Raw genomic sequence first — 60,948 nt, 5'->3', positions numbered from 1 at the left:
TGTTTTCTTTTCTTTTTTTTTTTTTTGGTTTTTCGAGACAGGGTTTCCCTGTGGTTTTGGAGCCTGTCCTGGAACTAGCTCTTGTAGACCAGGCTGGTCTCGAACTCCCAGAGATCCGCCTGCCTCTGCCTCCCGAGTGCTGGGATTAAAGGCGTGCGCCACCACCGCCCGGCTTGCTTTCATAGATTTCTTTACGGGATTTATTCATTTCCTCTTTAAGGTCTGTCATAGTTTGAGTGTAATTGGCCCCCATAATCTCTAGGGAGCGGCACTACTGGGAATTGTGGCTTTGCTGGAGTGGGTGTGGCCTTCTTGGAGGACGCGTGGCGCTGTGGGTGCAGACTCAGATTTCCTACGCTCAGGATACCGCCTAGTGTTTCAGTTAACTTTCTGTTGCCTGCAAGATGCAGGATTCTCAGCTCTTCCAGCACTAAGAAGTCTGCCCACATGCCGCCATGCTCCCACCCTCTGGAACTGTAAGAGAGCCTCCCCAATTCAATGTTTTCTTTGTAAGAGTTGCTGTGGTCATGATGTCCCGTCACAGCAATAACAAATCCTCACTCAGGTAAGGACCACTATTATATTCATAAAGGCTGTTTTATGGTCTTTGTTTTGTGCGTCAAATATGTTGCAATACTCAGGGCCTGCTGTGGTACGTTGCTGGGCTTTCGCGGAAGCATATTGTCTTGACTGTTATTGACTGTGTTTTCACACTGGTGTCTAGGCATCTGGATTTGGAAACATAATGGTCAGTGCTGGTATCTGGTCTTGTCTTTGTTGGGTGGGTGTTTTGTTTCTTGTTTTCTATTGCCCTCTCTGCTTCTTAGGAGAGTGTTGTAGCTGTGTGTTGCCTGGTAGAGAATTATTTTAGGATCCCGATAGGTGTACTCACTGGGGTCCTGGGTATTATTGGGGGCTGACAGAAGGGTCTGAGGGAGTCCATAGAAGGGGGTAATCAGGGTATTCCACCAGGATCTTCTTAACCCCCTGGGAATGGGGGCAGAGAGTGAGAAAAAGTCTGGTATAGAGCTGGATATGGGACTGGGAATTGGATTTGGAGGAGAGACGGAGAGGGAAGATCTGAGGCTTGCCTACCTGCTTTGCTGGCCTACTTGCTCCCCTGTCAGGCAAGTTGGAGGAGAAGAACTTTAGGATCTGCCAGAGACAGAGACAGAGGGGCAGGTGGGCAGAGGCCACCCCGGGGGGTCTGACACACAGATGGGGGTGAGGTTGGGGGATCCGAATTGAAGCAGAGGAAGGCAAGGTGAGAGTCTGCGGTGAGGCTACCACTTCTCTGGCCAGAGAGGCCTGCAGGTTCCCGGGGAAGGCCTGCTGAGGTTGGGGGCGGGGATAAAATGGTGAGCAGGTTGAAGGATGGTTAGCACATTTCCAGGCGATCCGATCCGTTGGAGATGGGGACAGAGAGGAAGTGGAGACCGAGGAGGTGGCTTGTTAGAGGAGGCGGGGATTGGCCTCTGAGGAGCCGAGGGAGAGGTGAAGATCTGCAGTTAGCACACCTCTTTCTCTCCGTAGTTGATTTTTTGGTTTTTCAAGACAGGGTTTCCATTGCGCTCTGGCTGTCCTGGAACTCACTTTGTAGACCAGGCTGGCCTTGAACTCACAGAAATCTGTCTGCCTCTGCCTCCCAAGTGCTGGGAATACAAGAGTGTGCCATCATCCCCCTCCCCCCATAGCCATTTCTTAACCAAAACTGTTAATTAAAGCAGAAAGAGAGGGGGACGCAGTCTGCTGAGAAACAGTTTTACTTGGCAGAGCGAGTCACAGCTTTTGGGTGATGGTTTTATTTGTGAATGCTAAAGACGTTCGTAACTGGAAGTTGTCTTGTGAACACAAGCCTGACGTTTTCCCAGGAAGGATCCTGGTTGGCCCATTCTGTACTGCGGTGCAGTGATGGCTCAGCAGCTACTGGAACTTTGAAGTGCTGGGTGTCAAGGATCCCTTGGCGTCACTGCAGCAACCGGTCTGTCTACTCTGTGAACGTCAGTGATTTCTCTTGGTGCCAAGGTCACAGGTGCTATGATACTGGGGTGGTTTGTTGTCCATATTTCTGGTGGAAGGAGTTACTAAGTTTCAGTTGGAGGTTGGTGAGAATCGGCTTTTTCAGAAACCTGTGGGGCAGAAGGTGATGTCTGTTTTGGTCAAGGCCAGGACTTTTTGAAGTTTTCTGCTTCCAACCCCTTACCCTGGGAAATGTTTGTGTGACCTTGGGCTTATAAATACATAAAATAGGTTTGCAAATAAAACATGAATTGTTAGTAAGCCATATGGAAACATTTTAAAACAATTCTTTGCTATCACATAATTTACTATTTATGAGAGATGAAAGAAAATCTGTATACTAAAGAGATGATATACTTTGCTTGTTTTTTGGTAGAGAAGTAAGTCTTGGCTGAATATTTGTTACTGTAGGATGCTGAATGCCTTCTGTATATTCCAGAGTTGATCTGTATTTTGATTTTAAAATCATCAATGCCAAGGAAGCCACTTCAAATATATATAAAGTACAGAATGACAAAACTGTGTTTAGAGCCATTTCAGAAATTGCTGGAAAGTCTGTGTTAATCCTGAGTAAAATTAATTCAATGCTTTAAATTTTTTTTTGTTTGTTATACAAAACTTAAGTCAGGTACTCAAATGTCAACATTTAAAATTAAACGGTCTCCCACAATCCAATCAAAGATACTGAAGATCCACAAACCGAGGCTTGAAAGCGGGAAATGGTAAAAGTCTTTGTTTTCTGTAATTGACCCTCTGCGTTTTTATAAGGGCAGACCGCTTTGTGTGTTAGGGGAAATGGGCTTCTCAGTGTGCAGTAGTTTGGAATCGGAGCTGAGGTGTTTCAGGCAGGGTTTGCTAGCATAGTGTGTGGACGCAGCATGGGCCATGCACAGCAAACCCTCGTGTTGTGTGTTTGGAACCCAGGTGGCTATGAAGAGGTAACAGGGCCAAGCGCTACCAGAAACACCGTAGATTCATTGCAAGTTTGAGATGGAGTCCATTTTTGGTTGTTGCAGGCTCAGAAATGTTTCACTGTTGCCATTTTTTTTTCCAACTTCAATTATGTGACCCCCATTCAAGAGGCAGGGATCTAGGTTGACCTATTCTCTCACTTTTCTGCACGGCCCACTACATCCCCATCGGATGTGTGTACTTGTTCTGGTCCAAATCGCCATCCACTCTGTAACCACCATGTCAGCATCTGCAGAATGTACGTTTCCTGTCGCCCACCCTGCTAGTCGCTCGCTCCTCAGCTGTCTGCCACGGCTGTTAGCATAGAGACCAAAGGCCTGGGTCTCAGCCGCGTGGGCGCCTTCTTGTGTTGTGACCTCCCCCTTCTCCACCGGGCTTTTGCATGTTTGCATGTGTGTGCTCTTCACCATCTTCACGGGCTATTTGGGAAGTCTTCCAGGTCCTTTCCGATCAGGGCCACTCCTCAGAAGTGCGGTTGTGCTACTTTGTGTCATTCATTGGTTGAGTAAAGTCTGTCAACTCAACAGCTGAAGCATCCAGAAGGAAGGGTTCCATGCCACACGCAGGACAGCGCTTGACAGAGAGTAAAGGCTCGTTAAATATTTGAGTGAAGAAACAAACTAGTTACTAATCCTAACAAGCATTTTAGGAACAGAAAGTCCTCTGATGGAGTAGGAGTTAGGAGAAAGATTGTTAGAGGCTGGGAGGTTAATCTGGGTTGTCAATGTTACTGGATTGGGGACCGGGTAGAAAACGGGTAAACCGTGTTCCTACATAGATCAGAGAGGAGGTTTCCTGAGACAATTGGAATGTAGGTAGGTGAGCTGAGCAGAGAAGACCTACCCTGAACGGGGTGGAACCGTCTAGCAGTCTGGGGATCTGGCGGAAGGACAGCCGAGAAGAAGGGGGTCCAGAGTGCAGGCCTGCTCCCGTTGCACGGCACCGCATGGCACTCTGCGTTCTCCAGCCTTTGAAAAGCACCGCACCAGCGCCTCACAGGGTCGCCCACACCTTCGGCCTCCAACTGAGGCTGTATCTTCGTTTTTTTCTTGTTCTGGGGCTTCTGGCTTTTCCCACTGAGTAGTTCCTGGCTTTCCTGGCTCCCCTCCAGCCTACAGACAGCCACTGTGGTACACCCTCAGCTTCTGAATATGTGAGCCAACCTGGTAACCCCATCTTATTTGGTGGATGCTATTGGTTCTGTTCTTCTGCAGAATCCTGACTCACATATGACAGCAGGGCCAGCGATCGGCCTTCCTTTAGGGCAGAGGCTAAGCAAATCAGGAAGTAGGAAAAAGGGTTTACCCTGAATTGATGTCTTTTAGTGTAACAGCAAAAGGGAACTCTTCCGGCATTAAAGAGCCCCAAGAACACCGCTGTGTTGCATGAGAGAGTGACTTACATGACTAAGGTCATCTCCAAATATGAAGAAAAGGTTAAGCTACATTACTGATAGTCACATACTTAAAAGCTATAAAAAATGACTTGAAAAGGGTATTTGGAAAATAAATATTTAAGTTCTTATCATGATACTGTACATGTGCTTATGTGTATACATATGCTTATTTCCTGGAAATACATTATTTGATGTCAACATGTAGATATTTGTCATTATATTTAAAGCGTCCTTTTAACAATATAGCTGGGAGGGCTGGAGAGATGGCTCAGAGGTTAAGAGCATTGCCTGCTCTTCCAAAGGTCCTGAGTTCAATTCCCGGCAACCACATGGTGGCTCACAACCATCTGTAATGAGGTCTGGTGCCCTCTTCTGGCCTGCAGACATACACACAGACAGAATATTGTATACATAACAAATAAATAAAAAAAATATTTAAAAAAAAATTAAAAAAAAAACAAAATAATATAGCTGGGAGATGAAATTTTCCATGGGGTGATGATATCGGGAAAGAATGATATTAATCAGGGGGCTGGAGAGATGGCTCAGTGGTTAAGAGCATTGCCTGCTCTTCCAAAGGTCCTGAGTTCAATTCCCGGCAACCACATGGTGGCTCACAACCATCTGGAATGAGGTCTGGTGCCCTCTTCTGGCCTGCAGACATACACACAGACAGAATATTGTATACATAATAAATAAATAAATATATATAAAAAAGAATGATATTAATCAGGCCACATTATGGGTAATTTCCTCCTGACTAGTTCTTCTGTTCTGTGATGAGGTCTGCTCAGCACCGTGGTGGTGATTCCCACCTCCAGCCAGACGCGATGCAGATGTAGCCTCCCGGGGAGAAGGCAATTGCAAGGCTGGTGGTAGAGGTCCAACCTCCATAGCTAAGAAATGCCCCACTGTCATACTGGCTTGGGTAACATTGTGGTGAGCACCTGTCACATTCAGGGCTTAGCAGCAGACGCCAGGTGGAAGTCAAGCCATAACCGCGGCGACAGCATCCGTCCTCCTGTCCTCCGTAAATAAATAATTACTAACACTAGACTGTTATATGAGGACTCTTTTTGGGGGGTGGGGGGGGGAATCTATAGTTATTAGTGCTGGGTTGGCACAAAATAGAGTGCCTTTTCCCTGATCCCTATAGGAAAAACTGAGTCACTGAGCAGCTGTTCTACGCTTCAAATATGAGGCAAAGCTTGGAGCATTAATTCCCAAGAAACTGTTGCCACGTGATATTCCAGGTTTGCGAGCACCCCAGAACCTTGTCCAGGGCTTAGACTGAGCACCAAGTTAGCTGGTTGGTTTCTTTCCGCCTTGGCTGAGTTTCAGCCTCTTAAAGCCAAAGCACACAAAAACCCTCCCTTGCATGGGTCCAGTTGACGAGCCCAGTGTGGAAAAGCCATTGCTGCGCCAGCTGGGGCGAAGGGCTTGGTCCGCAGCCATCGGTGACTCATCGGGGCATTTTCGTTCCCTCTTCTTCACTGGGCATGGACCCAGCGGCCTAAAGCAGGGCCTATGAAGCTGTCACAGCCTGTCGTATCAAAGTGACTTGAGGTCCTCTGGCCTGGGACCATTGAGATGATAGACTGTGGCTGTCTTCCCTGGGAACGCCCATGTAATGCCTGTTCAGGGAGCACTTCAGTCACATGCTAGACTCCTGCAGTTGTGGCTGGGAATTATGTATTGCTCTTACAGAGGAGTTCAGCTCCTGTTGGAATGAGTCCCTTGTACTTTACAGACGGGTCCGCACGCCCATATCTAAACTGTGTGCGATATGACTGGCCATGGACTCACAGTACAAAATGTTTAATGAAAAGCTACTCAGATTTCAAAAAAAAAAAAAAAAAAGAAGTAGCCATTTTGCTTATAGTATTTTTTTTAATGAAGAACTGAGAAGAATTAGTGTGTGAAACGAGCTTTAGACTGGAGATTTATTACAGTACCTGTATCTTAGGTCTGTTAGGGAGAATAGTAATGTCAGATGGAGACCAAAGATGGAGCTATCAATCAGGTTATTATGCTTCATTTTTATTGGGTAATTTCAGAGATTATCTATAAATAATCTTTCTTATTTCTGTGTCATTAAGCTAAAACAGAAGCTGGTGATATATATAAAATTTAAGACAAAAACTTAAAACAAAAATCCAGAAAAGACTAGAAGACTAGCATTGACCTAAGAGATCTCATTCTAATCAAATATAAAACACAGGAAAATTCTTTATAAAATTAAAGTTCTCGCTGGGCATGGAAGCATATGCCTTTAATCTCAGCAGAGACAGGCAAAATCCTGAATTTGAGACCAACTTGGTCTACAAAGCAAGTTCCAGGACAATCAGGGCTGCCCGGAGTAACTCTGTCTCCAAAAACCAAGCAAGCAATAACAAAAAACAAAATCAAAAAACAAAGTAAAACAAAACACGCCCCCCCCCCAAAAAAAAAAAACAAGAAAGAAAAGTGAAATTCAAGTTCTAACGTGTTGAAGAACTGGCTGGGGATTAAGGAAGTGCTTCTGTTCTAGGTACACAGTCCACTCAAGCTCATCACAAATGGCCAGAGTGAGAACTTTAAAATCACCGTGACAAGGATAAAATTAAACTTTAGTCCCCTCTTCTTCTTTAGATATGGTCTCATATTGCTCAGGGTGGCCTTGAACTCTTGGTCCTCCTGCCCGTACCTTCTAGGGTGTTGGAATTCCATAAAAGTGCCATTACATACATAGGCCTTTCTATACCCTAGGGTGTGTGTAAAGTAACAGAGCCTGTGTTTTAGACTGTTTATCTTTTAGTTGGAATAAGAAATTAAAGAGTTGTTTAGGGAGCATTTCTTGGAAGGAAGAATACAGATGTTTCAAGTTGCGGGATGAATTGAGTCTCCAAAAATTGGAAGAAAGATCTTTCCTCCAACTACACAGACATTTTAAAAGAATAACGACATCATTTCAAGAGTCAGTAAGACATTCGTGGGTTGGAGAGATGGCTCAGCGGTTAAGAGCACTTCTTATTCTTGTTAGCATGTGGGTTCGATGTTAGTAGCACCCACATGTTGGGTTACAACTGCCAAAACCTCAGTTACAGCATGCACATGCTACAGAAATCTACTCGAGCCAACAGTCATACATAAAACACAAAACCTAAACAAAACATTTTCGGGAGATTTTGCTGAGCAGAAGTATTTTCATTTAAAAAGCTGCGTTTTCATTTAAAAAGTTGGCTTATCTGTGGTTTGAAATACACAAAATAGAAATGGGTGGGTTCTGAACTGGAGTTCATATCACTAATTTATGAGAGTGGTGTGGTTGGCAACGATTTAGTATGTCTTGTAGGGCCTCTGTCAAAAGCCAGCCTTAGTTCCACACCTCTGGTTTTGAAATGCATTTCCCCTCAGTAATTGTGAAGCCAGCAATGACTCTCTGCACCTGGTTCATGGTGCCTTTTACTGCTCACAGTGTTCCGTGAATGTAACACCCGGAGGTTTGGATGAGTTGGGTGAGTGCTTTATTTCTGCTCCACGCATCCCGAGATAGCGCGTGTAAATGGGTCTCCATTTTCCAAAGCTGACTGAGCACTATGAAGGGATTTGTGGTCCCTGTAGAAAAGGTATTATAAAGCAGAGGGGAAGAAAAATGGAAAATACAAAAAGCTCAGAGAAAATTCCCCAAACAGCACAACAAAAAGATTTCCTGTAGCCATGGAGAGCCCTTTAGCACCCCAAATCCCATTTGAATGGCAGTCCCCACCTCATGAATAACAAGAAGAGAGCTGGCTACAGAGAAGATGCCAATGCACAAGGTCCCATCTGTTGTTTGCTTGTTTAACTTCTCAGGTAGGTTCTGGATTTTTGCAGGAGCTTTGCACCTTCTCTTCCAGCCCTCCGGGAGCTCAGCATCCCATCTGTTGTTTTTCTCCTCAGTTAGTGATGTCTGGACCTCACACTCATCTGAGGCCAGAGTCTAGAAGGTTAGACTGGGCAGGGGAGGCTGCGGACTGCACCATTTGTTCAGACTCCATGAAATCACCTAACACTCTCCCTCCGGACTTTGCTCATTAGACTTCAGACTCTTTATTTTTCCTGCCCTCCTCCCTCTACCTCATAAAGAGTTTTAGATTTATCATAGGACGACACTAGGCTTTGCTGATTTTCTTTACCTTGTTTTTCTGTTTCTTTCCATTCTGTGCTTATACTTTTATCATTCTTGTTTTTTATTCAGTGGCCAAATGAGATGCTTCCTAATCCCCCCCCCCCCCAAAAAAAAGAAAAATAGGGTTTCTCTGTGTAGCTTTTTGGAGCCTGTCCTGGAGCTTATTTTGTAGACTGCGCTGGCCTCGAACTCACAGAGATCCACCCACCTGCCTCTGCCTCCCAAGTGCTGGGATTAAAGGTGTGTGCCACCACTACATAGTTGGTTTTAAAAACCTCCCAATACAGTCAGTGATGGATATATACCTCTCTGTGTGTTGCAACATTGATGAGGTTTGATACACTGGATTTTCATTGCTTTCTGCAGAAATCCATTCTTTTTGAGTTGTGGGGTTGGGAATGGAATCTAGTGCCTTGTGTACAAGTATGTTCCAGTGAGCTATGACCCCATCCCTTAGCTTTCTGTCACTGACATCTGATCTCATACCATCCAACTGCCCTATGATCAAAAGCATGTTCTTTTTGATACTGGGTTTTGAATGTTTGTCCATGTGCTTGTTGGCTTAGAATTGCGGTCAGTTTTTTTCATATGTTCTCTGTATGTGCTTGGGAAGAAATATGTGTCCCTTAATTGTTGGATCTGGGGTTCTAGTCTCATTTGTCAGCATCCTACCAATCTGTTAACTCATCCTTATATGTTTGGGGTCTTCTGAGCCATCTTCATATTGTCTCACTTACAAGGTGCTTCGGAAAGTTGTGTGCACGTATGCGTGGGCTCTCACAGGGGTTTCCTGGCTTCTTTGGACTTGACCAGTGGGGGATGCTGGAATGAGACCTGGAATCCTTAGTCCTCAGCTCCTTCCTAGTGGCCTTTTGCCAAGGTCTGCAATCCTTTAAGGTCTGGGAACTCAGAGCTGGTCTCATGGATACATCACTGCTCACAGTTATGTGGTCATGTCTGGGGGTCACCTGTCACGTCTGGAGGTCACCTGTTAGGGTCCTTTTCCATTCTTGTTTGGGATCCCTTGTAAAGCCCAATCTGCTGTGGGACAATGGTCTGTACCCTGTCACTTGTATTTTAATAAAGCACTGATTGACCAGTAGCTAGGCAGGAAGTATAGGTGAGGTGACCAGGCAGAAAGTAGAGGCAGGGCGATAAGAACAGGAGAATTCTGGGAAGAGGAAAGACACAGTCTACAATCCTCACCCAGACAAAGAGGAAAGAAGATGAGAATGCCTCACTGATAAAAGGTACCAAGACATGTGGCTAACACAGACGAGAATTACAGGTTACTGTAAGATGTAAGGATTAGTTAATAAGAAGCCTGAGCTAATAGACCTACCAGTTATAAATAATGTAGACCTCTGTGTGTTTCTTTGGAACTGAATGGCTGTGGGACTGGGCTGGACAGAAACTTCTGTCAACACCAATCTTTTGAGTGTTTTCACAAAGTCATTGTACAACCCAACCGTGACAATCTCCCAAGTCTCAGTAGTTTACCCTGAGGCAATACCTGGCTCTGATAATAGACCACAAACTGAGACTACCCAGGCTTGATCCAAGAACAGACCACCCGAAGGAAATTCCTAACGTTCCAACCATTGTAGATAGGATCACCTGCCAGCACACACCCATCGCTTTTCACCAGAACACCCCTAGACAAATGTCAGCCAATCAGGAGTCCTGAGCCTTAGAAATCCCTCATCCCCCACCTTTGCTGCTACAAAAACCCAACTCTAACTGAGCTCAGGGTTTTCCAACCACTCCAAATACAATGGACACATGGAGAGTCGGAATTTGCAAACTTGTGTAAGAATAAAGGCTCTTTGCTTTTACATATAGGACTCAGTCTCCTAGTTGGTTTGGGGGGGACTCCGTGATCTGGGCATAACACTCAGGTGTGGCACCTTTAACTGCTGAGGGTTTTCCTACCTTTCTCACAGGCCTCTTACTTAAGTAGGAACTTTGAGCTCTTCTTGAGTAATGAGAGGGAATTACCTTGAAATTCCCTTATCTAACTCCAGGGAGATCTCTTCCCAGAAAGAGAGTTAACAGCTGATCACCCAGGATTAGTCTGCTGGAGAACCTGCTGAAAGTCAGACATTAGCCTAGAGGGACTGTTACAAGACAGTGTCTGGCCACTAATTTCTAGATAGATACATCTTTATCATTACTGTTAGAAATTAAAATTTGTAAAGATTAAAATGTTAATTAATGTTAGTCCATTTATTTAAATAAGTTATTTAGGAATAAGCATAAACTCTTTAACATAGCATTTTAAAATGCTTTAGAAATTTATGAAACCAATGTAAAATGTATTATTGTTTGGTGATTCATGTCTTAGTTTGTTCTACCATACCTGAATACATGGATTCTCACATCTGTTTCTGTGTGGGCAGATTTTTCTTTGGGCCACCAGATCACCAAAAAAGACACAGAGACTTATCATTACACGAAAGTTTGGCCTTATCTTATACTTGTTCTTAACTAGCTTTTATAACTTAAATTAACCCATATTTTTAAATCTATGTTCTTCCATGTGCCCCTTAGCTCAACTCCATTTTGCCTATCCTGCTTCTTCTGCATCTGATTGACAATTTCCCTTTCTTCTTCCCTGAGCTTTCTCTGTCCAGAAGTCCTGCTGGTATCTACTGTCTAGCTGTTGGCCATTTAGTTTTTTTATTAAATCAATCACAGTGACACAACTTCACACAGTATAAAAGAATATTCCATAACATTTCCCCCTTTTTGTCCAAATAAAAGAAGAAAGATTTTGACTCTAACATAATAAAAATATAAGCAATAAGAGCTTTATTATTCTAAATGTTTGTAATAATAACTTTCAAGGACTAAAAATTTACATTACATTGTTAAATGAACGGAATAGGTACAATGCCTTAAATAAGAGTAGAAACATACATACACTATGTTCTAACAAAAATAACCTTAAATTTGCATCAATATACAAAATTCTATACCAATGTAAAATATTTGAGACTAGTGGTTGATCAAAACTAGACTCACCAATTTTTACCCCTTTATTCCATCATTTTTATACTATATTCCCCCTTTTCCCCTTTAGAAAGAGATCCTTGAATCTAATCTTTTTTTAGCTTTCTCCCTGACCATTGGCAATAACAATTTGTAACCAACCCCCTAAATGATGACAAACATCCATAGCCCACTGAATGACCAAAAACCACCCACTCCACCTCTTGGGAATGTAGGCGTTGTGTTCTCTAGACTGCTTCTTGTTGCCTGGGGCAATGGCATCTTTGGGAACTCTGAGAAAATGAGGATAATGGTTAAGTCCTGGGAGAGCTTAGCTGTAACATTTGCTGTCTAGTCTCTGTACAATGGGAAAGAGCAAGGCTTCTCTGCAGTCCTGGCTGGAATAGTCTGTGAGGCTGGACCTTCTCAGCCAATGGCCTTGAAGCTGTACTGGATGCAGAACTCTGAGGAAGCTACAACAGAGGCACTCTGAGGCTGGATCACCTGGTCCCCTCCCTCTGAAAACACAAACTTTCAAAGGTAACATACATATCTGCATTAGTACAAGTATGGAGTGATTTTTTTTTTGTATTATGTTTGAGCAGGTAATATATATATATATATATATATATATATATATATATATAACCTGTCTTGTAGTTTTTTAGGATTATTTCTTTTTGTCTGTAGCCAGGATTTGCAGGGGTTCTCTATCAACTTAGAATAAATCCACAGCCTTTTGGAAACAACAGCATAACTTCTTCCCCAATGTAATATATTTTTGATTTCCATTTTAAAGAAAATTTAAAAATATATTGATTGGTTTAATTGAGCAGCTATTATAATCCAGTGTCTCTCAGCAGCTACTTCTCTTATCAACAATCAAAAAATTTAAAGTCAACAAGATACTTTATAGGATCCAGACTCTATGTGTATTTTCCATCTTTACGTGGATTATATCCTTTTTATATTGTTTTATTCTTTCCTTAAAGACTATATCTTACTATTTATAAACTAACTTTTTCATGGCTGTTTATACCCATTTCCTTTTCTTTTTTAAGCCTACGCACATTTTTTTTTTTTTTTTTTCCGAGACAGGGTTTCTCCGTAGCTTTTGGTTCCTGTCCTGGAACTAGCTCTTGTAGATCAGGCTGGCCTCAAACTCACAGAGATCCGCCTGCCTCTGCCTCCTGAGTGCTGGGATTAAAGGTGTGCGCCACCACTGCCTGGCTACCTACGCACATTTTTAAAAACACACTGTAACGTGTTTAGAGATTTTTTTTTCCATCTGCATCTGTCTTTACTGAGCATTTGTAGCATTCTCTGATCTTGTGGGACAAATCTCACACTGCTTCGTCGGCCATCATGCGGTTCATTCAGCTTAGGGTATGAAGCTGGCGGCTGGCTCCAGCCCACAGGCAGCAGCTGGTAGCCACACCTCTGTATGCCTCTGAGCACCAGCCCACCTGAGAGACTGAAGGACTAAGAAGCTACATCAGGCTCCTTGTCTAGAACTTTCCCTAACTTCCTTAGGCCCTATGTTTGGATATTCAAGCTTCATGTTGGATGCCATATGTAGGTGGATTTTTCTTTGGGCCGCCAGCTCACAAAAAAATGATGCAGAGACTGATTATTAATTAATGGAAGCTCGGCCTTAGCTTAGGCCTGTTTCTAACTAGCTCTTATGACTTAAATTAAGCCATATTTTTAAATCTATACTCTTCCATGTGCCTGCTACCTCATCTCTGTTTTGCCTGCTTTCTTCGCATTTGACATTTGACGGGCAACTCCCCTTTCTTCTTCCCAGAGCAGCCCCGCCTATACCTCCTGCCTAGCTATAGGCTGTTTAGCTCTTTATTAAACCAATCACAGTGATGCATTCCACACAGTGTAAAGGAATACTCTGCAACATTTCTGCATCTGTTTTGGGTAAAGAATCTGGAAAAAATTCTCCTTCACAGACTGATGTGGGTAGGAAGGAGATCGGCAGAGTTTTCAGATAGATGATCATGGATATTCCTCTTGGATGCTTCATTAACAGCAAGTGGGCTTTAAAAAAAACTCACTTATCTTGTTTTACTTATATGAACATATACTTGTATGTGTGTGAGGTACAGGAGGCCAGAAGGAGGTGTCAGATCCCTTGAGATGGAGTCATAGGCAACATTCGTGGGCCATCTGATGTAGATGCTGGGATCTGAGTTCTGGTCCTCTGACAGAGCAGTAAGTGCTCACAAACACTGAGCCATCCCTCCAGCCCCGGCTGTAGATTTTGTTTTGTTTTTAAGATTCATTCATTCATTTATTTATTTATTTATTTATTTTAATGTATGTATGTTGGAGGGAGGCTGCTAGTTTGTTCCTGGCTGCTTAGCCCCGAAATAATCACATAAAAACTGTATTAATTAAATCACTGCTTGGCCCATTAGCTCTAGCTTCTTATTGGCTAACTCTTATATCTGAATATAACCCATCTCCATTAATCTGTGTATCACCACGTGGCAGTGGCTTACCCGGTAAAGTTCTGGTGTCTGTCTCCAGTAGGGCTACATGGCTTCTCTCTGACTCTGCCTCCTTTCTCCCAGCATGCCATTTAGTTTTCCCTGCCTACCTAAGTTCTGCCCTATCAACAGGCCAAGGCAGTTTCTTTATTCATTAATGGTAATCACAGTACACAGCAGGAAATCCCACATCATATGTACGTGTGTGTGCAGCTGTCTATGGAGAAGAGGGTGTTATGTCCCCTGGAGTTGTAGTTACAGACAGTTGTAAACCTACAGGTGTGGGTGCTGGGAAACCAACAAGAGCAGCTAAATCTCATTATAACAGGGAATCATGAATGATTTCAGTGAGCTTTTTTTCCTTTTCTTCGCAGGGGTGTGGGTGGACTCCACGGCCTCACACCAGCGAGGCAAGTAATCTACGATTGAGTCACATCCCCAGGCTTATCAAATGTGTCACAGGTGGTTATATCAGCCTGTTGATACCTCTTGCCCTTAGAATGGGTTCAAGGTTCACAAGGGTACATTCGCACCCAGAAGAGAATGAGTAGGGTGTGGGCCACTGCCGTAGTAACAGCGTTGTGGATATCAGACCTTGCCTCATGTCTTGGAAAGGCTTCGTTCTGGACTCTGTGGGGGTTTTTTTCAGCCTTATCGCTGAGATGACCAGGAGAGGCCTGTGCTACCTCTCTGTGAAGTGGGTTTTAGGATGATTTTGTCCTTTTTATGTGCGCCACTGATCAGCCTCTCATCTGCTCCTGAGGAACATTCACTCTGGAGGCACAGTTCAGAGGAAGGGACGCCAGGATCCAAGCTGCTCTCTCCTTTTCTAAGCCTCAGCATCCCCAACCCTTTTCCGTTTCTCCTCTGGCCGCTTCTGAGCTACAGCTTGGCACTGTAAGCACCTGACTTTTGCCTGGAGTTTCCCAGTGCTCCTCTCTAGTGAGGAGACCCTAACTTCCAGAGCAGAGCAGGCCAAAGGCTGTTGCTGGAGGACGCCGACTTGATGACTCATTTCAAGCGCTAGTGTATTTATGGCCATATTGAAACCTGCATATCAGTTCCAGTGAAACACTGTCCGTGCAACGGCTTGGATTAGTCACCTTCGATGACCCATGTATTAAAGGCATGTCTCCCAGCCCACACGTAGGTAGGAGAACCCTTAAGGGATGGAGCCTAGCCGGAAGTCTTTCAGTCATATGGAGGTGTGTCTTGAAGAGGATTAGTGGGACCCTGGTCACCTTCTCTTCTTCCTTATTTCCCACTATCATGAGGTGAATTGCTTCCTCCACCATGACTCCCTGTCATGATGCCACAGACCCAGAAACAACCATCTTCTATCCAACCTCATGGATGGAAGCCTCCAAATCTATGAGACAAAATTCACCATCCTTTTTTTCCAAGTTCTCATCCTAGGTATGTTGTTAGAGTGATGAAAATCTGATTAGTAAAATTCTGATGTTTTAAAATCATTCCCAGAAACACAATACGCATGGAGTCTTGCTCTTTAAGGATAGAATGAATTTAACTTGACAGTCAAGGGCACATTCTAGACCTTAGCCCAAAGACTGTGTCCGACAGTAACACTCCTTTCCCCTCTCAGAATCACACGACAGCAAGCCCAAACAGACAAGCGAAATCAGCAAAATAGACTCACAAAGAACAAAACGGGCAGGGCAGACTCTCTCTGCAGCAAATGATTCACGTCTCAGCCGAGTCTGATGGCCACTGAAGCCACCCACAGCGATGTCAGAGATCATCAACAGACTGAGAGAAACTTTAGATCAAATCATCACCAAATTATTTGGAGGGGAAATGAGCCCAAATGCCCAGCCAAACATAAAAAAATATATGGATGGAAAAGAAATGGCTGAACACACTGAGTTACGTAAGAGTTTCAGAAAGAATTCATGGGGTTTCTGGAAGCACAATTTCATCACGAGCTGAAGGGAAATGAAAAGGGAGACAGCAGGCGTAATTGCTATGAGCAACAGCTTCCCGCTGAGAGAGAAGGGCTTTACCATCAGCTCGCTGAGAATACATCCAGGCAAATACCGAAAACATGGAAATAAACACTTCTCATAAAATCAGAACACGAGGACAAAGGGGCACCCAGAGACATGCCACGTGTAGCAGAAAAGAGAGCGAGCGAAGGCCAGGTGAGGTGGTAATAGAAAAAGAGAAGCGAGAAAATTACATCTCCGTGGGCATCATTAGGGTGAGGGGAAGCAGGCAAATGGAAGGCGCTTAAAACGTAAGGGAGCAAAACATCAGAAAATGCCGCGGGTCAAATCCCGGAAGAGCAAACGGTGCCACAAAGAACAATTCTTTATAACAACAGCAGCAGCAAAAGGAACAGGGTGGAAGGGCAGGAGGGAAAATGGCAGCTAGGACTCAGGGAAATTGGGTCATACTGACTGTCTTATCTCTGACTATGTCTCCTTGGGCACCCATTCTGAGCTTCTGGGTCAGGCTCTATGGTCGATGGCATCAAAGACTTAACCCAAAACTGGTCTGTAGCATTTTGATAGCCTGACCCCTTTGACCCCCTGACAGACTTACAAATCCTCGTCCCAAAGAAGTTCACACGTGTTTTCGCTGGGTGGTTTTTTCTGTTTCCAGACTCATGCGTAGTTTGAAAGGAGACGATGGACTTTTAGGGTGGGAATTATAACTTCGAGTCCTCCCAATGGGCAAAATCCTTCGACAACTTCCGGTTGGCTAAGCGTTTCCATTCTCTAAGCCATGTTGAGCTGAACCAAGCTCCTGTCTCTGGAGGTTCTGTTGGAGCTGTTGGAGGCCATGTGGAAAGGAGCCCTCTGGTTAGCAGCATAAGGACGGGGAAAGGAAGCAGGGCTTGCTAAACTGTTTTGCAAGCGTTTGCTTTTTTTGTTTCCCCCAGCATCACTGTGTTTTTCATTTATTCCTCATTCCAGAAGCAATTAACCTGCATCCTATTGGGGTTTAGTCATCTCGGCTGGGCACTTTCTACCCTTTATGATCTCGGATTCTTGGCCTCATCTTATCTTCTCATCTGCTTTGAAATGGAGTGATTGGGAATCGAGCCTTGGAAGTGGACACGTTTAGAGAGAACAGTCCGCTCACCTTATGTGGTGCCAGGATAGATAGAATGAGAAATACGAGGGAGGCGCAGGCTCTGCTCAGCGAGTTTGTAGCAAGGCGGAGAAGAGAAGACACAAACCTGCCAAATGTGATGTCAACATCAAGGGTTGGGTGGGTTACAAGAGAGAAGATTATAGTCCCGTGTCTTCAGAGAGCATGTTCTGCCATCAGGGGAGCCACACTTGCCATTGAAGCTGAGGCTTGAAGAGAAATGAGAAGCAGGCCTCGGAATACTTAGTGGAAAAAATGTGTCTTGGTGCTGGGCAGGGCCAGGCCCGGAAGGGTGTGCAGGCGAGGTGTGACTTCCGGCAACAGTTCTGTTTAGAAATTGGTGAGAAGATATGTAAAAAATTTTACAAATACGTTTACTTATCCATCAGTTTGTGTGGGTGTGCGGTGGCATGTGTGGGGTCCCCACATGTGTGTGGAGGCTGGAGGACAATCACAGAGTCAGACCTCTCTCTCTCCACCTTTGGAGCTGGGTCCTTTGCCAGGCTGAGGGACAGGCGTTACTTATTGCCAAGCCATCCAACTGGTTCAAAAGGGGGATGTTGTCATTAAAACTCTTTTTGTGTCTCCTCCCTTCTTTGCTGGGGCCCCTACTCCAAGTGCTGCCTGGAGATTTCACAGATTAACATCATTATAAGATAGATCCATCTTTAGATTGTAGATGAACATCTGCCAAGAGCCAGGAATGCTGCCTTTAATCTCAGCATTCAGAAGCCAGAGTTGTTACATAGTGAACACCCCCGCCCCCAACCCATTTATCCACTCAGTGTTTACTGAGTACCTACTATGTGTCAGTCATTGTGTTACATTATGAAAATACAATACATTGTAAACAATATCTAAGTGCCCCCCTCAGGCCAATGGACACTGTGTCCGAGAGACTCCATCCAGACAGAAGGGTGGATGAGTCTGTTCTCCATTTGCCCTGGTCTGTTGGTTCCTGAAGGTTGGCTTGTAGGACCTACATGAAGCAGCCAGGGACAGAATCTCCAATTCTAGAAGAGGATTAATGTGCTCTGAAAACATTGAAGTCAATGCTCGGAACAGAGTTTCAGCGTTCGGCTCCAGCCTAAGGAAGCCGGCAGGGCGGCAGGAAGTCTGGAGAGGGGCATTGCAGTCATCATGGGTTTTACCATGAATAAAAACAGCAATAGGAACAAGTAAAGCATTTGAAAAAAAAAAAAAAAGGCTCCAAAACTAGGCAGCACAAACAGAGATAAATAAAACACACGGTAAAGAGACAAAATAATAAAATACTATAATTTGGCCTCCCAGCATGAAGAAGAAAGCGGAGACCAGAAGAACGGATTAGAATTCATGAGCCATTTGTTCAGCTTCGAATTGATGGAGCCCCGGCTGACTGGAGAGGCCGGAGTGAAAACTGGCTGAGGTCCCTGCAGATACGGACCGGCTCACTCATTCTTCCTCTGACAAGGTTAGTGTTATTAGTATTTTTTAAAGTCACAACTTTGGGGCTGGCAGTGTGCCTCGTCTGTGTTATTTCACAAAGTCCTGTAGGAAACGCGGGCAGGGGCTCAGAGCTGCCAAGCAGCTTCTGAGCTGGCCCACAGGCCTCTCACGTGCCCTTCGTTCCCTCTGTGCTTCGCTGCACCTTCCCAGGTCTCCAGGGTTTTGATCCCAGCTGTTGCTGGGTTCTGTGGGAGCAGCCCAGTTTGTCTCCCCTAACCACCTCCTCTCTGCCTTTCTCCTGCCTGGTTACCGGGCTTCCAACCACTTCCGGTCTTCCTATGTCACGTCGCTGCTGCTCTGTTATTGTCTCTTCTCATCCCCCTGAATGTATTTCTTTTAGAAGGGAAATGCGACGCGCATGCTCAATCTGGAAACCTCTAAATGCCAGTCCCGAGAAGGCCGCTGGCTTCTCATTGCACTTTTTTGCGGTGAAAGAATTCAGGGAAAAGAAAAGAAGTCGTCCAAGGTCTCACACGTGTGAGAATGAGGACGCACAGGCAGGGTTTTCTTCTGGCTTCAAAGTCTAGACTTTGCATTTTATGTTAAATCTCCTTCTGCTACAATGGAGTTCATCGGCTTTCGGCTGAGCTTCAGATCTTACGTTATGACAAAGAAAATAATATGCTTCTCAGGCAGGAGCGGTCATGAGATTTTGTTCATCTCTGGGAGAAAAATACAACCAACCCTGAAAATTATACATGTAAAATTTTTATATTAGTTTCTTCATTTGAACTGTGTTATTAATGAGTAAACTGTTGTGAAAATACATGTCATTAAGGGAATTTTCTGGGTACAGTTACCATGGCCTTTTCTCCAAGACAGCAGTCATTGCAGGCAGGGCTTTGTGCTCAGCCCGAGCAAACATCCATCTTTGTTCGTGTGCTGCTTTGGCTTGTTCTGTGTGCACATCATGATGTTTGAACACTGGGTTTTCTTTTTCTGTTGTTTTGAGACACAGGGTTTCTCTGTATAGCCCTGCCTGTCCTGGAACTCATTCTGTAGACCAGGCTGGCCTCGAACTCAGAGACTGGCCTGCTCTGCCTGCCGAGTGCTGGGATTTAAGGTGTGTGCTGAATTCTGAGTTTTCTAGATCAATCTTCGTTTGGCTTCTAAAAAGCCATATGAAACTGTCACCTAAACCTACACTTATAATTCTGTCATTATTTGATCAAGGGCCGTGCGATGGCTCAGCAGGTGAAGGCAGCTGCTGCAAAGGCTGACAGCCTGGTTTTGACCCCGGAACCCATGTTAGGGTAGAGGTTGCGAGTCAGCTCCGTCAAGCTGCCCTCTGACCTCTATAAGCTGGCCCTGGCATGCACAGCCCCCGACACCTCACACATGCACCAATAGTAAAACAAACGTAAATATTAAAAATGTCTTGATACGGAAGTTGAAACCCTTGAGTCACTGTTTCAGCCGTCATCCACTGACATGAGCGGTTCCTAGACCAAGGCCAGGAACGACACACGTCTAATGAATACAAACACAAATGTTTAGGAGGAGGCTGCCTGTATATCAGTTTAGCAGAGCATCAGTAGTAGGTTTCCTATAGAGGTTGTGACCTCCCTCAACATAGGCATTTTTTTTTTTTGAGACAGGGTTTCTCTGTAGCTTTGGAGCCTGTCCTAGAACTCACTCTGCAGACGAGGATGGCCTCAAACTCACAGAGATCCGCCTGCCTCTGCCTCCTGAGGGCTGGGATTAAAGGTGTGCACCACCACCGCTCAACTTCAATTTAGGCTTTTGACCAGGTTTATGGTACCAGGCTAGGACTCTTTCTCATAGAGGACCAATCAGAAGGCAGTTGGTTTCTCCCAGAACAGTCATGCCACTATTGCTCCGTGGGTGCCACCTTGTTTGGAAGGTTGGTAGAAGAGCAGGTAAGATAGACAGTTGGTGAGATTGTTGATGCCTTTTCTCCCCTAGCAGTCGGCATAGTACCTTCTGGCACTGGTAAAGCTAACCATCTGGGAGGTCTTGGTTTCTTTCTATGTAGTGTCTTTAGCAATTGGGTGTTACCATCAAGTTCTGTTGGACAACCAAGAGATGTAGCCACAGCCTGTGTTGTTTAGGGAACTCCCTAGCCAATAACCTACAGGGAGGCAGGCATCGCATATCAGGTACTGGAATTTCAGTTTAAAAAAACCTGTGACATCTGGGAGCAGCATTAACCATGCACACAAAGTTCAAGATCCATTTGATTTTTAAAGTATATGTATATATAATTATACATATGTTTATTATATATACAAAACATATAAATGGAAAATATATAATATAAACTAGATAAGATCATTACATTTATAAAATGTAAATATAACAAAAAATATAATAAATATATAAAATATAAAATAAATTTGTGTAAATATTATTCATAATAAAAATATCTATTTAGTTAGCTTATAAAGTAGTAGGCTTCTGCATGACTTCTTAAATACATTTTTAGTGTTGGTCATACACACACACACACACACACACACACACACACAGTTTCACAGCCTAGGTATATGGTAGGCTGGCATCCAGGATTACATAAACTCCTGTGATGTTTACACAGTTATAAAATTGCCTAATATGTCCCTTTGCTTAAGGGCCATATGACTCTAATTGCCATTCTTTGTACAACACAGTAAGCATACAGCAATAAAAAAAAAAAACTGGGGCTGCAACGCATGGTTTAATGAGTCTACAGAGTTTTGTTTTCTCCCTGGTCTGGCGTCTTCCTTACCTGTCGGAAGCAGTCTTCTAGTGACAGGGACCTCATCTCAGCGGCGAATGGGTGAGAGTTTGAGCTATAGCTCCACACAAGACTGCCAGTCCTCCGCCTTGCTGCTAAGTGTCCCCAGGAGGCCTCTTGCTGCCAGCACAGAAATCTTAAACTAGTTTCCAAGTGCTCCCCGGGGGCAGTCTTCTCTCTTCCTTTCCTCCCACCTCCAGTTACCCTGCTATATTCCTGCAGACAGGCAGATGGACCTGAACAAACTTGGGCACTGAATCTCTCCTGGTGAGGGGACTAAGAGTGTGGGCTGATTTAGAGCCTGCTCCTTGGATACTGGCAGCAGAATCAGCTGAAGTGAGTTCCAGATGTCCAAGGGAGTCAGGGTGGAGCGACCCACCCTCTTCTAGATGTCCAAGGGAGTCAGGGTGGAGCGACCCACTCCCTGACGAACCTTTCTCAGCTTGCTCTCTCCTCGTGGCGAGCTTTGCCAGGGCCAGCTCCTTCCCCTCATGGGCCTCCAGTTCCACCATCTTTGTTTCAAAGCAATCCAGAGGCTCTTCCCTTTCCTTCTTCTCTCTCCCGGAGGAAACAGAAAGAGGAAGGAGGCAGGCCTTTAGAGGTCCACTCCTCATGGACTGAAGGGTGATTGGCGGTGGTGGGGGAGGTCGTTGGATTTCATGTGGTCAGCAACTTTGTGTGGTGAGCCTAGAGCCTTCTTTAAGTGGAGCGTCTAGGCAGGCCCAGTCCTGTGGGGTCTCCCAGAGAGTCTGAGCACACAGACCTTTTTCCAGCTCCTCCTTGGTGGATCTCTGAAGCCTCAACAAGCTCCCATTTATTTCTTTATCCTACACACGCTGGGGGTTCAACCCACCGTCTCTCATTTCTGAGGCCTGATTGAGGAACTACATTCAAAGCAGGCCGCATTTCTTCACACCGACTCCCCTTCAAGGGGGTCTACAATGTCTGCTGTTTTATAAGGTTTGTGTTGTTAACCTCTGTAGATGACAACACAAATCACAAACACAAAACACATCAAGAAACAGCCACCTGGCCAGGTGTGGTGTCGCACCCCTGGGGACCCAGCTGAAGGGTTTGGAGTTCAAGGCCAGCCAGGGCAGAAGGACAAAACTCTTTCAAAACTTAAAACTAACAACAAAAAGAAATAGCGGCTAACATTGTCCTGAATTTTATCCCAAGATGCAAGTAGGTAGAGGCTTCTTTTAATCCTCCTTTCTTTAATGCCTCCTCCTGTGCAGAGTGTTGGCCACTCCTCTGGCCTTTGTTCTGTGAAGGTCCCTCTAAGGGACGTAGACAACAAAACACAAAGGTAATTTTACCCTTTTTCCTCCTTTGCACAATCAGCCAACGTAACTGGCACCACACAAGTGTACTTTTTCTCACACTGGGGAATTCTCCCTCAGACATCAGTATAGTTGAATTTTCGTGTCGGCAGCCGAGACTTATTACTAATTATGGAAGCTTGGCCTTAGTTTAGGCTTGTCCCATTAGCTCTAATATCTTAAACTAACCTGCTTCTATTAATCTGTGTTTTTGCCACATGGTTTTATACCTTTCTTTCATTCTGCACGTCCGACTCCCTCCGTGTCTCGTTGGCCTGTCTTTCACACACCTGAATTCATCCTGAGTTTCTCTCTTTTCCCGATTCTCTCCTGTCTAGCTGCTGGCCATTCAGCGTTTTATTAAACCAACCACAAGGACACATTTTCACACAGCGTAAACAAACACATCAGCAGGATATCTTCTCACGCAATCCAATCCTGACACTATCTGCCTGGAGAAGCTGTCCAACCCCACTAGACAAGGGCTCAGTACTCAAGACTTCCTCCCTTCCAAATGTCCGTGCTGCAGAAGATTATAGCATGGACTGACTGGCAATACTCAGGTTTCTATGACCCAATTTGCAGCATTTGAAGGGACACCAGCCCACTTGAGCATGGCTCTGGCAGGCCTTACTGTGGCGGACCTCTCGACCGGCAACGAAGAACGACCACCACATCAGGATTCCACTCAGAACGCGCTTTTACTGGAGTGCCCTTGATTGATGGGGAGCAGGGAACGAGAGGGCGGGAAAACGAGGGACAGGGAGCCGAGGGGCAGGGAGCAAAGGGGAGAGGCAGCAGGAAGCGAAGGGGGGGGGGCGCTTAGGCAGCCGCTTAAATAGGGAATTGGCACATGGGTCGCCCTGTGATTGGCTGCCACCAACAGCTGACACCAGACCACATCGGGATAGGCTCAAGGATCCTCATCCACTGCGCATGCGGGAAGCGGGACGCGCAGCTCTCAAAGCCATAGCCAAATATGGAGTTGTTTATTTCCAACAAGACAGGATGTCGGCGCCATCTTGTAATGGCGATCCTGTCCGGCTCACTACACCTTACCCTTCTCCTCCATTCCCCCTACCTTGCTAAAAACCTTCAGATTACATCCCCAAAGCTAGCCACAAAGGTTGGTCCCCTTGTTTGGCCACTCCCTCCTCCTCCTCCTGAGGCTGACTACCAAGGCCCAGCTATCAAAGTAATGAATGACATTCAGCAATCAACAGCCCCCTTTGGCTCACCTAATTAACATGCCCAATTAAAGTTAAATACCTCATCCTAACCAGGGTTTTCCCTTTTCCCTTTATAAACTGCCGTTTGCCTGTCTGTCTCCTCTATCTTTGCCTGTTTGCCAGTCTGTCTCCTCTATCCAGGGGCAGTCTGGTACCCCCTGGGACAAATACCCTTGCCCCCTCCTCCTCCAGGTCCTTTACCACCATATCCTAGACCATTCTAACAGTCTTCCCCTTTTCCTCCTCTTAAAAGAGACACCTGCAAGGTCATTTGCTGCTGTTTTCTTCCTAAGTCAGAAAGCAGCCGCTTTAACTTTTCTTCCCTCTTTAATAAAGAATCTCTCTGTGAAAACAGGTGTTTGGGGGTGGTTTGTACTTAACTGGGGTGTAGGAGGGAGCCCCCACTGTACAGGGGTCTCCTTCAGAGTTCAAATAATTTGGTAGAGCAGTAGTCTCATTAGGATTTCTGCTGAAATGATAAAACACCGTGACCAAAAGCAACTTGGGAGAAGAAAGGGTTTATTTCGTCTCATAGTTTATAGCCCATCATGAAGAGAGTGAAAACTTGGAGGCAGGAAATGAAGCAAAGACCATGGAGGAATATCGCTTCCTGGCCTGTTCTCTAGGACTTGCTCAGTTGCTACTTTTTATACAACCCCGGGCCACCTGCCTAGGGGTGGCACTGGGGACAGTGGGCTGGGCTCTCCCACAGTAATCATTAATTTAAAAAATGCCATACAGGTTTGCCCACAGGCAATCTGATTGGGGGCATTTTCTCAGCTGAGGTTCTTCCTCCCAGATAACTCTGGCTAGTGTCAAATCGACAAAACAAAGCAAACTGAAAAACCCCCACCCCAAACTCAACTAGGGCAAGTGTCCAGAAGAATTCACTTTAGTTAATCAGTTATTACAAGGACTTTTGTAGCTGGGCATGGTGGGATATATATACCTGTAGTACTAGCGCTCAGAAGACAGAGACAGGAGGATCACTGCAAGTTTGGGGCCAGCCAGGGAGGCATGGTGTGACCCTCTTTCAAAACACAGAAACAGAACTAACTGGTCATGGTTGTCAACGCTTTTAATCCTTGCGGCCAGGAGGTGGAGACAGGTGGATCTCTGTGAGTTTGAATTCATATAGTAAGTTTCAGGATAGTCAGGGCTGTGTAGTGAAGAGACCCCCCCCTTTTTTTAAAGGGCCCAAAACAAACAAATAAACAAACAAAAACAAAACAAAAACCAACCACCAATAACAAAAACGTTACCATAGCAACAGAAAATGGACTTAGATACTTAAATCTGGGCTAGGAGGAAAGAGGGTATAGTAGCCATGTAAGCAGGGTCTGAACTGTTACCGGCTTGTGACTGGTCTCCGCCACCCAAAGAGCCGTGTGACAATAAGACACTGACTTTTCCGGGGCCACCCCTGGGTGAAGTAGAGGAGGTGAGCTGCGGAACCAAAGGGGCTCTGAAGTCCACCCATGTACAGCTTAGTCTGGAACCAGCTGCTGAGCTGCTCCTTCATCACCTGTGGGTCACACTACAGCCACCCGTCACCCTTCCGACAGCCCTCTTGGGTTGTTCTTGCCTTTCACGTGTCCATGGTTTTAGGGAGGCGGGCGCCTGCTCATCACTCCGACTATCCAGTGCCTGTGATCCATGAGGTCCTAGCTCAGCTCTGCTTCCTTTGTTCTCAGTGACCTATTACCCAGGCGCAGCTCTTGCCCTTGGGTGCTCGTCAATAATAAAGCCGCAAGGCTTACAGCTCACAGAACAGTAACACTGCTTCTGCAGGGGGAAAGGTGGCTCTCTCGTACAGTGTGGGCAAAGGTGCTGGTACCGAGAGCCATTTGGGCTTGCTTCCAAAATTCAAACCAAACACACAGGCGTTAATTTATTTTTAGATTTGGAATTGTTTGGGAGCAACGCTCTGTTTTCCATAGCCTCTATTGTTCACGTTTTTACAGAGGTTCATAAGGAAATGTTTTGAAATACCACAAGAAAGTCTGGATTGGGGGGGGGGGCAGACGACAAGAACAGCGAGGAATATTGCAGAGGGAGCCTTTCTTTTTGATGGCCGTGGGGAGATGAAGATCTTGGAAGGGAGCCGGGGCTGTCATATTTCTGGCCCATTGTAAAGCCTGAGGCAATTTGGCTAAACATCAAAATGTGGGGGCGTTCCTTTGAATTAAGCTTTGCTGCACAGAGAACATATAGGAGACATTCGATTTTCATGAAATTTGCAAGTGTTATCTCGTTCTTTTTTTTTTTTTTAGTGTGCGTGTGTGTGCATGATGGCACGTGTCTGGAGGTCAGAGGACAACTTTGCTGGAGTCAGTCACTTCTTCCACTTTTATGTTAGGCTGGGCATGCGCAGTAAGAGCTTTTACGCACACAAACCCACCTCTCTGGCCCTCCTCTCTCTCTCTCTCTCTCTCTCTTTTTTTTTGACTCAAGAGGAGTGGCGTCTTGGATACAGAGAACTTGGTTACACACAGGGGGCATCTCTGAGCTGTGGAGGGCTTTTTTCCCCTTTAGTGATGACTTGAGGAAGGGGGCCGGGAGAACATACTCGCCACAGAGAGCAGTAGATTTCTTGGTATCTCGACACAGAGCACCCGGTCAGAAGCCGGTATCATGCGCGACTGGTGGCTTACAGATTTGTGGATGCTTCCCTCCGAGAAAGGTTTTCAGAACGGGAACTAAACCACCATCATTTTAGGCATAGCTTTCGTTAAATAAATTTGATAAGATCACAGTAGTTCTATTTTGTAATCGCCTCGGCGGGTTACTCAGTCTAGGGGTGTAACCTGCCTGGCTGATCAGTTATTCCAGGGTCCTGGAGAGGCACTATCTGGAAGATAATGGGAGAGAGAGAGGAAGGAGGCCATGCTAGGTTTGTCAGAGCCTCCGTTTATTAGAGACAGGGTTACAGCTTATATAGGATAAGGAATTGGGGGGGCGGGCACAGGGGCCTGGACTCTTGCCGGTCACATAGGCCAGGAGGTTACGTTCGGTCAGGTCACGTAGGTCAGGAAGTCACAAGTTGACACACCTAGTTCTCTAGATAGTTTGGAATGTGGGGCGGGTTCCACTAACAGACAGCTCTCTATTAACAGCTAATTGGGTGTGGGGTAGGCTCTGTCAATAGAACGGTTCTTAATACAATTGGGGGTGTGGGGTTCTCTGCAGACTCCCCAGGGCGATGGTTCCTGTAATAATTTTGGGGGGGAAAATGACTCCTGACATATCCCCCTTCCTTTTATAAAGGCAGGCAGCTATCAAGTGGAGGGCACCAGGTCAGAGTCCAACCATGGTGTCAGATCTAAAGGAGAAGGGACTGGGACAAGGAGAGACCCTCCTTTCGATTTGATACAGGGTCTCACTCCGCCTCCCCCCCCCCCCCCACCTGAGAGCAGGGATTACATGTGTGTACTACCATGTCTGGCTACTTCAACTTTTTTTTTTTTAAGATTTATTAATTTCGTGTGTATGACTGTTTGCCTGCAGGTAGTATATGCCCACGTACCTGCCTGGGGCCTATGGAGTTCAGAAGACGGCTTTGGATCCCCTGGAACTAGAGTCACACAGGGTTGTGAGCCACTATGTGGGTGCTGGGAATTGAACCCAGGTCCTTTTGCAGGAACAAGTGCTCTTAACCTCTGAGCCATCTCTCCCCTACTCCACTTAAGTGGGGTTTCATTACTACAGAGAACAAAAGGAGAAAATTTAGTGCTTATTCATTAAAAAAAAATACCTTTCCAACATATTTAATCATAGTTGCATAATAGCAATTAGGGGAGATCTTTCAAAAAGCATAGCTAATGCAGTATTTTTTACTTTTTAAAATTCATGTCCAGCTTTTGGGTTTCTGTGGAAATGTAAACATATCCACAGCAATGGAACAGTAAAATGAACCCTCATGTACCTGTCACCACCTTCAATAACTGTAAACTCTTGGTCAATCTTATCTGTCCTCTCCCCCTCCCCCCCCCCCCAGGCTTGTACTCTTCCCATTATTTTGAAGCAGATCCTGGTCACTGTACAATTTTACCCATAAGTATTTCAATATGCATCTCTAAAAGATAAGGATCCTCCCCCCCCCCAACATTTTATTAGGAAAAAATTGGAAGCATACAGCAAAGTTGGAAGCCATACGCCTAACCAGTTATATTGCTTTGTTGTATAGACATCCATCTGTTCCTTCATCCGTCAGCCCTCCTGGCTTTAAAAAATGCATTTCAAAGTAACTTGCAGACATCTGTAGACTCCCCTTTAAACACTTCAACATGCACATTATGAGCTAGAGTTTAATAACTGTTTATGACTTTCTTCCCATTGAATATAACATTTACATCACTGAAATATACATCTGAAGTACACACTGACTGCATTCGACAGATGTAACTCACACTTCTGTTAAGACACAGAATATTGCCCTCAGTCCAGAAAGTTCCTCTTTTGCCTCTTCCTCCTCAGTTTTCACCAACACTCACACCCAACTTCATTTTCTACCATATGGTTTGGTAAACAGTACTTTAGAGGTTTTACCTTGTCTGTTATGACCAGGGAGACTCAAGAGTGTGTATAATATAAACTTTCGTTTAAAATTTTTTCATGCAGGGGACTGAAGTCTGGTCCCCTGTATATTAAGCACGTGCTCTACCCTCCCAGTCCCTAAACTTTCTCTTTGATTCGCTCCCTCCTTTCTCCCTTGTTCTGGGCTTGTACAGTGTCTCCCAGTTTTAATAGGGTACTTCATATTTCTAGCCCCATGTTTCCCCCCAGAGTGGACTCCTGTGTGCTGTTAGAATTTTGGTCGGTGTATCTATGAAGAATGGATGCATCATGGAGAGACAGAGCAGTGCGTGCTATGCGGGGAGAAGCAGACTGGAGACTTGATGCTGGTGACAGTGGGAGAGAGGGGTTGTCACAGAGTCTCCCATGTCCCTCCTTCTCAACTATGTGTCTGTTGTCACCGGTATCACTGTCAAAGTAGCTCCCTTGTTCTTTACAGTCAACGAGATCAACTCCAGGCTGCTGCACACGACCCCCTCTGACCCCACCAGGCAACATGCCTCACCACTGACCTCAGTCCTCTCCTACTGTCACCAGCATCAAGTCTCCAGTCTGCTTCTCCCCGCATAGCACGCACTGCTCCGTCTCTCCATGATGTATCCATTCTTCATAGATACACCAACCAAAATTCTAAAAGCACACAGGAGTCCACTCTGGGGTCTTTGATGAAGTTGAAGACAGATAGTTATAGTTGTCCTTAGTTATGATAAAAGATAAATTAAATATGAAACTTTAGACTCACAAAGAATATTGTAACAGTAATTCTTGCTTGATACCTGTTTGGTTATATGTAATTTTACTATGTTAAAGTTAAAACCTTCATTTTTATTTAAACAGAAAAGGGGAAATGATTTGGGATTCCTCTCTGTATGCTACCATTGGTTAATAAAGAAGCTGCTTAGGACTATGGCAGGGCAGAACAGAGCTACGTGAGGAAACTGAATGCAGAGAGAAAGAAGGCCGAGTCAGGGAGACATCATGTAGTTGCTGAAGGAGAAAGACGCTGGAACCTTCCCAGTAAGCCACAATCTCATGGTGATACACAGATTGATAGAAAGGAGTTAATTTAAGATGTAAAAGCTAGCTAGGAATACGTCTAAGCTATTGGCCAAACAGTGTTGTAATTAATATAGTTTCTGTGTGATTAGTCAAGTCTTGGTGGCCAGGAAACGAATGAGCAGTTTTCATTACAGAAGGAGAGGCAGGAGAATGAAGGGTAGACAAAAAGGACCTGGTAACAAAAGGCTGGATTATATATGGAAGGGCAGCCCATCCCCTGGCCTGGAGCAGTTAACAGTAGGGAGGGTGATACACCAGACATACTTTGCAACAGGTAGGGACTAAGGAATGCTGGGAGAACCTGGCAGCCAGGTCCACTTTGATATATTAAATAGTCACTTCAGTCAGTCATTTGTCCCAGGTTTGATACCTAACAGGCAGGTTTATTTGCATTTAAAGTTGTATTGGTTTTTTTTTTTGTAGCTCTCTGAGCATGTCAGAAAATGACAGGCTTGGTCAACACTGGCCTGACCTTTCCCAGGAAAGATCCTTTGGGAGTATAGGCAGGAGTTACTCTGTCCACAAGATTTCTTACTCCATCTCTAGCCAATAAAACAGCCAGACTGAAAAGTGTTCCCAAACAACATTTTAAAAAGGCAATTTAGCATTAAAGCACTTGCCTAGCATATGCGAAGTCCTGGCTTCAATCCCTTGCACCTCAAAGAGGAGACAAAAGTTATTTGTACCTTCTTTTCAGAATGCAGACTACCCGGTCCTTTGTAGTATATGTGTCAGAGAATCCCTGTCCCCTGAAACTCCAGCGACCGCTTGACTGGATTGGCCCCTCTTCTTCCCCTGACCCTGTCCCTGGGTTTCTAGTACATGGCTTCTTTCCTGTTCATGTCTGGCTGAGGTCCTGCAGCGTGCTGAGCTGTTTGTGTGTGAGCCCCCTCCCTCCTCTGTGTATTCCTCTTTTCAGGCTCCCTCTCCACCTGGAAGTTGTGCTTCCTCTCTCTAGGTTATGCTGAAACCCACACTCCTAAGGATTTGAGGGTAGACAACAGATGCTTCTAAAGGTCTACGAATTTGCAAGTTTGCATCAAAGACATGCAAAAGATATTTTATATTTTTAATTCCAGAAATTCCTATATTTAAAGAACCTTGTACTTGCTTGCTCATAGTCTCTCATTGCCCAGCTATCTTATCTTTTCCACTCATCCTAAAATGCCTACTTTTATTACAAATCAATTTTGTTTTTGCTTTTCCTGTTTCTTTTCTAAGTTGCCCTTACTCTAGAAAGCATCTTAAGATAATTTTTCTGGCTACAGGCAAAAAAGAAATTATAGTACCAGTATGAAGATTGTGGTGGGTATGAAGAATTTAGTATATATCTATATCTATATATATGATAAAATATTTTATAGAATATAGGCACATAGTTACATAAATATGTTTATTAAGTTGCATGTAGTACAGCACTAATATTTTCTATATCAAAGGTTTATGTATGTATAAAATTGTGACTTTAATTTTAGGTGAGACAATATTTTGAACTCTATATTCTTCCTTGCAAAACAGAGAGAATTCCAGCTTTTGGAAGAGTCAGTGTTAATATATATATATATATATATATATATATATATATATATATATATACATATATATGTATATGTATATATATATATTCATCAGGGCTTTCTAGAGCAACAGAACTAGTAGAATGAATATCTATACTCATTCTATATTATATAGAATGAATAAAAATCCAATCTATGTTGCATATTATACATAATTATGTTAAGTATTATTATTACATTCTGTATTTCTATAACATAAAACAAATATATCATCTATTATATATACAATAGCATGAATATATATTCATTCTATATATAGAGAATATATTATATATATATATATATAAATACTCATATTATGTATGGGATTTATTGGCATGGCAGACTGGCTTCCAGGTTATGGCCCTACTATTCCAACAATGGCTGTCTCCTGCGGAAAGTCCAAGAATCCAGTACTTGTCCCATCCACAAGGCTGGACGTCTCAGCTGGTCTTCTGGATATATTAGAATCCTGAAGAAGTAGACCCCATTACTAGGAATGGACTTGCACAGAGAGAGTGAGGACAAACAGGCAAAGAATAGAAGCTTCTTTCTTGATTTAATCTGGGATGCCATGAGAGGTGGTGGCCAGATTAAAGGTGGGTTCTTCCAACCTCAAATGATTTGTTTTTAACTAAATATTCCTCACAGGTATGGCCAGCAGCTCCGGTTCTTAGTTAATTTCAGATGCAGTCAAGTTGACAACCAAGAATAGCCATCACATGTCCACCCCTTGGCAACTTGACATCTCCATATCATGCTAATTTTCAAATTCAAGCAAGAACCAGGTCATAATCGTGCCTAACATGACATAACTATTTCATGAACAACTGCAAATGCTTTATATATTTTAGACTATGTATAAGTTAACTCAATTCGGGAAATAACCAGGCTAGCTAAAAGATAAACAATTATATTTTTATTTATTATAAGAGGAAAACTCATGAAACTGAAACAAGAAGTCCAAGCTCAGCTGTGCAGTGAGGGAATGAGAGAGAAAGAGAGAGAGAGAGAGAGAGAGAGAGAGAGAACACCTGGGTAACACCCTGACTTGGTCCCACCTCTTAAAGATAATTGGTTAACAAGGCTTCCCCATCAAGACTAGGCAGCAATATCCTTTGAGGGACATTCTTTTAATATCTCAAAACTCAATTATGGCAAGCACTGATAGTTTCTCAACTATCTTATTTACTGTTCTGTTGCTGTGAGCAGACACCAGGACCAAGGCAACTTATAAAAGAAAGCATTCAATTGCTTATAGTTTAGGGGGTTAGTACATGATCACATGGTGGGAAGCAGACAGGCTTGACGCTGGGGCAGTAGCTGAAGCTTTACCTTCTGATCCACAGGCAGCAGATTGGGGGTGTTTTACAGGGAGATAGAGAGAGAAAGAGATAGAGACAGAGATAGAGACTGAACTGATAAGGGCTTTTGAAACCCAGTGATGCATCTCCAGTGAGGTCAAACCTCCTAATCCTTCCCCAAACAGTTCCGCTCCCCACGACTAAGAATTCAAATATATGAGCCTAGCAGGCCTTTCTTATTTAGAACACCACAATACATGTGGAAACATTTTGTATACTAAAGATATAAAAATTAACTTAAATATATATCAACAGCTAAGTGCTCAAGAGAATGAATACACACACACACAGATACATAAATATTATTCGCTCAGAGAAAAAGAACTGGAGCTGTACATGGCATATTTATAATTCCAGGAGTTGGGAAGCTGAGACAGGATAATTTTCATGAGTTCAAAGCCAGCCTGGGCTACAGTGTGAGACTTACATTAAAAACACACACACACACATATATGTATGTATACACACACACACACACACACACACATATATATATATGCTTCATCAATCAATACTTTAAAATATGCCAGGTAATATGGTAAATACTTAATAATTACTTGCCCAATCGGAACTATTATTTTGGTTTAATAGGCTGATAAATGTATCATATTTGCTTATAGGCTAACAAGTATTTATTGACTTATAAATCTAGCCATTGGATTTCTTGTTCAAATTAGTTGATATTTTCGATCTTTGTGCAGCGATAGGAAGTCTAAACCGTGGGGCAGAGCCATGGCAGGACAAGACTGTGAAACATTTCCTCTACTCTTTGACAGAGTATTGGTTCAAAGGAGTGGTGTAGCCAAAACTGTAACCAAAGGTGGTTTATTGACTATCTATGTCAACTTGACACAAACTACAGTCATCCGAGAGGGGGGAACTTCAACTGAGAAAATACCTCCATAAGATCTAGCTGTAGGCAAGCCTGTAGAGCATTTCCATAATTGGTGAGCAGTAGGGGCAGGCCCAGCCCTTTGTAGGCGAGGTCATTCCAGGGCTGGTGGTCCTGGGTTCTATAAGAAAGCAGGCTGAGGAAGCCATGGGAACAAGCCAGTCACCAGCACCCCCCATGGCCTCTGCATCAGCTCCTGCCTCCAGGTCTCTGCCTTGGTTGAGTTTCTGTTCCGACTTCCTTCAGTGATGAGCTACAATGGGGAAGTACAAGTTCAATAAACCCTTGCCTCCTCAATTTGCATTTTGGTCATGATGCTTCCAAAAAATTCTGAAGGAAAAATATTATTACAGTAGTTTTGGATGGACTCCCACCTTAATGTAGACTTTGGGCCCTCTCTCCCATTGCCCTGGTAACACTAGAAATGTAAGCATCAGCTTTGCCCAGTCTTAGGCATTAAAACCCCATACAAAAAGGTGGAGCTGTCAGGGCTTTGCCGAAATCAATAAAAGAAAACCACTTCCTCCTGATCCAAAGAATGAAGTTTACCTTTGACCCTGGGTGGAGACATGACATTCTGACCTACTCCCAAGATTACTGCATTGTATATTATTGCCTCTTCCCTTGAGAATTAATCCAGCTGAGACAGTCAATCATAGGCCTAGGAGACAAGCCCCGCCCCTTCTGCCCAGGAAGGCTGATTCTGCTGAAGACAAGCCAAGGAGAGGGGAGGAATAATTATCCCCAAGGAGATAAAGTGCTTACTCTTTCCAAATACTCCATGCAATTGCTTGCAGATCTTCCATAAAGCAGCATTGCAGAGCTGACCTGCTTTTCTCAGGAAAACATAACTCTCCCTCTCTTCTGTTTCTAACCAAAGCCTCTTCCATTGCCATCTCTTGACTATTCAAATAGTAAAATTCAAGACTAAACAAGGGATTTTTGCATTTCCCTTTCTTACTTCACCGGGTCCTGCATGAGAAGCAAGGGAAACTGGGTCAGAATAATAAGGACATAGCTTGCCAAAGCACAAATCATTGGGTAGGAAGAGTAATTGTGTAAGGTGGCCGATTGATAAACCGTAAACAGGGAGGAGGTGGTAGAACTCTTCTCTGAAGCCAAAACAAACAAAAACCAACCAACCAACCAAACAAACAAAAAGTTAGTACAGAGCCTCGTACTTCTGAAACCTGGTCTCACAGGAAATCAGGGATGGGGCACCATCCTGGGGTAGCTGCCTGGCTGTCCACGAATCCTTTGTGTACACAGAACACTTAAAGGAGGCTCAGTATTTCCGGGTGGTGGTAGATTTCACCTTTCCTGTTCATCCCACGCTTTCAGAAGAAACCATTCCCCCCATGTTTAAAGAGTGAAGTGAACGGCAGACTCTTGTCAGTGAGAACCTGCCACGGTCCCTGGAGACACAAGCATCGTCTCTACCTTAGCACACGCGGCCCGCTAGTTTAGGGATGATAGAACCAAGGCTGTTGGGACGGTAGCTTTTCTGAAGAAGGGCTCATAGCTTACTCAAGAAAATGTTCACAATGAGATGGCTTTTGCTATTTTCAAAGTGTCTAGGTGTGTGTGTTTCAACCTGGTTTTCTGTAAATATTTCAAGATGGTTGCTCTCGACGGGGAGGAAAGAGGCGGCGCATTCCTTCAAGAACGAGGGCCCCCCCCCAAAAAAAAAGAACGAGGCCCAGCTGCTGTCTAGATTTCATTTCAAGTGACTGGTTCCTGAATGATAAGTGCGTCTTTGCTGATGTTGATTTTAATCCAGGCCTAAGAAATGAAAGAACAATTTTGTTCTTAGTATTCTGGAAATTTCCTGTTTCTGTCGAGCAGGACCGAGGACCCTGAGGAGTGAAGAGACCCTTGTGAGGGTGGGCTCCTCCTGGACTTGTGAGGGTGGGGCTCCTCCTGGACTTGTGAGGGTGAACTCCTCCTGGACTTGTGAGGGTGGGGCTCCTCCTGGACTTGTGAGGGTGGGGCTCCTCCTGGACTTGTGAGGGTGAACTCCTCCTGGACTTGTGAGGGTGGGGCTCCTCCTGGACTTGTGAGGGTGAGCTCCTCCTGGACTTGGATGTTTTGGCGGCTGATGGAAGAGTTGGGGCAGAATCCTCAGCTATGAGGTGCCTCTCCCATGTGTCCTAGTGTGAAGGGAGCATTTTATTTCTCAGACTATTTATTTTTCTGTTAGTGTTTCACTGGGGAAGGGGTGGTATTTTTATTTCTCATTATCTAGTTGATTTGAAATCCATACCACGAAGGAAGGAAAATTACTAGTAGAGGCTTCGGAGGAGCGGTTACAATTACAGAAATTATGTTAGGAAAAAGAACGCCATCCTCGAGAAACTATTACTTCTCTGGTGGAGACACAATTAGGGAACAATAGAAGGCAGTTCACAATCAAGAGCTGGCTGTGTAGGGTGGGCAGAGAGCAGCTCCACATGGATTTGGGGAAGGGCTGAAGATAAGGATACAGCTCAGCATCTCTGGCAGCCATTGGCTTCCAGAGAGGAACGTCTGCATTTTCCTCAAGACTTAGCCCACTTTGCGAATCTATCCTTAATGGACGGGATCAGAGCTTTTTCTGCTCGGTGGCATACCGGTGACAGTAGAGCCTGGCTAAATGGGATGCGGAGATAAGTCACCTACAGCAGGTCTCCCTGGCATCCAAGTGAGCACGCAGCAAGATGGCCTCCGCATGACAAGCACTCGCTTCCGTCTCCCTGACAACAGTTTCTGCAGAGCGGAAAACCATTAAGAGGTGGATCACTGCAGTGATAGCCTGCATTTTCCAAGGGATAAATCTTTTCTGCAGCAGAGGGTGGCAGCTACATTTCAGTTCCCTGGCTCCCCTCCTGTATGCCGTGCCCAGAGTGGCTCAAAGGCCAGCAGTGGCTGATGGTAACTATTTCTCACAGGGTGTGAGGCAGCAGGGAGAAATTGCTCCTGATTTACAGAGACACCACCTTCCTCGCACTCAGGGTGAACATCCGCTAGGCCATGGGTGTGAGCGGTTTTCAGCTGTTCCCTAGAGAGCGGGATGCCTATAGCTATCGAAAGATTCTGATACATCCCAAGTTTTGACCTGCATACACCCTGAAAGAGAAATTCTTCATGGGGGGAAAATAAAAACCATTTTCTCTGGCAGATATGGTGAGCATGACAAGAAGCTCCAGCAATCAGGACTATATTCAAGTTCTAATCAAAGGCGGTAATTAATTGAGACCTGGCTCACCTGTCTGCCAGCAGGGCCCGAAACCTGCCTCAATTGCTTCTTTCAGTCACAGGCTCGGTAGAAGACGTGCCGTTCACGGTGTGGGCTGTCTTGACTCCTTTTCCTGTTGTTATAAAACACCTTGAAAACAACTGAGGGGACAGTTCACCGTTCAAGGGCTTGGTCCGCCATGGCAGCCAGTCAAGGCATAGGAACTTGAAGCAACTGGCCACCTCACATCCACAATCAGGAAGTAGACAGATACAGATGCCTCTGCTTGTTAGCTTTTCCCTTTTTGTAGTCTAGACGCCAAGCTCAGGGTGGTGCCCTCCACTCTTAGGGTCAGTCTGCCCAGGTCAGTTGACCTTCAAAGCAAGCCCTCCCAGGCGTGCCCAGAGCTAAGTAATTCCTCACAAGTGAGCCCAGGCTCGTCTTCTAGGCCACTCAAGATCCTGTCAGGTTGACAGCGCTAACGCTCGCAGTAGCCGCGACCTCAGAAGAATACTTTGCTTGGCTATGGTTTTGTTCTTTTCTTTACTAAGTGTGAAGATATGAGCAAGCACATGGGTTATTATGGTGACCAGATTATATCTACTGTTATAGATGCTTGGTGCCAGGGGTCAAACCCAGGGTTTCATGCACGCTGGGGAAGCACCCCCAATGAGCTGCATCCCTGTCCCATGACCGGATTTTAGTGTGCATTTAAAAAAAAGTTAAGTTCCTTTTGTGAGAAATGTCTTTCTACATCAATGAGTAAAGGCATGAATAGTAAAAGAACACTTTGTTTACTAACCATAAAAACATTTTTGCTTTTTTAATCTCATGATCTGGATTGAGTGTCTGAGTTGAATCAGGCTGTGAAAGAACAGCTTGCGTTCAAGATCCCCGAGTCCCAGTAATTTCAGAAATCTAAATGGAGACTATTACCTGCCAATTGAGATAATAGTAACGACAGTTCATAGTTCTCAAGGCTTTTTCACATGCAGACACTATGAGTTTACATGTTATTTCCCCATAACCCTCATAACTTTCATGTTCCTTTGTGTTACTTTTCTATGGCTGTGACCAAACACCAGGACCTAGACGACTTATAAAAGAAAGCATCTAATTAGACGTGCAGTTTCAGAGGCTAAGAGTCCATGGTGGTGGCCCAAGGGCATGGGGACAAGTTCACAGCTTGAGTCACCAGTAGGAGGCAGAGAGGGAACACTGGGATTGGCAGGAGTCTTCTGAGGCCTCAAAGCCCACCCCCACCCCCAGTGACACACCTCCTCCGACAGGGCTAAACCTCCTAATCCTTCCCAAAGAAGTCCATCAATGGGGCTTGAATGAACATGAAATGAAATTTAAACCCTGGCAATCCTGAAGCATGCATGGGCAGCCCGTATGGCGGTTCTGTTGAACTTGTCCATACTGGGTTTCATTCATGGTCAAAGTTGATGAGGATGACTGACCAGGTCTCTCTTTCTCAAGAGGGCACCAGATCTCATTACAGAGGGTTGTGAGATCTCATTACAGAGGGTTGTGTTGCTGGGAACTGAACTCAGGACCTTTGGGAGAACAGGCAGTGCTCTTAACTGCTATTAAGCCATATGAGCCCATGGAGGTAATTCTCATCTAAACCGCTGCTTCCTTGCTTGGCAGACGAGGAGAAAGACATGAAAGATATAAACTTGGCCAGAGTTATAAGACCAAGGGAGGGGCGGAGCTGGGCCCACGCTCATGCAATTTAATGTCAAATCCACGTCCATAACCGTTGAACTCTTCCGCACAGCATACTTTAAAGAAAATCCGTGTAAGCTGGGACATGGTTCAGCTGTTCAAGCAGGGTTTACCTTTTCTTCAAGGCAGAACATGTTTGTCTTGGTGCCCAAGAAGGCATGGTCTAGGTTCTTCAAGATCTGAGCAGCTCTCAGCTGGTTCAGGTAACTGCCTCTTAAATTCTATGTCCCTGCCACAGAGACAGGGATTAGAAAGAGGAAATCTCAGAGAGAGAGAGAGAGAGAGAGAGAGAGAGAGAGAGAGAGAGAGATATTTTATTTCCCCCAAGAAGTTGTTCAAATCTAAGTGTGGGTGGGATAACTACTTTCAATCGCTCATTCATTCAGGCTGGCGCTGTCACTTGTTTGACCTTGTTTACACAGTCTAAGAAGGTCATTCCCGGGTCAACTAATCAAGGCCTGCCACCTACTCAGAAAACAAGACCCTGACTGTAAAAGTCAGATTAACCCGGTTATTATCTGGCTTGCTGTATTTGCACTGGCCCTGCCCACATGTGCCCACAGCACCTCATCGTTCCTGTAAATGTAGGCAACTCTGTATGTTTTTCCTACTTGCTAAACAAAAACCATTAAGTATTGATTTTTCTTCAGAGAGTGCGCCAGAGAAATTTCCCTTAAGGATTCGAGCGAAAACAGTGAAAGTATTGTTCAATACATCATATTTCTGGAAAGGTTGCCACTGGTTTTTATTAGACACATGGGCTGAATTCCTTTAAGCATGCTTTTATTCCTCTTACAGGACTGGATTTGTTTAGTGTTTGGTTTTCACTGTCGGCTTTAAGGAATCCGCGCTTGGTAGCCCAGGGGAGAGGCCTGAGGCCTGTGCACAGGTTGCGTCTCCATTCCGCACGGTACCATTTAGCCACACTTGGGATTACGATTATCTGGCTGGGCTAAACAGAGTCTTGTAACAGCTAAAGTTAAAAAAAAAAAAAAAAATCGTGAAAAAGGAAACCAAACCTCTCTTTAAAAACGAAGTGCCTAGCTATCTCTCCTCCCTTGAAAACTGCCTTTGCCCCATCTCTCACTGTTTGCCTGACCTCTGTGGGTATCCCAAAGGCAATAATACACTTGCTGGAAGATTCGAAGCTAAAATCCACAAATGAGAGAAAGCGTGGGATCTTTATCTTTCTGAGCCTGTGTTCCTTCATTCAGAATGATTGTTTCCAGCTCGATCCGTTACCTGTGAGTTTCATGATTTCATCTTTCTTAATAGCTAAATAATATTCCGTCGTGTGGATATGTCACGTTTTCGCCGTCCGTTCATCAAGGATGTCAAAGCCAGAGGCCGTGGGTGTTTGAAGGCAGCAGTGTGGGCAGCTGCACGTAGGAACTCTCCGCGACGGTGCCGACGGCTGCTTCTGTTGTGTCTGGAAGACGGTTCCCTTGGAGTCACCCTCCACCTCTGGCTCTTGCAAGCCTTCTGCTCCTTTTCTTCGTAGATCTCTGAGTATCTTGGTTGGACAAGCATGCAAAAACCAGTAATTGCGGTGACAATTCCCATCCTGCCATGTGAGACTCGAGTCCTGCCTGTCCCCAAAACGACTTGAAAATGAGGAGTTACTGAACAAAGCGCTTGGGAAGGCTTGTAATTTCAGCTAATTAGCTACTGCATTTTAAAATTAGTTTGAGAAGTTTTGTACAGTGTGTTTCTGTCATGCCTACCCCTCCCCAGCCCCTCCCAAGTCACCCCATGCCTATCCGGCCAACTCTGTGTCCCCTGCCACATCCATCTAGTCCAGTTTGCGCTGCCCATCTTTCTTGGATGTGTGGCCTTCCACCAAAGCGTGGTTGACTTACCAGAAGCAGCGTCTTTTTTCTTTTATTCACTGCTGAATTTTTCCGTATTTTTTTATTTGAAATTTTTTTTCTCATACAATATATTTTGATCATGGTTTCCTCTTTTGCAACTTCTCCCGCATCTCCCCGACCTCCTTACCTATCCACCCAACTTCATGCCCTTAAAACAAAGCAAAAGGTGAAAATCAAAAGAAGTAAAAAAAAAAAAAAAAACCCAATAGAACAAAAACTGCCAAATCAAAAAGAAAAGTCTGCAAAATAAAACAATATTTTATTTTTAAAAAATATGTTTATTGATTGATCAATTTATTGATTTATTTGAGACAGAGTCTCTCTACGTATAACCCTGGCTTGTCCTGTAATTCACTATGCAGACCAAGCTGACCTCGGACTCAGAGATCCACCTCTCTCTGTCTGCCACAGCACACTGTACTGTGGAGGGTGCTATTGAGGCTTGACCCATGAGGTGACTTACACTGGACTTGGATGGATGAGAAGCTGTTGAAAGACACCGAGTGGGGGAAAGGGAAGGAATTCCAGGACGGGAGAAGATGAGCGGAAGTGACCGGTATGGCAGGCTTCTGAGGATGTGACCTAGCATGTAGGAGGCTAACTTGAGGGTCTCACTGTGAACAGCACTGGACTTGGACTCCGCTTTTGTCCGCTGCCCACTTATGCATGTGTCTGTTCTTTCCCCTTTCAACATGCATGGTCCACACCTTTAGCCCCAGTAGTGGGGAAGCAGAGACAGGCAGATCTTTGCGAGTTCCAGGCCAGTGAGGTTTATACAGTGAGTTCCAGGTCAACGAGGGCTACATAGTGAGACCCCCAACTACAACAAAACAAAGCAACAATCTGCGTTTATTTCTCTCTGTGTGTGTTCATGTGTGTGCACGTGCCATGATGTGTAGAGCAGAGTTGGTTCTCTCTTTCCACCATGTGGGCCCTGGGCGTGGCTCTCAGATCATCAGGCTTGTTGTCTGTGGGCTCCTGCACCTGCTCAGCAATCTTTCTGGCCCCGCTTTGGTGTTCTTGTGTGTCTTCTTCCCTCTGGGAGCCTCTCTTCCTCGTATGTAGGTTAACTCCTTGCATCAGGCATGGTATTGATGCTAGGTTCTTCCAACAAACTTCTCTTAAGTCCTGTGGAGAGACCCCATGGCCACGGCAACTCTTGTAAATGAAAACATCTATTTGGGCTGGCTTACAGTTTCAGAGGTTTAGTTAAGTTATCATGGTGGGACAAGGCGTTGTGTAGGCAGACATGGTACTAGAGAAAGAGCTGCGAGTCCTACATCTTGATCCACAGGCAGCAGGAGTCTGTGTCTACACTGGTAGTAGCTTGAGCATAGGAGATGTCAAAGCCTGCCGGTGTTATCCACAGTGACACACTTCTTCCAACAAGGCCTCACCTCCTTATGAGCTGATGGGGGCCAATTACATTCAAACTGCCGTGTATGTGTATGTGTGCGTGTGTGTGTTTTATCTACGTGCATGTCTGTATAGCATCCTTGGTGGCCAGAAGCAGGTACTGGATCCCCAGAGACTAGAGTTATAGACAGTTGTGAGTCACCGGGGAATTGGACCCAAGTCCTCTGGAAGAACATCCAGTGCTCTGAACTGCTGATCCATCTCTCCAACTCATAACTCAGTGTCCTTGAAACCTTTCCTTTAGGCCTGTTTTGAGGCCTCCTTGCCTGCTCTCTGCGATTGTTTGAGCCGAGTCGGTTGATCTAAGTAACGAGGGTATAGGGAGATTGTTGTTCTTTTTAAAAAATGCTGCAAGATCCCCGGTGGCAGTAGGCAGCAGAAATGCTGTAGGTCCCAAATGGTGGCGGCAGGCCATGTGGTGGCAGGCAGCAGGCTCTGGGAGCAGCCAGTCCCAGGCAGAAATGGCTGCCGGTCCCAGAGCGGTGGCCCGAGCGGTGGTGGTGGTGGTGGTGGTGGTGGTGGCGGGCCATGTGGCGGCAGACAGCAGGCCCTGGGAGCAGCCAGTCCCAGGCAGAGGCAGCTGCTGGTCTCAGAGCAGTGGTGGCGGGCCATGTGGCAGCAGGCAGTGGGCCCCAGGCAGAGTAGGCTGCTGATCCCCAAGCAATGGCTGGTTCCAGGCAGGGAGACACATGGCGGGCAGAAGACAGAAACATGGATAGACACGACATGCAGGGTGAGGTTGAATGTTTATTCAGGGGGTTATGGAGGAGGAAGGGTGAAGGGGGGACAGAGAGAGGGAGAGAGGGAGAGAGAGAGAGAGAGAGAGAGAGAGAGAGAAGAGGAGAAAGAGACAGAGAAGGGGGGAAGCAGAGAAGTGGGGAGAGAGGCAGAAGCAAAGCTGCCTCTCTGAGAGGAAGATGGAAAAGAGAGCGAGCTCAGGTCGGAAGCTGAAGATCAGCCTGCCTCAGCGGATGGGGAGGGGAATGGGTGTGGCTTGTCTCTTAAAGGGACCAAAACCATAACATTCCCAGGTCTTCCTTATAATAAAAAGCACGCACGTCAAGGAAGCAGAAAAGGAAGGGCCCAAGATGACGGCGGGCAGGTCAGAGGTAATGGGAGTGGGCATGGCTTGTCCCTTAAAGTGACAGGAAAGCACAACATTGACACGGCCTTTGGTGGCCAGGCCTGAATCTAGGACTCCAGTAGTCATTAACCAGGCTCAACCCAGCTATGTGGGAGAAGAACACGAAATTCAGAGCATCTAGCCAGTTTTGGCTTAACGGTGGGAGCCTTTTAGGATATAAGATGTCTGAAGCACTGGAACAACTCTTTCGAGCCATGTGGCCAAACACCAACCATTTTCAGGGGGAGCCTCTCCCTGAAGCCATCTCTTGTTCCTTCTCCTTACCTCTTCCCATCGCAAACCATACTTCCTGAGCCTTTCGAGTCTGCTTTATCTAGCTCTTATACTTACAGAACTGGTCACAGCCCCGCATGTGGAGCATACAGGAGTAGAGTAAATGGCTAATACAGTGGTTAGTTTTAATGTCCACTCACCACAGATTAAAATGGCCTGAGTAGGGAGCCTCAGATGAAAGTGGGGAGACCCACTCCCAGTGTGGGTAGTGCCTTCTGGTGGGACGAGTGAGGCAGCTAGCCTTGAGGGCTGAGGTTCTTAGCCTCCCAGATGTAAGACAAATATTATTATTTTAACATAAATTAATTTAAATATATGTATTATATACTACTATATGTTATATACTAAATCGTGATATATATTCTTTTCCTTGAAACAACCCAGAGTGATACAATTGGGATAAAAAGAGAAATGAAAAATATCTTCATCTCTAGATAAGATGGACTGTTCCCCTCAAACACACTCATCAGTTTTTTTCTCTTACCTTACTCCATAATTGTGATATAATGTTGAATCAAGCAGGAGAATGGAAAGCACAGCTATATAAACTGAGAGACCCTTGTTAACCCCTGCTTTCTCTAATCAACACAGAGGATAAGGTTAGGAAGACATGACAGTCACCATCACGTAAGGTGATTGCCCCCTGGGGTTTCAGGAATGCGGCTGCTGGTGTCTGAGGAAGGCCTGAGGTGATCGCAGCAGACAGCAGACAAACCCTTGGAGATTCTGCCTCTGAGTTCTTCCACCAGCTTGAGCTCCTTCAGCGGGAAGGAGACGATGCGGAAGGAAAACCTCCACCTTTTCTAGACTGCTAGTGTCTAATTTTGGTGGCTCATGGGTGTTCACGGGGCGAAAATCTACCGTTTTCCCAGACTCAAGAAAACCAAGTTCTAGTGAATTCGTGGTATGTTGTTTCTCCTATGTTCATGTGAAAGATAAATTCTCTGAGTGATGCAGGGTTCAGTACCAAGAGAAAGAAAGAAACAAAAGCCAGGCAAATAACAATCTACAACAAAGACACCAAAGAAATCAACCAGGGGCCAAGTTTACCCTTTCCAGAAGAATTCTCTACCGATGGTCAATTTACAAAATGTTCTCTTAACTAACAGGACCCTCTGTGGTGCTTGGTGTGTCTTCCTTTTGCAGAGACCCAGTTAACATGTGGTGTTTTGAAGGCTCTTGAATATTACAAACTCTTGTACTTAGCAAGGGTACAGGCGGGGCACACAGGCTACCTCTATTTTTCCTTGAGGTTTTAAATGAAATCAGTGGCCTCACTTACTTGTCTCAATTTTATTTTCCCATTAGGAAAGAACACGGCTCAGACGGATGTGCTGGAGGAAACGCACCAGGAAATCCCAAGCAGGGCGCAATCAGTCACCATTAATGCCCAGAAGGATCAAAGCTACTTGAAGAAATACAGCCACTTACGGATGGACGGGAAAATTGAATTCATGAAGCCGTGCCTTCTCCGTGGGCGATTTCCCGGAGCTGAAGCACTGGAATTGCACGCTGACCGTGAGTGCCAGGCTTTCCCCACTGCAGTTAGCACACTTTAAAGAACAGGTATTGAATTTTAGCTGATTCCAGCATCATCTTTTTCAACGCTATAGACAGCTGTTAAACCATAAAACATTTTGAGATTTAAAGCTCTTGCCTTGCGAGATTTTTTTTCCCCTCTGGGTCTATGAAATATTGTGTGAACAAATTGATTACTTTAAGATGGGAAGGTATTTAGTAGACATCTTCAAGTCGGTATTAAACCTTTTAAAAATCAATAAAAAGTTTGAACATTTGCTTAACCTATGTAACCTAGAGGTAGAGTAATTTGAATCTGATGAAAGGGAATTAGAACAGCACAAACCATTTGATGAGGGCATTCTCATAGAATTCTAATGGAACTCAAATAATAAGCGTTTTCATGGTTTTCTTGCATGCTTATTTTTAGTCTTGGATTCTGCAAGTTACTAGGGAGTTGCTCGCATGCATGGGAAATGCAATTCTCCTCTTGTGCAAACTTGACACAGTGCTTACCCCTCTGCTTTGATTGCATTTGCGTGTTCATTAATGTAATCGAAACTTGTAGCTTCCCCGAGTTTTCACAGGCGTGTTCCTAATCAGCTGCTGGTGTTTTCCCACATGTCACATCAGGATAGCCAGGCAGGGCTAGTTATTGATGAAGAGGGACAAAGTTATGCAGAGGAAGGGAGGAGGAGAGGGCTTTCGGCTTACTCCGAGCCCATGCGGGTGGGGTCCGGTCAGTTCCCAGAGGGCTGATTGGAGAGCCAGGCAGCAGTCATTCTAAGCCCTCAGCTTGAACTACTGAAGTGGGGTGTCCGAAGAGACGTGATGTGGACATCAGCGACATTCACTCCAGAAAGAGGGTTCATCTCCAAGAGACGATAGCTATCTTTCTTCCCCAGCTGGTCTCCAAACTGCAAATCCAAGGGACTCCTGGTCACCTAAGTGTAATCTGGGTTATTTCCAGTGTGTTTTTAAGGCTTGACAGTGATGTTGCAATGGAAAGGCATAGAAGAAAACAAGGCTTCTGATTTTTCTCAGCCTCTGTCGTCTGATATGGGCGAGTTAGTCTGAGGGCACTTCCTCACAGGGTATATGTATGATAATTACACAGTCTGTCTTTGCAGCCAATCAGGATATGCTTACACAGCTTAAACAAACTGATCAGAAGTTAGAAATTAAACCCAATGGATATAGTAAAATAAAATTAGAGAAAATTTTCCAAGTTAAACGAAATGTTCGAAAACTCTTTTTTTGATCTTTTATAGATTAATAGAGGCAGAATGGAAAGAATTATGGAATTCCTACTCTTACCTGCTCTCACGTTTGCTTGTGCTAGCCTCTTTGTATGTATGTCCAATGAGATAAGGTCATGGGAATCCACAAGCTTTTCATTTAAAACCTTTTTTTAATGAGTACCAGGCTAGCTTTGAACTCATGACCTTCCTGCCTCAGCTTTCTAAGTGCTGAGAATACAGGTGTATGCCACCAGTCCCAGCTAAAACTCTACCAAAATTTCTCTTAGTGGAATTAAATGAAAATGATTTGGTTGGCATCCTTCTTTCCAGTGATACCTTTTATTATAATTATTGCTATCATTATTATTAAAATTTTGTGTTTATGAGTGCTTTGCCTGCATGTATGTTTGTGCACCATGTGCATGTAGTACCCATGGAGACCAGAAGAGGGCATCAGATGCCTTGGAACTGAAGTCACAGATGGTTGTGAGTAACCACATGAGTGCTGGGAATTGAACTCAGGTCCTCTAGAAGAGCAGCCAGTGCTCTGAACCTCTGAGCCATCTTTCTGTTCCCATCCCTTCTAAATGCATTACTTTCTTTTAGAAGTGACCAGTAAGTGAACTGAGGTTACAAAAAAATTAGACCCCAAAAGGTACAAATTAGGAGAGACTGATTTCAGACTCTTAATGACTTCCAAAGATTGCTAGGAGATCTTTCCCATCTATGGCACATGACTGGGATAGGTCCTGATGACCTGACTAATATAAACAAAACCTTAGATGATGACAAGGACTTAAATAGTCCCAGGAAATTATCAGCTGAAGGAGAAAGTGAACCCTGGCTAAGAGCTTATAGTAATTTTTTTGGAGAGATTAACAACAACTATCCAAAAAGCAAGGTAATTCAATTTATAAAGATAATTAATTGGATTATTCCTCACATAGTATGGGACACACCAATAACTGGAGCCCCTACATTCTATACTGGTGCAAATCAATCAGGAAAGGCAGGTTACAAATCAGAAAATTTAAGTTGAAAAAAGCCCTTATAATTCTGTCCAAAAGTCAGAATTATATGCTATTTTCATGGTACTTAGGGATTTTAAAGAACCTCTCAACATAGCTACTGATTTGCAATATGCAGAAAGAGTTAGTCTGCATATTGAAACAGCTGAATTTATACCAGATGATACTGAATTGACTTTATTATTTATTCAGTTATAAGATACAATCAGGAAACATCACCTATACATAGCACAGTCTGATCCTAGATGGGTCTGCCAGGTCCTTTAGCACAAGATAATGCAGAAATTAATAAATTATTGATTGAAAATGTGCTGAGGCCCTCAGAATTTCACAATAAGCATAATTTCAATAGTAAAGATTTAAAAAAAAAAGATTTTTCCATCATGTGGCAACAAGCCAAGGGAATTATAAGGAAAGTCCTACTTATTCTTTAAACAACCAAACGCTACTACCTGCAGGAAGTACCCCAGTAAGTATTCAAAGGAATGGAATCTGGCAGATGGATGTGTTCCATTTTTTAGAGTTTGGAACACCACACCCTTGATACCTATTTACGTTTTCAATGGACAACTGCTTTGAGTTCGGAAAAGGTTGATTCAGTAATCACACATTTGCTAGAAATTGTGGCCATCATGGGTATACCTGCACAAATATAGACATACAATACTCAAGCTTTATGTCTCTAAGAAAATGAAACAGATTTTTTTTTGTTTATTATAAGGTATATTACAGGTATACCACATAATCCTACAGGGCAGACAGTTATAGAAAGACCAAATTGAATTCTAAAGGATATGTTAAATAAACTGAAAGGAATAATAAAGACCCCCAAAGTGGATTGCATAATGATTAATTAACTTTGAATTTTCTAAGTGCTAATGAGGAAGGAACATCAGCTACAGAGAGACATTGGATAGTAGAATAAAAAAAAACTATGGAATTAAATCAGCTGATATACTTAAAGATGTACTGACTTTAGAATGGAAACCAGGATATTTATTACGTTGAGGAAGGAATTTTGCTTTTGTTTTTACAGGAGAAGAAAAGCTACAGATACTATCAAAAAAAGAATAATGGCATTTAAGCATTTTTAATAACATAAGTTCTTTTGTATGACAATGAGGAATGTCTGCTACTGGTAGCACCAATCTACTTCGGAGAAGATAATGGACATCAAAGAAACTCCACATTGAGTTTGCTTTCTTTGTGACCAAGTAAGCCACTGGGCAAGAAAATGCCCTTGTCTCAATGGTTGACTGTATCTGTCCTTACTGGACAAGAAGGACACAAAAGAAAGTGATTGCCAAACTTGTCAAGACAAAGAGGGTCAGCCTTTCAGAATATCCTGCTTCACACATCTGTAGGATATGCTAGGCCTATAGGCCAAAGATGGATGCCCTAACATTGGGATCACATGCTTTTAATGCCAGCACGAGGGAGGTGGAGACAGGAACAATATGGCTGGGCAGGGAGAGGAACATAAAGGGGGAAGAGACAGGAACTCAATGGAGTCTGAGGTTGGTGGAGAGCATTGCAGGATCACCCCTATGTTTGTCTGAGCTTTGGTTGAGGTAAGATCTCTCTAGTGGCTTAGCTGCTTTGCTTTTCTGATCTTTAGGCAAGCTTTATTTATTAAAACACAGATAATATACCACTATAGCAGTAACTGTTGCCCACGACGGAGAGAAGCACCACTGTCTAGGGCTGCAATTGGTACTCATCTATGGGTATAAGCATCACTATGTAGGAGGCAGCTCAACAACATGTTCATTTAGTAAGACAGCTTACAGTAGGAGGCATGAATTCCCTCCTACAGAGCAGAAAGCAGTTGGTTACTCCAATAGTAGTCATGCCATTATTGTACCATAGACACATCTTGCCTGGCAGGTTAATTATAGAACGCAGGGTTTGAGTCTAGTTAACACCATTGGTGCCTTTTGTTCTCTGGTGACTTTATAGCATGTTCTAGTTCTATGAAGGCTAGCAAGAAGGGAGGACGTTCTCAGGTCAGTTTCAGCTTGATTCCTCTTTGTCCTGTAACCAAAGTATATTGTGTCTTCTGCAATAAGGCCTTACCGTATAGTTCTTACCATCCAAGTGGGGAAACAAGGCCAATGGCAATAGCCTGTGTTATTTTGAGGAAGTCTTGGGCTACCCTGACCAGTAATTTATATTGACATATCTTACTGGCACTGAGATTTTCATTTAGTAACCCATGTCTTCTGAGGGAACATTGTCCACCCATGTGGACAACCCTGTTCAAACTCCTTTTAAAAATGATTATGTTTTTACCCTAGCTTAAAGAAGTAGTGGATTTCCATATACGTTTCTCGTAACAGCTTTATTTTGGTTAACTCGCTTCCTATCTATTGTCTCCCCTGTCCACTTACTCCCATCCCTGTTTAATCAAACCTTAAGTCCCCAGTGTCTCCCCTCCCCCTTCGTATCCTGTGTACCAACTGCTTGCTTTTGATGGGCCTTGTGGTGCACATCTATAATCCCAGCATCCAGGAGACTGGGGCAGGAGGATGCCTTGACTACCAGTCTGGCTAGAATTTGAGTGAGACTTTGTCTGAAAAACAGACAGACAAGTACATGAGTTAAAAGGTATGGTTGTACTGTGTTTTAAGCTCACAGGTTGGCTGTTAAGTGTCTTGAAAGCCAACACTTGTTTGAAGCATTTGGTGCTCAACTGAAGCTCTTGGTTGATCCCACTATCTAGTAGCAGAACGAAGGCCTTGATCTAGTGCGCTATGCTGACTACCAGCTGCACAAGCTGAGGGGCTTGGTTTCCTCATAAGAAAAACAAACCAGGTTGTAGACCACGTTGACCTCTGGGTGTCCCAAGCTTGCACATTCCAGGGAATCACGTGAAGTTCTTATCCAGATGCAAGGGACTCAATCACTTGTGGATCTAGTTCAGAGACGGATTCTGGCTCAGAGGTGGGCAGTGGGGCCTGGGACTGAATGTTCACTGCCCTTGCTTTTTCAAAGGCCATAACTTTGTTTTCCCTGCTAGAACGCTACATGAAAAACAAGTTATTATAAGCTGGATACCATGACTCACACCTACAATTCCAGCACCCATGAAGCTGAGGCAGTGGATTACCCAAGTTTGAGGCCACATAGTGAGTACCAGGCCAGCCAGTGCTATAAATAGCAAGACACTGTCTCAAACAATAACAACAAACAAACAAAGCTACAACAACAAAACACTCATGTTTGATTCTGTGAGCTCTGAGAGAGTGAGATGGTATTTTTTTTCAGTGGAAACCAAGGCAGGGAGCATTGAGGATACTTGGGAAGTGGGGGGTGTAAGCCCAGGAAGATGGGCATGAAAGAATGATTCTTGTCAAAGGGAAAGGTTCTCGGTTTGAGTTGCGCTGGGAGTGGGGTCTGAGGTGAATTTGGGGATGGAGGTGGGATTGAACCCAAGAGAATTTGCAAGGAGAATGGCATCTAATTTCCTATTGTGTTTAGTCCTTAATTGGGACTCGGCAGAACAACATGAGCCCCATATCTCTTTGATACTTTCCAAGGAGAGCCACCGTAAAACTTCAGCATTTCTGAATTTAATCCATTACAGGCTCCTATACTTAATGAAATTACAACAATTCAACAAATGATATAATTGCCATAAATACTGCTTTAATATAATTATGTGTAGCTCACTGGAACATGCTATTGCATTCCACAATATAATTATGACATATGCTGTTATCAAATTCCTTATCGAAGGCATGCAATGAATGCAGCTAACATGTTAATCAGGTGTTAGGGTTTCCACCTGACAATGTCCCAATTTAACAAAATGATAGGATAGCAAACACATTTTTCAGACAGCTAGGTGTGAGGACTGAGACAAAAGTGAGGGTGATTACAGTTTGTAGATTTGGAAGTGAGGCCTCTGGATGACCCCCAATGAATGCCTGAGGGTAGTTAAAATGCAGTTACTTTCCTACATTTGCTGCTTTTTATATTGTCTTTTGGATCATTTTCTTAGGATAAATGCTCTAAACCCAGATGGGCACAAGGCTCAGCATTATACAGTGTCAAAGAGCATTTTAAGAGAAATGTTTCAAAGAGAGCCTTCTGCTGGATTTGTCTGTCCTAGCCCCTATTGGGAGCACTGTAAATTTGGTTATACTCTGATTTCTAGCTTGTAGGAGTACTTCAGGGGCCTCCCATGAGTGGGTGATCTCATCCACAGCTGGTTTCTGAGCCCTTCAGAGAGCTGACTCTTCATTGTTTAGAGGCAGAGCCTCACATGTTACAGGACGGCTTTGAACTCAGCATGTAGTTGAGTATGACTCTGAACTTCGGATCTTCATGACTCTGTTTCTCAAATGCAGGGATTATGGGATTGTGTTACCATGCCCAGTTTATATGGCACTGGGAACTGAATCCAGGGCATGGCAAATGTGGAGCATGTCCTCCACCAGCTGAGCTGTATCACCAGCCCTCGAAAAGCTGAGGTTTTGAAGGAATAGCCCACTCTGGGGGGTAAGTATCACTTTCTTCTTTTCTGCTGCAAGAGTCATTCATTGATTGGTCATAGGTGATATCCGGATAGCCTAAATTGATGGCTGGCTCCATCTGATAGTGATGATGATGAGGCTTCCTCCAGCATCACTGAAATAAAAGCTTTTCTCTCTCACGTTTAGCCTGTGGCATAACCAGAAACGAGTCACACACTATGATAGTAACTGGCACCCAGGGGTACCTCTCATCTTCATGGAGACCCAGTTTCATGAATCCCACTTTCTAGATGGGGAAACTGAGTCTGGAGATATTCTTCTCCTACTGTGGGGGCACTCAGGGTGTCAGCAACAGTCCTACAGAGCTAGGATTCCAGCTAAGGGAGACCACGGAACGGAAGGCCTTTGGACCACAATTTCAGAATGCTGTTGACTCTGTTTTATCTGGGGCATCAAGATTGGCATCAAAAAGTTCTTAAGTAACATCTAATTACTGACTAGTTCTAAGATGTGGTAAAATGAAAAGTGAGGTCAGGGCTTTGTTGCCACCATGCAGGCTGGCAGACGGTGAGAAAGCTGTGGCATTTACAGCAGGAAGCTGTTGTTTAGCTTCAGAGAAACCTGCACACCCGAGAGAGGAAAACTAGGGACCTTACAAAGTATGATTGCTTACTTTTCAATTTCAGTCTTTCAAGTAGTCTAATACTTCCTAGGACAAATAGAGTTTACTATGGAAATGTTTTCTTTGAAGATGCAATTTAAAGACAGATTTCTTGTACTCTCATTTGTGAATATATTGTCAACAAATTGCACGTATTTATTCAACTTGTCCAAATAAAAGTCCAATAAGGCTCAGAAATAGATTTCTCAGCAATTTGAATTTCTGATGCAGGGAAGGCAGCGAAGAGCTTGCTGCTTCATTCCTTCTCTTTGGATTAAAATCCAGGCAAAATGAGAGGCACGAGGAAACATTTACGCAGTGGATTTGTTAGTAGCTTTCACTGTGGCAATGGTTCCCTATGTGTAGATACATGTATATAAATGAGAACCACTCATCTCACCAAGTGCAACTTTTTGCATGGCATGTCTCATTAAAGCAATAAAGTCAGTAGACAAAAAACAAAGTGGAATAAAACTAATGCAATATAAGAGAATCATTAAATAATTTGAGATAGGGTTTCCCCGTGAAGACCACACTGATCACTCCTGCCTCTGTCTCCTCCAGATTGTGGGAATATAGATGTGTATCACCATGCACACAAGCTTGTGATGTGTGTGTGTGTGTACACGCACATGTTTGTGTGCACAAGTGTGCGTATCCATGTTTGTGTGTTTGGAGGCTAGAAGTGGATGTTGTATCTCCCCTATTGTTCTCCACTCTATTTTTTTTTTGAAACAGAGTCTCCCATTGGCCTGGAGTTCTTTGATATGCTAGATTGGCTGACTCATAAATCCTTGGGATTCTGGGGGCTCAGACTGCTCTCAGAGGGGATCTTCCCCCTCCTTGTCTCTTTCCCCTTTGCTATGGGACAATGATCTTGTATCCTGTAAAGCTTTATCTCTTGTATTGGTTTAAGAAAATGCTGACTGCCAGTAGCCAGGCAGGAGGTATGGGTAGGGTGACCAGAATAGGAAAATTCTGGGAAGAGGAAAGGTTTAGTCTGTAGTTGTCACCTAGACACAGAGGAAGCAAGATGAGAATGCCTCGCTGATAAAAGGTACCAAGCCACAGGGCTAACACAGACGAGAATTATGGGTTAAGATGTAAGAGTTAGTTAATAAGAAGCCTGAGATAATAGGCCAACCAGTTTATAATTAACATAGGCCTCCTCGTGTTTCTTTGGGACTGAACGACTGCGGGATCAGGCAGGGCAGAAACTGCTGTCAACAAATGGCGACCAAGTGACTAGGCTGACATGCATGGCCTGCCACCGACCTCAGGTCCGGGTCCCTGTACACCTGCTCAGGGTTAGGAGAAAAGCAGCTGAGAGCAGGCCAGCAGCTCAGCACTCTCTGCCTGGGTAACTGGCCAGACTGGGTCTGCTAGTTGTACACAGGCAGGAGAGCATGCTGGATCCCTGCCTCCACACACAGAGATTTCCAGGCCACTCAGTGTGCTGCATGGCAGGTTTAGCTTTTACTCAGATAAAAAGGGTTTATGTACTGCTCTCCCAGAGTTGAGGTGGTGAGGATGGCTCCCACCCAGCAGTCCCAGAGCAGGTGATAAACTACCTCAGCCATGTTGAAAGACTCAGAGAGGTGGAGCCAGCATCTAGGGCTACTGAGACCAAGCTTCTTACCATTTTAAAAGTGCTCCTGTCTCAAAAAACCAAAAAAAAAAAAAAAAGTGCTCCTGGTCAGAAGATTATTACAGATACACAGTAAAGACAAATTCAGATGTAAAAGACCTCTAAATGGATCACAGTGTTGAATAAATGTACGTAGGCATGGGAGAGATAAGAAACAGTTAAAAGAAAAGTAAATGGTTTTAAAAAAATAAAACAAAATCTTTAAAGAGACAGAGTAGACAGTCATAGATTAAGAGAGTATAAAGAAAAATAAGCCACATAAAGATGGAATATATACAGAGAGTATGGATTATGTATATTATTGTGTTTTCTTTGAATTTTTTTGACTGTGAATGAGTTAAGACAGAGAGACATCTCATTGCATGAGCTGCTAAGCTAAACCAACATATATATATATATATATATATATATATATATATATATATATATATATATAATCTTGACTTTAAAATTTGGGCCTAAGAATATGTTGCTTTGGAAAAGAGGTTCTGCAGTTCTGCTTTTGTTTTCACAGAAGATGAGAACCTATGGATTCCTTCCAGACTAATGTGGTTTGATCAACCAAAACCCCCCTGAAGAATCTCTGATAGGAGTATATTTCCCATATGATACAACATTTCAGAAGATCTCTGTTGGAGTTTTCTCTGAGTTCCAAATTCAGAACAGTCTCAAGACTGTTGGATGAGATGATCCAGCCTCACAGAATATTCCATATTCTTGACCATAATTCTTAATTTTCTTTAGGTCCCCATAAGATTATCAGCACCCCCAATTAGTAGGAAGTATTCTAGAAAACTATGCCCAAATTCCCAAAAAAATGGATTATGGATGTTTGTCTTTGTTTAGAGTGTTGGTTACAAGTTGTTATGGATAATAATAATAAAAAAGCTAAACAAAGGAGATTAGATTCAGAGTCCTTGTTTTTTTTTTTAAGGGGGCTAACGTGTGGTGGGATAATGGTCTTGTATCCTGTAAAGATTTGTCACTTGTATTGGTTTAATAAAATGCTGATTGGCCAGTGGCCAGGCAGAAAATATAGGTGGGGAGATCAGAATAGGAGAACTCTGGGAAGAGGAAAGGCTCAGTCTGCAGTCATCACCCAGACACAGAGAAAGCAAGAGGAGAATGGCTCACTGATAAAGGTACTAAGCCACGTAGCTAACACAGACAAGAATTATGGGTTAAGATATAAGAGTTAATCCTAGCACTCGGGAGGCAGAGGCAGGCGGATCTCTGTGAGTTCGAGACCAGCCTGGTCTACAGAGCTAGTTCCAGGACAGGCTCCAAAGCCACAGAGAAACCCTGTCTCGAAAAACAAACAAACAAACAAACAATATATATATATATATATATATGTTAGTTAATAAGAAGCCTGAGTATTATAATAGGCCAACCAGTTTATAATTAATGTAGGCCTTTGCGTGTTTCTTTGAGACTGAACAGATGAGGGACCAGGTGGGACAGAAACTCCTGTCAACACCCCTTCCCCTCCTCTCTTGTCCTCCTTGCTCCCCCATCACACACACACACACACACACACACACACACACTTTGAAATAATATTTGTTTTCATATATGAAGGTGAAATATGACACAAAGAAGATGCAGACCATTCCTATTTAACCCCCTGGAGTTGGCAGGCAATGAAATTCAGGAAGGCCACTTGGAATCTGAAATACCAGCGTTCACCTCCAAGTGTGCCTGTGAGATGAGTTAATGTTTGGCAGGAGTGAGGAAGGCTTCAATCTGCATGGTAACAAGAAAAGGGGACAGAACGGCCTGCAAAATGGAAAAACTTACTTGCATTTGCAAGTAATTAAACACACAAATCTGAAAGTCTAAAGAGCTAAATAACAGATTTGGCAAGCACATATGTATTTTTTCTGGGCTGAGGGAAGAGTCATTAAAATGCAGAGAAATTTTTGCTTTTTCTAGGAATGGAACTTTATGTAGCTTCAGCATCCATCCTGGCAGTAGGACATCAGGGACAACTGTGGGGACAGGGGAGGGAAATGAACCTTTGCTCTGGAGTCCGACTGGGATCTTACCAGCTGAGAGAAAAAAGCTCCAGTCCAATTAAGAAAATTCACTGTGGAGTTTGTCTACACAGAGACATTATTTCAAACTTATGAACAGGAGAGAGGAACCAGTGGGGGAGTTTAGGGACTGGGACCTTGAAAACAAGCCATTCTGTTTCCTGTCTTGGCTGGAAGCCGTGAGTGTCCTTGGTCCTGTTGGCAGTCATGTCCTGGCTGGAGGCCTGATAGACCAAAATATTTAGGGACACTGGTTTATGTGCTGGTTTATTGTTCTTAATCTTTCTTCCCCTTTACATAGCAGGTTTAATGAGCACAGCTGCCTGGAAGCATTGCATGATGGGACTTCTGGAGGATGTGTCTGGAACCCCAGTCAGGATGCTGAGCTGGCAAGTTGCATGGCAAAGGACCAACCAGCTCCCCCCAAGCCCATGCCTCAACCCAGTAAAGTCTTCTTAACTCCTTGGGGATTTTTCCTAACTGCTCACCTATAATAAAATGTTTTCCGCAACTCACTCTTCTGCTGTCTGGGAAATGCAGCCATGAGTTAAAGGAGGAGGAATTTTAATGGTCATTGATTACCAGCCATCTAGTTCCTGATACTGCTCACCTGAGGAGAGAAGACTGTCACAGGACAGAAGCCCCTTCACCTTGCTTTCCCCCTTTATCAATAAGAGTGTTAAAAAACCAAAAAGTCATGCGTAAGGCCTCCATGTATATGATCTCCGGGTTCTTGTTCCTTTCCAGGTGTAATCCCTGTGAATTTTTCTGGGAATATTACAAACAAAACTACACACTTCATTTGCATCAAAAGAAAGTGCTGGTGCTGGCTGGTTTTGTGTCACGTTGATACAGGCTAGTCATTTGAAAGATGGGAATCTCAGTTGAGAAAATACCTCTGTAAGATCCGGCTGCAGGTGAGCCTATTAGATATTTGTAAATTAGTAATTGATGTGGGAGGGCTCGGTCTATTGCGGATGGTCCTATCCCTGGGATGGTGGTCCTGGGTTCTGTAAGGAAGCAGGATGAGCAAGCCATGGGAGTAAGACAGTAATTAGTGTGAAGGCCAAAGTTCTGTTTTAAGTTTAAATTGCTATGATTAATAGATCCATAAAACAAGAATACTTCAAACCTGTAAGCCCCACCTGCCCAAGGACAGATAACTTCCTGAAATGCTGGGGGCTGTTGTTCATGTAAGATAACAAGCTATGTGTTTTCACACCTGTACACAAGCCTGGTTGTCCCAACTGCTCAAGACGTGCCTGATCATACGTAGGCAGTAAGTATGTCAGGATGAAGGCAGGAAGTATGGAGTCTTGTGGTGTTTGCCTTCATAAGACCCTGACTAATGTAATTCACAGCCATACTCTGGGAATCCCAGGTATGGATGTGACCAGCGTCCATCATCCTGTCCAGTATTTAATAAAGCTTGTTTCAAATCTGGTTAAAAAAAATTGTGGTGGGGGTCTTATTCTCACCTGGTAGAATTAACATTTTCTGGAGGCCCCAGTGAGATAAGATCACCCACCCAGGTTTTAAAGACAGACCTTTACTCTGGGACTCCATGGCTGAAGGGCCACCTCAGAAGGTTACACGCCTTGAGACTTTCCAAGGTTCCAAGGCATGCTTTTGGGTTGCAGACTGTTAGAGTGAACTTCCATGCTGAGAAAAGCTGTAAGTATCAATGGGGGGCTTCCTTGGTAAGTCAAAGTAATTTTCTGTGATATCTGGCCTTTGGGATCCCGATCTGGGATGGGAGAAATTCAACGAGACCCAGTCCTCTCCTGTCCAGGGCAAAAAGTATGTCGTCACCCACCCACCTTGTTCTGGTTATTTAGAAAGTTTTGTGGTTCTGTGTTTTCTGTTGTGTTCATAGTTTTTGCTGCAAGCATGTGACAGAAATGTGTCAGACTCGGTTGAATGTATGAATGATGGTGGCCACCGCATGTTTTGTTTCTGATTGGTCTCCTATGAGTGTGGATGAGCTTTCTGTGTTCTGCCAGCCACCACCACTAATAATGTTTGCCATGGCTGATTTGATGGCCAGGGCTCAGAATTGTAGAGAGGCTGCTTGCTTGTTCCTGGTGTGTCCAGACTCGAAAAAAACACACAGAAACTGTATTAATTGAATCACTGCTTGGTCGATTAGCTCTACCTTCTTATTAGCAAGTTCTTACATCTTAATTTAACCCATTTCTATTAATCTGTGTGTCGCCACATGGCTATGGCTGTGGCTTATCGGCAAGGTTCCATCTGGCATCTGTCTCTTACATAGTTTCTCCCGACTCTGCCTTCTTTCTCCCAGCATTCAGTTTAGTTTTCCCCACCTAGCTCTGTTCTGCCCTGCTATAGGTCCAAGGCAGTTTCTTTATTAATCAATATTAATCACAGCATACAGAGGGGAATCCCATATCATAGAATTTATCTCTGGGCTTCCTGGTCACTGAATTCAGTTTAGCAGGGATTCAGATGTCTTTTGGGTGTGCATGACATTAAAGTTGTTCTATGCTGTCCTACTTACCTGAAAAGCTGGCTCTGGAGTCAGGTTATGGCTCTTCCTCCTCTAGACCCAAGCATGCTTGTTTAACCTCCAACCATCCCATGTCAGGCAGGCCACCTGATTTTGTGACAGGGATCAGAGAGCAAAACAAAACAGCTAAAACGTATTAGACAACTGGTTTCATTTAACTGCCTAAAACTTCTGCTAAGTTATAAACCTTATCTCAAGATTTGTAAGACTATTAGGTGAATTTCCTGTACTTCAAGATTTGTAAGTGTATTGGGTATGGACAAAAATCTGTAAAATATGTAACAAAAAAGTTAACTTGAAACTTGTAACACAAAGGGTTGATAATTAAAAATCTATATGTAAGTAATCTTAAAGGAACCGTGTGGTGTGATGCCATCTTAGGATATAATAACATGTGTCTTGCTGTCATCTTAGCTGCTGTTTGCCATGGAGATGGAGGCAGCCACATAGCTGGCAACATTGTTAGGTTTGGAGAGGTTGGATGTGATGTAACTTTATGAAGGTGACCATAAAGTATAATCTAACCAAGGAGGCAGCAACGGGTCTCCAAGATATTTTGGGTTAGGATAGATTTTTGTATGATAATCCTTGTCCTGAAAATAATTATAAAAACAAGGTTTTACGGGATTTAAAAACAATGCTTGTGTAGTAAGGTATTAAAGCGGAACATACCTTGTGCTGCCAATCAATCCTTGTGATGTTAGAGTCACAGTTGGTATTGGTTTTAAAGGCAAGACAGGGGTCATGCAGAGCAAACTGAGGGTGGCCCTGAGTGTCAGGGCTGAAGTTCCTAAAGAGTGCCCAGGAGAGGGACCCTAGCAGTTTTGAAGATGCCAGTGCCATGGGACAGCCACCAGAAATAACAGCCACAATGAAGTTAAGCCAGCTGGGGTCTAAAGATAGGCTGTGTGTGCTGCTGAGGGTGGGGATAGAGAGGTGATCTGCACCCCAGGGGAAGCCCAGAGCTCGTGGTTGAACCAGAGGTTGAGCATGCAGTTGCTTGCGCCCTTGGACTTGGGTTTTTACCTTGTCCAGACTATGGATGTGCCCTGCTTCTTCCCTCTTGAAGTAAAAAGTGTACTTTATTTCTGATATTATAGGAACCCACAGATTTTAAACTTTTTTTAAAAAGAAATTTTAGAATTCTATTAAAATTTTAAATAAAGCTAGGTGTGATGGTGCACGCCTTTAATCAAAGTGCTTAAGAGGCAGAGGCAGGTGGATCTCCATGAGTTCGAGGCCAGCCTGGTCTACAGAGCAAGTTCCAGGACAACCAGGGTTACCCAGAGAAACCCTGTCTCAAAATAAATAAATAAAATAAAATAAATAGATATTTTCTTTAAATATTTAAGTTAATAAGGCTTTGGGTAGTTTTAAGTTTATAAAATGTGTTAGGATGTCTTTTAAAATATATAAGCTAAATAAATAAAAATAAATGGCTAAAGATTTAGGGACACAGCTCTGAGCACCAAACACTAAACACCAGAAACTGGGATATTCCTGTCTTGTGATTCAGTAAGAGAGTGACAAGCAGTCTGGCAAAAGAGCCATTTAGAATGTCTCCTAACCTAAGGTCTCTTCAGGCCAACAGAGGCTGACTAAGGATGCGTCTAGCCTCCTGCCCTTTGTTAACTTTGTTAAGCTTTAGCGGTTTCGCTAAACTGAGCCATATAAAAAAAAAATGATATTCTGTAATCGCATACCATGAAAGGACCAGAAAATTAAGTTGCCAGTCTCCCTATGGACTGCATTTATGGTCTGATATTTATTCTGATGCTAAATAATCTTCAATGAAATCTTTAAGACGCAAATTTAACAGAGATAAAGCTGTAAAAATCCTAATTGTATAAATGCTATACACTTGTTGTAAACTGTTAAACATAATTAAGACATACAGGTGAATCAAATTCTTCAGAACCAGGCTTGTAGCTATGCTGAGTTAAAACGAAATTCGTTTACAATGACAAGCTTTATTTATCCTCCTGTATGTGTTTTCCAGGTTTAGCCTAAAGCTAGTAACTAAAAACAAAGTTTGTTTAGCTCAGGTATACTTAACAAAGTGTGGCCTTCAATATCTTCAGAGATCTGTTGATATGGCATGTAAAATGTTTAATGAAAAAAGTGTTTCACAACAGACACAAATACCAGCGCCTAGTGGTGACCTTAAGGTCTCCAAAGAAGACTATTGGGGAGGGGGGGGTAGGACTGGGATGATACTACCTGGATTGTGGTAAAGCTAACCACTAGGATAAACAACCCCATGCCTTGCTTACCACCAGGCCTGTGCCCAAACTGTGGACAAACAAGCTGCTAGAGACTTGATTGCCATACTTTCCCTAGACAAGGTAGGCAAATCTCTCAAGTTCCTTCTTCACAATCTCTTGGGTTTCTTGGGCCTGGTAACCAAAGACTGATATTTCCTTGGAACCTGAGCCCCCAATGCAGCCATCGTAGACCATGGGAACCTCCTAGGATTCTGGTAGCTGGTAAGTGGGTCACTTTAGCTAATACAGAGGGGGTTTGGTTTAACACTCCCTGCTATAATTTTCTTTCTCAGATGTCTAATGGTGTTGGTTTTTAAGCCCCTGCGCCCAGCCACTGCAAATGGAATTCACTGGTATATAGGAAGGATATTAATACTGACTTTTGTATTAGAGTCTTTAGGGTCTCTTATGTGTACAATCACATCATCTGCAAAAGGCAATACTTAGAATTCTTTTTTTATTTTTCTTCTTTTAAAAAAATTTATTTAGTTCTTCTCTAGAACAAAAGCCTACGACTTTTATTTTGTGAA

General features: G+C 44.0%; 1 long non-coding RNA gene across 2 annotated transcripts; it reads left to right on the top strand.

Moving 5' to 3' along the window:
• The first annotated feature begins 405 nt into the window (after positions 1-405).
• LOC121439331 lies at positions 406-56,046 on the top strand. Of its 2 annotated transcripts, none has more exons than XR_005973246.1 (5): positions 406-565; positions 18,437-18,596; positions 44,323-44,580; positions 51,154-51,304; positions 55,926-56,046. It is a non-coding gene; the product is annotated as an uncharacterized LOC121439331 (long non-coding RNA). The 2 variants fall into 2 exon arrangements; XR_005973247.1 differs by lacking the exon at positions 406-565 and adding an exon at positions 1,960-2,000.
• Positions 56,047-60,948: the final 4,902 nt, after the last annotated feature.

Source organism: Microtus oregoni, unplaced genomic scaffold (assembly GCF_018167655.1).
Source record: "Microtus oregoni isolate MIOR12 unplaced genomic scaffold, Mior012 000060F_ref0000265, whole genome shotgun sequence".
In the NCBI taxonomy this organism is placed as follows: Eukaryota; Metazoa; Chordata; class Mammalia; order Rodentia; family Cricetidae; genus Microtus; species Microtus oregoni.
This window is presented reverse-complemented; position numbering and strand designations above follow the sequence as displayed.